Genomic DNA, 72,089 nt, shown 5'->3' with positions numbered 1-72,089 from the left:
ATATATTCCTTTATTTCTTTTGAGTAAATACCTGGAAGTGGAATGTCTGTGTCATATCCTAGATACCAATTTAACTTTAAAAAATAAGCAAACTTTTCCAAAACAGTTGGGCCATTTTACAATTCCACTAGTAATATATGAGAGTTTCTGTTGCTTCGCATCCTCATCAGCAATTGTTACCATTAATCTCCGAGTATGTGGGGTATGTGTGTATGTGTTTGTGTGTGTGTGTGTGTCAGAGAGAGAGAGAAAGAGAGAGAGGAGAGAGAGAGAGGAGAGAGAGAGAGAAAGACCTACTGTTACATTTTTAAATAAACTCAATGTTTATTTAGGTAATAAGGCACTTAACAAAATGAGATATACAAATGTTTCCATTTCATACATACAGTAATGGGTCAAGTGAGACCATCACCCCTCAAAACAGATTTTTTAAAATATCAGCTTTTTGAAGTATAATTTATACTCAAAACTTTCAATAGTTTTATATGCACACTTAGACACATGTATATTGAATGTAATGACCACCATAAGTATAATATAGAAAACCCAATCAATAAAAAATTTCTTCATGCTCCTTGTTGGCCAGTTGCTCCCCCAATTCTCAGCCTCTGACAATCAGTGATTTGTCTCTGGGATAATACTTTTGTTCCTTCTAAAATTTTATACAATGAATATCATACAGTATGTATTCATTTGTTCCTGGATTTATAAATCACAACATGTTTTTGAAATACATCCATGTTCTTGAATGTATTGGTAGTTTGTTTGTATTGCTGTGTAGTATGCCATTTCATGATTATTTCACAATCTATGTTTTTGTCAGTTGATGGACATTAGGGTTGTTTTCAGTTTTTAACTCTTATGAAATAAAATAAGTCTGCTATGAAAATTTGACTAAAATATTTTGCATGATTATATGTTTTAATCTGTCTTGTATAAATATCAGAAGTGGATATGCTTGACTATAAGGCAAGTATACAGTCATGCACCACATAATGATATATCAGGCAACAACACACTACATATTCCATGATGGTGCCTTAAGATTATAATACCATATTTTTACACTACCCTTTTATGGCTAGATATGTTTAGGTACACAAATACTTACTATTGTCTTACAATTGCCTACAGTCTTCAGCACAGTAATATGCTCTTCAGGTTTGGAGCCTAGGAGCAGTTGGCAATGCCATACATCTTAGGTATGGAGAAGGCTATACCATCTAGGTTTGTGTAAGTGCATTTTATGATATTCACACAACAAGAAAATTGCTAAATGACACGTAAGTCACAACTGTATATCTAACTTTATAATAAACTTTCTATGTATATAAAATTTTATTTAACAACTAAATCAAATTTTAAATTTTATATTTAATTGGTACATACAAACTATACATATTTATGCAGTAAAATGTGATGTTCTGATACATGTATAGTTTGTGTCATGATCAAATCAGAGCATGTAGCTTATCTATCACTTCAAACTTTTATCATTTCTTTGTGGTGAGAACATTCAAAATCTTTTCTTGGAGTTATTTTGAAAAATGCAATATAGACTTGTTAACAACAGTCACCCTATTGAACAATAGAAATCAGAACTTACGCCTCCTATCTGTAATTTTGCACACATTGATGAAAACTCTCCCCATCCCTCCTCCTCCCTAGTATCTCCAGACTCTGGTTACAACTATTCTACTCTGTACCTCTATGAGATCAGCTCTTTTAAGTTCCACCAATAAGTGAGATCATATGGTATTTATATCTCTGTATTTGGCTTAATTTCATATAATGTCTTCTAGGTTTATATGTGTTGCCACAAATGAAAGATTTCATTTTTAATGGCTGAATAATATCCATTGTATATATATCACATATTATTCATCCATTCATCCATTGTTGATAGACATTTTGGTTGATTCCAGATTGTGGCTATTGTGAATAGTGCTGCAATAATCTTGTGAGTAAACATTTCTCTTAAACACACTGATTTTATTTCCTTTGGATATATATTTCACTCACGAGTGAAATTAGTGGATTATATAGTAGTTCTATTTTTACCTAATTGAGAAAGCTCCATTCTGTTTTTTATAATGGCCATACTAATTCAAATTCCCACCAGCAATATATAAGTGTTCTCATTTCTTCACATCCACAACTACCATTTGTTATTTCTTGTCTTTTTGATAACAGCCATTCTAATTGGGGTGAGGTGATAACTGATTGTAGTTTTGATTTGCATTTCCCTGATGATTAGGACTGTTGAGCATATTTTAATATACCTGCTTGTCATTTGTATATTTTCTTTTGAGTAATGTCTATTCAGTTGTTTTGATCATTTAAAAAATCAGATTGCTTATTTTGTTGCTATTGAGTTTTTTATATGTCCTGGATATCAACTCCACGTCGAATGCATAGTTTGCAAATATTTCCTCCCATTCTGCAGGTTGTCCCTTCACTCCGTTGATTGTTTTTGTTATTTTTGTTGAGCAGAAAATTTTTGCTTTGATGTGATCTCATTTGTCTATTTTTTGCTTTTGTTGCTTGTGCTTTCGACTTCTAATCCAAAACAATTCTTGCCCAGACCAAGGTTATGAAGCATTTCTCCTTATGTTTTCCTCGAGTAACTTTAGAGTTTTACATCTTACATTTAATTCTCTAATTTATCTTGAGTTGATTTTTGTATGTGGTGAGAGATAGGGGCCTAGTTTCATTCTTCTCCATGTAGATATCTAGTTTTCCCAGATCATTTACAGTGTTTTAAATTTTAATGTAGGTTACAGTAGATGTCTCATATCTTGTTACTATGGTTGTGGAAACTGAATTCTTTTAAAATAAACTTTATTATTACAGCAGTATTAGTTTCACACAAAATTGAGCAGAAGATGCAGAGATTTCCCCAGTTCCCCTGCATTCTCACATAGGCATAAACTTCCCATTGTCAACATCTCTTCACAAGGTTGTTGTATATTTGTTACAATTGATCACCTTACCTTGACACAACATAATCACCTAAAGTCCGTATTTTATATTAGAATTCAGTCTTGATGTTGTATATTTTATGGATTTGGACAAATGTATATTGACACGTTCTCTGTTATAGTGTCATAAAGAGTAGCCTTAGTGCTTTAAAAATCCTCTATTCTCCACCTAGTCATACCTAAGTTGTGCCTAACCTCTGGCAACCACTGAATTTTTTAACTGTCTTCATAGTTTTGCCCTTTACTAACGGAAGAACCTGCTCCCGATGTTTAACGTGGGTTCTTTTCTATTTCCTAAGTGAATAGGCTGGCTTGAGAAATAAAGGGAAAGAGTACAAGAGAGAAAAATTTAAAGCTGGGTGTCCCTGGGAGACATTACATGTCGGCAGGATCCGTGATGTTCCCCGAGCCATAAAACCAGCAAGTTTTTGTCAGCAATTTTCAAAAGGGGAGGGAGTGCACGAATAGGGTGTGGGTCACAGGGATCACATACTTCACAAGGTAAAAAAATATCACAAAGCAAATAGAGGCAGGGTGAGGTCACAGGATCACCAGATGGGGTGAAATTAAAATTGCTAATGAAGTTTCGGGCACGCATTGTCATTGATAACATCTTATCAGGAAACAGGGTTTGAGAGCAGATAATCTGTCTGACCAAAATTTATTAGGTGGGAATTTTCCTCCTCCTAATAAGCCTGGGAGCGCTATAGGAGACCGGGGCTTATTTCATCCCTTCGGCTTCGACCATAAAAGACGGGAGGCCTTAAAAAGGGGCCGTCTATAAGCCTACCTTCAGGGCGCATTCTCTTTCTCAGGGATGTTCCTTGCTGAGAAAAAGAATTCCGTGATATTTCTCCTATTTGCTTATGAAAGAGGAGAAATATAGCTCTGTTCCCTCCCGTTCACCGGTGGCCAGTTCAAAGTTACCTCTCTTGTTCCCTGAACATCCCTGTTATCCTGTTCTTTTTTTGAAGATGCCCAGATTTCATATTCAAACACACATGCTCTACAGACAATTTGTGCAGCTGACACAATCACAGGGTCCTGAGGCAACATTCATCCTCCTCAGCTTACAAAGAAGATGATGCGATTAAGAGATTAAAGTAAAGACAGGCATAGGAAATCACAAGGATATTCATTGGCAGTAAAGACAGGTGTAAGAAATTATAAAAGTATTAATTTGGGGAACTAATACATGTCCATGAAATCTTTACAATTTATGTTCTGCCGCGGCTTCAGTTGGTCCCTGCGTTTGGGGTCCCTGACTTCCCTCAACACTTTACAGAATGTCAAATGGAATAATATAGTATGTAGCCTTTTTAGATTGACTTTTTTCATTTAGTAATATGCATTTACATTTCCTCCATATTTGTGCATGGCTTGATTCATCATCATTTTAACCCTGTATTATATTCCATTTCTGAATATACCACAGTTTGTTTATCCATTCACCTATTGAAGGACATTTAAGTTGCTTCCAAGTTTTGGCAGTTATAAAGAAGTAGATATAAACATTCGTGTGCAGGTGTTTGTATGGACATAGGTTCTACTTTTATAGGATTGTTTTCTTATTGTTGAGTTTAAATCTTTACTTTATATTTTGTATGAGTCCTTTATGAGATACGTCTTTTGTTAATATTTTTTCCCAGTGGTGGCTTGACCTGTTGTCTTGACATTGTTTGTCAAAGAACAGAGTTTTTAATTTTAATGAATTTTAGAGTATTAATTCTCTTTAAAATGGATTGTGCCTTTGTTATCACCTCTGAAAATGCATCACCACACCCAAGAACATTTAGATTTTCTCGTAAGTAATCTTCTAGGCATTCTGCAGTTTTGCAGTCACATTTGGCTTCTGATTCATTGGGAGTTAATCTTTGTGAAGGGTATAAAGTGTTTGTCTAAAATTTTTAAAATTTTAAGTTTCTTGCATGTAGTTTTACAGTTGTTTTAATACCATTTGTTGAAAAAATCTTTTCTCTGTTGTATTATCTTTGCTCCTTTGATGAACGTCGATTGGCTATATTCATAATGATCAATTTCTGGGCTCTCTATTTTATTCATTTACCCGTTTTTCTATTCCACATTGTCTTCGTTATTGTAGCTTTATATATCAAGTCAATTCTTTTTATTTGATTTTCATTTCCTCTTCTAGGGTCTAAAACTAGAAGATAAGGTCACTGATTTGAGACTTTGCTTTTTCCTACTATGGGCATTTATTGCTATGATTTTTCCTTTAAATAATTACCTTGCTTTATTTAACACATTTTCATTTTTATTTCCACTAAACTCAAAATGCTTTCTCATATGCCTTTAAGTTGATGCACTGACATATCAGTTGTTTAGAAATGCTAACTCAATTGTAGTTCAGATTTTCATTTTCCTAATGATTAATGATGTTGATCCTCTTTTATGTACTTATTAGCTATTCGTATATCTTTGGAGAAATCTTTATTCAATTCCTTTGTCCGTCTTTAATTTTTTAAATTTTTTTCAATGAAAAAATTACTTTTTTCTAATTTTTATTGATTGATTTTTGATTACCAAATTATCTTACTTATCCTTAGTAATATTGTTTATCCTGAAATCCGCTTTGTCTCATATTAATATTGCCACTCAGCCCCTCGCTGCTTTTGATTAGTTGTAGCAGCATTGTATTTTTTGCATGTTTTTAAACTGATTTTCGTCTTGAAATTCAAAGTTAATTTCTTGAAGGTAACACAATGTTGAGTCCTTTTCATCTAATCTGTAGATCTCTGTCTTTTAATTGGGATATTTGAGAATTTATATTTAATATTATTAATATTGATAGAGTAAATGCTTTATTCTTTTTTGTTTTGTTTTCTTCTTCCCCATTATTTTTGTTCCCCTTGCCCTCATTTACTGCTTTCTTTAGATTAGTTTTTTTTTTCTTTTTTTTTTAATCATTTCATCTCTTTAGTTGGCATTAGCCAAAACTGCTTTTTGTGTGTTGCGGATTGCTTTAGTGTTTACAGTTAAGCATTAACATCAAAATTCACATGCCATAAGTGTTATAATTGTATATTTCTCCTCTTGTCCTTTCTACTATGACTGCATTAAATTTTACATATTTTATGAATTCTGTGGCATACTTGTACAATTTTTTTTTTTAGTCAGCTTTCTTAGATTTGATTTTTTCTTGGACATTTAACTAAAAAAATAACCATTTATGGTGATCTTCATTTCTTGGTGCAGATCCAGGTTTCTGATATTTTTCTTCTAACTGAAAGGTTTCTGCTAACTTTTCTTGTTGTCTGAGAGTCGATGATACATTTTTTCAGCTTTCCCTTCTCTGAATAGGTTTCTTTGTGCCTCATTGACCTCCCACATGCACAGTTTTTCTTGTGATAAAATGCTTATATAATTTAATGTCTTCACCATTTTTTAAGCGTGCAGTTTAGTGGCATTGAGTACATACATACTGTTACGGAGTCACAACTATTCTTCATCTCCAGAATATTTTTTATCTTAGAAAATGGAAGCCCAATACCCTTTAAATAATAACTTTTCATTATTTGCTCTCCCCATATGTTGGCAACCACCATTCTACTTTCTTTGTTTATAATTTTCACTACTCTCATTACCACATTTAAGGATAATCACGTAGTATTTGTCTTTTTGCAGTTAGTTTACTTTGCTTAGTATAATATCCTCAACATTCATCTATGTTGTGGCATATGGCAGAATGTCCTTCAGGTTTAAGGCCAAATAATATTTGATTTTATGTACAGACTTTATTTTGCTAATTCATTCTTCTATCAATGAACATTTGGGTTACTTCGACATTTCAGCTGTTGTGAGTAATGCTGTTCTAAAAACAGGTGTACAAATATCTATTTTGGATCCTCATTTTAATTTAATTTACCTCATTTTGGGTAAATAACCAGAAATAGAACTGCTGGATCACATGGTAGTTTTATTTTTATTTTTTTGAAAAATTCGTATACTATTTTCCACATGTGAGTGAACCATTTTACTTCCCACCCACAGTGCTTAAGGGTTCCAGCTGCTCCCATATTCTGGCCAATACTTATTTCCTATGGTTGGTTTTTGTCTGTTTTATAGTAGGCAAGCTAATGGTAGTGAGGTGGTATCCCATTGTTGGTCTGATTTTCATTTTCCTAATGATTAATGATGTTGATCCCCTTTTATGTGCTTATTAGCTATTTGGAGAAATATCTATTCAATTCCTTTGTCCATCTTCGATTTTTTTTATTTGTTGATTTTTAGGAGTTATCTTTGTATCCTGAACATTAATTATTTATCAGACATATGATTTGAAAACATTTTTCCCATTTTGTAGGTCGCATTTCACTCTGTTGATAGGGTTTTTTGATCCACACGATTTTACGTTTTTATAAAGTCTAATTTGTCTATTTTTTCTTTTTTCTTTTCTTCCTTTTTTTTTTTTTTGTGTCTTCTTTCCTGGATAATATATTGACCAGATAAATAATTCTATGTTTAAATATTGTTTTCAATAAGTACTCTGAGGTTGCTCCTATCTTTTCACTTGCATTTTTTCCAATGAGAAATTTTTGCTGACATCTTTACCTTCGTGTCTCTGTCCATAATGTTACTTGATTTTGTCTTTTTTATTGGTTTACAGCAATCTTTATTTTTTTATTTTTATTTTTTGAGACAGGATTTCTTTCTGTCACCCAGGCTGGAGTGCTGTGGCACAATCACAGCTCACTGCAACCTCCAAGCTCAAGCTACCTTCCCACCTCAGCCTCCTGAGTAGCTGGAACCAGAGCCAGCTTCTCAAAATCCTGAGCTAAGGCGATCCACTGGCCTCGGCCTTCCAAAGTGCTGGGATTACAGGCGTGAGACTCTGCACCCAGCCGCAATTTGATTTTTATATGCTTTCTATTTCGTGTTTTGTATTACTGAGTTTTGTTGAGATTCTTGGAACACTTTTGGTCATTACTACATAGAATATTTGTCTTATCCCCAGCCCCCTTTAGGGACCTCATATATTTAGATTCATGGCTGTATGAATTGTCTCCTGGTTTTTATGACAATCTATCCATGTTTTTCTTCCTTTTTTTTCCCCTTCACTATGCTTCATGTTGAATTGTATCAATTGTTATATTTTCAAGTTCAAAAGTCTTTTTATAAAGTACTTTTTCTGCCTTAAGCAAGACAGTAATATCATTGAATAAATATGGTGGTCATATCTCATCACATATCATATAATTGATTAAAAGTTCCTCCATTTAGTTCTTCATACATTTAGCTTCTCCATACATTTAGTTTTCCATATATTTTCCAAATAGACATTCATGTTTCCAAATAGACATTCATGGACAGACATTCATGTCCAAATAGACATTCATGGATTTTCTCTCATGCTGATTGTTTCCTCATTTTCTACCTGTTGAAATTTAAACTGTGTTGTAAAATCTTTATTGATCAAGCCTTATCATCTCTCTATTAGAAACTATTTTTTCTCTTTATTGTTTTTCCAGGGCAATTCTTTGTAAAATATATATATGTGTGTGTGTGTGTGTGTGTGTGTGTGTGTATATATATATATTTTCTTCAGTATTCAATGTATTTGGAGTCTGTCTTTTATTTACTTAAATATTTAGTATGTCTTTTTTTCTCTCCTGTCTTACATTACTGGTGTCTTGAGGTCAAAGACTATACTCTCTTCTTAATATGTTTATCACCCCATAATTTTACTCATCCCAGTGCTCACTTTATGAACACAAATAAAACATCTTTGTTTCAGCAATATCTCACTCTGCTTTTATCTTTATCCTATAATCAAGACATCTAAACAGGTTTTCCACAGAACTTAATCATTTAGACACTATGAATCACTTAGAGGTTTTACAAAATAATTAAACTAAGAAGTTTATTATGGTTAGAGACCTTTCATCATGTTAATTGCACCTTTCTATGGGTCCAAAGGTAAACACAAAGCCAGCTCACAGTAGCTAATGAATTGTTATTATCCTCCTGAAGGCCTGATCCTCAGACAGAGAGAGCAAGATGATATCTCAGGCTCTCCTAGAGGACTATAGTTTGACCCAGGTGTCTACACTGATCACAGAAAACTCTTCTCCCCAATGTACATCAGGAGTGAGAGTTTTGATATCCAGCTTTCCAGAGTCATATATTCTTTATGACATCCAGGTCAAATGGCCTCTCTGGAGGTATTTTTACCATTGTACATTTTTGGAGCCAACATCTAGTTATTAAAACTTTTAAGTTATCAAACTTATAGAGACAAGAGGGAAATTTGAGTTCCTCTCAAGAATGCAGGATACTGTATGCAAGGAAGTTATGAAAGAAGAGCTGAGTTGTCTTAAAGCAATTAACCAGGCTTATGGTATTAATTTGAAAAAAAAACATAGTAAATGTTTGGACAATCAACCCATTCATTCTGATTCATTCTCAGTGTGACTAAAGCAAGGAGAGCAAGATTCTATATTTTTTCTGCTTTTCTGAATGTTGCATTTCATTCTGTTTAATATTTCATATGTATAATCCAAATAAATAGTTAATAAGCCTTATCAGTTCCCTTTTATATTATAGATCTCATTCACTTACCCCGTCGAAAGTCAAGAGCCTATTTGATAAGATTTGCAGTTTGAATAATGAAGGTAGCTGATGAGTCTGCTAATCATCATTCCTCAAATGTTGGTGTGCATATGAATTTCTTAGAAATCTGTTTAAAATGTAAAGTCAGTTTACTATATCTGGGGTGTGGTGTGAGGTTCCGCATTTCTAACAAGCTTCCAAGTGATGCTGATGAAGCTGATCTATGCACCACACTATAAGTAAAGTTTTTCATATTATGAGTTCCTGATTCAATGCTTCTTTATGCTTTGAGGCTGGATTCTATACTCTTAGGAAGAAAAGTACAACGTTTTGGGTTAAAACAGAAAAAGAATGCCTCAGCATCGTAATTCACATTTTACATTCCCCATTGCCTTGTTTGTTTGGAATTCTGATCTGGGTCATTGACTCTGACATCTTTCTGTGTTTTGTACTCGTTGCTTTGCCTGGTTCTTCCTCTGATTGACTGTCTTTGCCTTGTAGCACTGTTTCTTAAAAGTTACCCAATGATCACCAGGATCAAAAGCTGCCGGGATGCTTGTTAGAGTACGTATTTCATTGGCCCTTCTAGAGCATAGTGATACTTTGAAATCTGAAATGAGTGCTTTAAATAGGACACTAAAATTGAAAATCACTGAAATATTACTTTCTTTGCAAGTCACCTCTAGGTTAGTATGACTCTTTATTGTTTATCTAAATTTAATTCAGTGCTTATTCTTATCTGTAAATAATCCCACCCCAGCGTGCTTACATGACCCTGTGTGTCAGACTCTGGCTTGAATTCTAGTCTCATGTGCTTTCCAGACCTAGTCTTTTCTACTGCCCAACCTTCATTTGCTTCACTGTCGGCCTGTTTCTGTCATTCTCAGACTGATCTTTCATATTCCATGTTACACTCTTGTCCACCAAAGTGTTAAAAACAAACCAGAAAGGAGTTACAGTGGTCCCTGTTTCTCTACAAGTTTCAAAACCTCCAGTGTATGCCTGAAACCACAGATAGCACCAAACCCAATTGTCACCAATCAGAACACGTTTCTGTTCATGTCTTCCATGCACAAATGTAATGTGTTTTCTATCATAACTGAGCACTTATCATACACTGTGGTTGTAATTTTGTAGACTGAGGTGTGACAGCAAAACTAGCACACATTTCTTTTTCCTTCTTCACAATTTCATAGATGATTCATTCTATACTGTAGATCTTAACTATCTAAGCATATGGTTTTTTTTCCTTTATTCAGTTGAGAACTTGCACCTTTTCACTTAAGAGAAGCATTTTACCGCTACTCTTTGGCATATATCAATTGCTGCATCAGTACTCTCATTCTTTGGGGCCAATATTAAGTAAAATAAGGGACACTAGGACACAAGAACTGTGATACCTTGACCATGGATTGGATAACTGTGACTGCTACTAAGTGACTCATGGGTGGGTAGCACAGACAGCGTGGATCTGCTGGACAAAGGGATGATTTGTTTCCTGGGGGAGGATGGAGCAGAATGGTGTGAGATTTCATGATGCTACTCAGAGCAGCTGGTGCAAAATTTAAAACTTATGAATTGTTTGTTTATTTATTTATTTATTTATTTATTGAGACGAAGTCTCCCCAATGTACGTCAGGAGTGAGAGTTTTGATATCCAGCTTTCCAGAGTCATATATTCTTTATGACATCCAGGTCAAATGGCCTCTCTGGAGGTATTTTTACCGTTGTACATTTTTGGAGCCAACATCTAGTTATTAAAACTTTCAAGTTATCAAACTTATACAGACAAGAGGGAAATTTGAGTTCCTTTCAACCTGCCCAGGTTGGAGTGCAGTGGCCGATCTCGGCTCACTGCAAGCTCCACCTCCCGGGTTCACGCCGTTCTCCTGCCTCAACCTCCCGAGTAGCTGGGACTACAGGCGCCCGCCACCATGCCTGGCTAATTTTTTTTGTATTTGTAGTAGAGATGGGGTTTCACTGTGTTAGCCAGGATGGTCTTGATCTCCTGACCTCGTGATCCACCCTCCTTGGCCTCCCAAAGTGCTGGAATTACAGGTGAGAGCCACCACACCCGACCGAATTGTTTATTTTTAAAATACTCTATTTAGTATTTTCAGACCTTGATAGACAGCTGTAACTGAAACCACAGGAAGTGAAATCTCAGATAAGAGGGTGCTACTGTCATTTTTACTGTAGATGTGATTGTAGGATGCCAAATAAAATCAATTAAATTTATATTTATGTTTAGATGACCATGGACCAGGTTGCTTTGAGAGATTAAAACATAATCGGGACATAGTGACAACTCCTAAAAGGTGTGTAATTTGTCAAGTGTAAAGGGAACTGAGAATTAGAAACATCTTGTAAGACAGTCAAAACATAAGTTCCTACCCACATTTTATCAACATGTTTATTTCTGCCCAATATCTTTGGAGATAACTATGTGTGTTAATTTTTATTGCTGTAACCAATTACAACAGACTTAATGGCTTAAAACCTTACATTTCTGTAGGACAGAAGTTCAGAATAAATCTCAGTGTTCTAAAATTAAGGTCTTTGTTGATCTGGGCTCCCTCTGAAGGCTCTTGGGGCATATCCATTTCTTACCTTTTTTAGTTCGTAGAAGCCACCTACACTACGTTCCTCAGGTTCCAGCCCCTTCCAGCAGTGGCATCATTCTGACTACTGTTTCCATTGTCACATTTTCTTCTCTGAATCTGAACCTCCTACTTCATTTTTGTAAGAATTATTTGGTTACGTTGAGCTTTCCCGCAGAAGCAAGCATAGCCTCAGATCTCAGGGTTCTTAACTGAATTGGATCTGCCAAGTTCCCTTTCCCATGTAAAGTCACATATTCACAGGCTCTGGAGATTAGAACATGGACATCTTGAAAGGGTTGGGGGAGGCACATTATTCAGCCTACAACATCATTCTTTCCCAATTTAATCCATGTGGTATGGCTGGGACTATTCCTACATGCCTATATCTAGATAGACTCTATTACTCAGACCGAGAGGTACAGAACTCCACTGCAGTGGTCGCCGTAATAAGTTCTGAAGTGAGTCTGACCAAAACTAAGCAAGTATGATCACTCCTTGCTACTTCTGTTAGAACAATTTTTAAAAGATATTCTCTTCCCCCTAAGTTTGTAAAATAGGATTCTTGAGTATCTGGTAGCCATCTTTTTTTTTTTTTTCTTTTCTCATATGGGGAAATCTTATTAGAGAATGAAATGAACACAGAAAAAAACGTTGGTGAGAAACTGGGAGAAAAAAATATTCTGATTACATCTAGGAGTTCAACAAAGACACCAATAACCATTTTTTTCACAAAGTGTGAGCTGTTTTCAGTCACTTACCAACACAACAGATGTGTAAATATGGTGAATTATCTGAATCAACAATACAAGAAAAAGCAGATCAAGTTGAGAAAACAAAACTTTGCATCGAAGGGTGAAAACAAAAGTAGCAAAGATGATGCACAGGAGAGTTATTAACACTAGAGGAGGACAAGTGATCCTGAACTTTGGACATTCTGAGTATACTCCTGAATATTCTGATAGGATGGCCGCTTTGTGTTGTAGGGCTGGTCTATCAGCTTAAATAGCTGTGTTGAACTGCCCAGCAGGTAAAATAGTTAAGTATAAGATTCAGTAGGCCCTTACTAAATGTCATGGATAGGCTGCTGTGTGATGGAATTAAATTAAAAACATGCTAGAATAGAATGGGACATATTTTAGGGAGAAATACAACCCAACTAAACAAAGGGGGAATGGAGTCAATTCCATGGCTAAGTTTCTTGTAGCAATTTAGTGAACTAACTAGTTTTATTGGTATAATTGGAGACAAGCAAAAACTTTCTTCATCTTTTTTTTTTAATGAAGACTTCTAAGGAAGAAGTATTTCTATTTAATGATCAGTTATTTTTCTTTCTTGTTTTATGAAAGAAGCTCTAACAGACAAACGGTCCAGCTCTGGCATCTGCACAGTTCTGTGTGCCTTTCACACACTGGGATGCCTTGGTTTAAGAGGAGATTCCCAGCTGTGTGGAGGAGATGACAACAGTGCAGATCTGAGCTCAAAACAGCAGGTTTTATGGCACAGCGGTTGGGGCGTTCATATATTCACCAAGATTAGAAAACTTCAGAAAGACTTGTTCACAAAAATCTGAACTGACCTTTAATTAAGGCTATATGGAAACTTTTTTTCTAAGCTGCTGTGAACAGATGACAGATGCAAGATTTATTGCATCAAGAATTTAATCAGAGGAACATATTTTCTTTCCTGGAGATGTAGTAAATTGTTTTGTTATATGAAGGAAAAAATACAACACTCATGAGCACAGTTGTTTATTTCCAAGTACTTTTGTTATTTTTTCCTGAGTATTGTGAAATATTTTATTCTTCTTCATTTTAATCAGATATATAAATAGTAGCATCAGCTGGAATAAGTATAAGCATAATATATTATGTTCCAGTTTTAGATATGCCTTAAAAAGTATGTTTGCCCAGATCCGCTTAACAAGGATGTAACAAAGTGGCAATATAATACAAATTGTTCATGAAAGGCTGGTTCTCTGGCATTTTCCAAAGTATTTGGCAATATAAAAGACTTAAAAAAGGAAAAAAAACCCCATAAAAGTATTTAACAAAATACATTAGAAAATATATAATGTAAAAATACCCCCAGCGATATGCTGTCCGAAATGAATAAACACAGTAAATATACCAGCAATAAAGTTAGACTCCATATAACAGTTCAAGCACTAGCCCTGCCATTTGAATTTAATACCATGGGCTGCTTTCAATAGTAAAGTTAATTATGTATTTAATAAGACTTTAAGATACTCTCCTACCAACCACTTCATGGCATTTCTGATTGACTCTTTTAGGAAGCCTGTGTCCTAATGAAAAAGAAAGGAGCCAATATTTCAAAAGCCAATTTCACTTTTAAATGCCATGTAGAAATAGGACAAGAGAGTGAAAGCACAGAAAAAGGCAATTATAATAGTAAAGAGTGGCCCAAAGCAATGTGCAGGAAGATGCACTTCTGGTCCTGATTTATGTCAACATGACCCTCATTCATGACACTGAAGTCGATTCACAGGATCAGTAACAGAAGAGCAGGTAAGGCAGACCTCCAGATATATCCATTTCCCATTTGATCATTGTCAAAAGGATAAAATTCACACCTTGGCCTCATCTGTTCTTATTACAATCTTTGTCACTGGAATGAGGCAACTGAATGTTAATAACCACTGCGATCTGGGAAAGCTTGTAGTCTATAGTGCTGCTATAACCTTTTCAATATTCCATATTTGATTGGCTCTCCAATCCACTCTGATTTCTCACATGAAGGAGAGGTTGTAAAAGGCGATAACAGAGGCAGTCATCCAATCAAACTGCAGAACCTTGAAAAGGTCAAGCACATATAGAGTTGCCTCCCTGAGAACACAGCAGAAAAATAAATGAAGGCCCTTTTTCTTATCTGAGATTTCATAATATCAGTCTTGGACTACAACAATTCAAATTACAGGAGTAAAAAAATGTTAAAAGGAAAAACTTGTCCACCTTCATGAGAAATAAAATTATTGCTATACAATATTTTTCTGTTTTTTTCCTATAGAAAGTTTAAGTTTATTCAGAATACTACATCAAAATAATGCAGACAATGTAGAATAATATTTTTAAAAACTCAAGTTTAGGAATCTAAATTAAATGAGTTCAAATCTTATCTCTAACATTTATTAGTCAAATAACTTCGGTCACTGAATTTAGAAGTTTCAAAATTCTTACCAATAAAATATAATATTATTTTGTTTTTTAAAGCATTGTTTTAGAAATCAGAATAAATAACATATTTGTCCACTATATAATAATCAGAAGATGGTGGCACACAGTAATAGCAGCAATAACAGCGGTATTAATATGGAAGTAAAAATAGTGGGACCGGTAGTAATACTAGTAGCACAATAGTAGGAGACACATAGCAGAATCATTTATTTTCATATGCGTATTAGGGAAAAGTAAATTAGACTGTTTTTACCAAATATCTATATACCAATAAAGCATATTTAAATATACATCTATATTTGTATATATTTTTCTCTATATATAAATAATATATAAAAATATGTATATATATATTTTCAATATATGAACAATATATATAAATATGTATATATTTATACATATTTTCTATATATATGCGTGTGTGTGTATATATATAGAGAGAGAAAGAAATCAGGTAATATGTCCAAAGCATATTATTAATATGCCTTGTTATCCCAAGAACTCAGAAACTTCTATAAAATACAAGGAAAGATAATTGGGTAGATTAATTTACAATGAAGAATGAGAATTACATTAGGTCTATGCTTCCTAATTCAACTATATTTGAAATTAGGATATTTCTTACATTCTCTGCCTTACAATGTCTTAGAAGAGGACATAAGACAGAAGTGAGTAACCAAATTGAAAGGAGTTAACCTGAAGAGTGTGTTTTACATATGAACGGACTAATGGGTAGGAAATAGTAGCTAGAAACTACTTCAAGGTCTGTCATATTCCAGAAGTTGTATGTGTACTGCAATACTGTGTGTAGCCTGATAATTCTAGTTTCTTTTTTCTACTGTGCATACCTCCCCTATATTTGGATGTAATCTTAACTGTCTAGAAACTTGGCCTAACAGAATTTATTTATAAGAACAACCACCACCAATATTGTTAGGGTCACAAACTTTATGCATCTATTAAGATTTGTTAAAACAAATTTGCTTGAAAATCTAGATTTTATTGCAAGTATAAGTTTGGAACCCGTAGATTGACAGAGCTAATGAAGTGAGAGAGATTTTATGCTTAGAAAAAAATAAATAATATGTAATCTTTAATTTGCTGAAATATTAACTTCATTGGAGAAATTATTTCAGAATCCCATTAATACAAATTAAGAAGCTACTATTTGTAGTATAATCCTTCTTTGTAGTACTGAATCATTGTTTCATTATGGTGATTTTTTTTGGTATACTTTTACTAGCTATGGGACAGATTTTTAATGTTAATACTTTTAGATGTATTGCTGAGCTTCTTAAAGGCTAACTTGGTAAGGGATGCTCTCTGTAAACTGATTTCACTCTCAGAGTAAACCAGCTTCAAATTCTGTCTCTCTGTCTCTCTCTTTCTCTCTCTCTTTCTTTCTCTCTCTCTCTTCCATTTTCATCTTTCTCTTTTACCAACTCCCCTCCCAACACACAATAGCTTACCCCTACACACACATACACACACACACATACACAAGGAAAGTAGAAGAGACAGAGATGCAGAAAAACAGACAGAGATAGAGAATTATTTTGTGACCATGAGCATACTATTCATTCAACAGGTGCTTTATAAACTATTTACTGTGTCAGATACTCAGAATAAGAGTATTGGAGAATGCTGTCGTATTTACCCTCACAGAACTTAATTATGAGGGAGACACATTTAACAATTTAATTATCTCCCCATCCCCAGATTGGATAGATAGAATCAGAAATATTTGAAAACAGGCAATAGAAGAATGTGTCATAGTCTGGGATTTTGGAAAATAAACAAAGCCAATAATCTAAATATTTAAGTGAGTAGTGGTACTGAGATCTCAGAAATGAGTAGAATTTGACTATAAAAGCAGATAAGGAGAACATTGTGTACAATGGGAACAGCATTTTCAAAAGCCTTGAAACTAGAAGTAGCACTTTATGGAATTAAAGATAGGAAAGAAAAACAAGCTAGTTTTGCGAAAGGCCAAAGAAGAAATGTGTCAGTGGTTGAGACAAGGCTGCAAGGATAGGGAATTATCAGCACATAGGCTTTTGAGATGACAGCAAGTGCTTTCTTTATCCTAAGAACAATGGAAAGACTTTGAAGATTTCAAATAGAGAAACAACATTGATTTGGGTTTTCAATGATCACTCTGGGTACTTTGTACCATATAAAATAGAAGGGACTAGGGACTACATTAGCAGGGGGAATGGCAGGCCATTGAAGAAGACACCACAGAATGATAGCCTGAATAGAAGATACTGAGGACGGTTATTGAGACACACGTCCTCAAGAAGACAAGAGATAAAACTAGGTTAATAATAACCCATTGCATGTGTAATTTATTTTTATTTTAATTTATTTTTATTTTTATAATTTTATTTTCATTGTAATTTATTTTTAAATGAATAGACTGCATTTTAGAGAAGCTTAGGTTTTACAGAATAATTTATCAGAAAGTACAGTGAGATCCCTCCTGCAAAGTACAGTGAGATCCCTCCTGCCCCTACAAAGTTTCCCCATTATAACATTTCACATTAGTGTGGTATATTTGTTACAACTGATAATCAAGTATTGGTGTATTAGTCAGGGTTCTCTAGAGGGACAAGACTAATAGGATAGATCATTTTGGAGCTTTAAGATTTGACGGCCCCATTGTATTTTGAACTTGCATGGGACCTGTAGCCCCATTTTTTTTTTTTTTTTTGGCCAATTTCTCCCATTTGGAACAGCTCTATTTACCCAATGGCTATACCCTCACTGTATCTAGGAAGTAACTAACTTGCTTTTGATTTTACAGGCTCACAGGCAGAAGGGACTTGCCTTGTCTCAGATGAGATGTCGGACTGTGGACTTTTGAGTTAATGCTGAAATGACTTAAGACTTCGGGGGACTGTTGGGAAGGCATCATTGGTTTTGAAATGTGAGAACATGAGATTTGGGTGGGTCTGGGAATGGAATGATATGGTTTGACTGTGTCCCCACCCAAATCTCATCTTGAATTGTAACTCCCACATATGGTGGGAGGTGATTAAATTGTGGGGGTGGGTCTTTCCTGCACTGGTCTCGTGATAGTGAATGAGTCTCAGGTGATAGTGAATGAGTCTGACGGTTTTAAAAATGAGAATTTCCCTGCACAAGATCTTTTTGCCTGCCTCCATCCATGTAGGATGTGATTTGCTCCTCCTTGCCTTCTGCCATGATTGTGAGGCCTCTCCAGCCATGTCAAACTGTAAGCCCAATAAACCCTTTTTCCTGTATAAACTACCCAGCCTTGTGTACGTCTTTATCAGCAGAGTGAAAACAGATTAATAGACCTGGAAAGAATAATAATTAATTGTGACAGACATAGACATATATTCTAATTTGGGGTTTTTCTTTCTTCCCAGCAGGAATTTGGATAGGATCATTACCCATTTTTTACTAGTGTTTAATGTACTAACCATGGAATAACATTGCATTAGACAAAGGACTTTTATTATAGTAAAGATGCCTAAAGGATTTACTTGTCATAGCACACACTACACTGACCTGAAGCTGCTGTCCTGATAGAAAAATGGACCTGGAACAGCCTGTAAAGGCATTTTGAGAGTTCTAACTTGCAGCTGATGCCTTAAAAGTCACAGAACTACCCTTCATGGTACAGTGTTTACTCTAAGGTAATGACCTTTGTATGGTGTTGTAACTCTGATTGATAGAATATGTGAATCATGGAATCAACATGAAAAGGCAGCAGTCTTCCCACCTACTACAACTTTGAGTGATATGCCAGGGAAGTCTGTGCTTCACATCAACATAATTCTAGAATGTGCACTAATAGAGGTTCTGGTCCTTAAATGGGAAGCTCTTGCAGAACAAGATGCAAGTGTGTTCCTTTGAAGCATAACTTATAACTGCCACTTTATACCAGTAGACCAGAAAGAAAAAATTGTATTTCCTTTCATGTAATAAGTAATCAATCTTGACCACCAGGAAGAGATAGGGGAGCTGTTAGGCCATGAGGCAAAGAAGCATATGTTTGGTACACATGTGATCCAGTAGGAAGCTTTTGGTATTCCCTCACCTAGTTTTGAAAATAAATAGACAATTGTAACAGCCATGCTACAACTGGGCATGGTGACCTAGGAGGAGACCCTTCATGGATGAGTATTTCAATTATACCTGTGTGTAGGCATGCTACAGAGATTAGTAATGGTGCTAGGTGAGGGACAGGGGAATTTCAACTGTACAGTAGAGGAGAGAGACAGAGTGTTGGTTGTGAACCTTAGACTAGCTGAGGTTATGGGGCTATGATTTATACTATTATTCTTTTCTTAAGTTTCCCCCTAGACAGAATTTTCTCAGGAATCCTGGACCTGATGATCCCAGGAATATATAAAGAAATGGATCTGAGCAGAGTAAGTGGTAGACTAGTGGTAACTGTAATGTCTTTCAGATTACTCTTTATAAATGAAGAATTTATTCCCTTAACTGCTTGGATTGCTGCCAGTTGACAATCCTCAGTTGTCAGCCTTCCTCAGGCACCTTAACTGAAGTGAGCCACTTTGCTCAAAGACATGCTCCTTTCCTCAGGCAACCAATATTCAATTACTTAATTACATGGAGTTATCAAAACATATCCCACTTGCCCCAAGTTACATAACTGTAAGATATTATCTCAACTTCAAAGCTCTTCATAAGGTAAGCTGAGGCCATCTGTGAGAATGCATCTTGGCCCAAAATTTTATCCTGCCTAATTTTTTTTTTTTTTTTTTTTTTTTTTGAGATAGAGTCTCGCTCTCTTGCCAGGCTGGATTGTGGTGGCACAACCTTGGTTCACTGTAACTTCCGTTCCCCGGGTTCAAGTGATTCTCCTGCCTCAGCCTCCTGAGTAGCTGCGACTATAGACACCCGCCGTCACGGCCAGCTAATTTTTGTAATTTTAGTAGAGACAGGGTTTCACCATGTTGGCCAGGATGGTCTCAATCTCTTGACATTGTGATCTGCCTACCTCGGCCTCCCAAAGTGCTGGGATTACAGGCATGAGCCACCGTGCCCAGCCCTATCCTGCCCAATCTTTCTTCTCTTTCTTTCTACAAATGTTGATTCCAAGAACAATTCATGAAAACTTCTGAACTAATAACGTCTGTCTCAGCCTGCTTTCTGGCACAAAACTATATGAAGAGTTTGAGGAAAAGCATGAATAGACCTTTCAGAAAAGCAAAAGTTGCTCAGTACATATATAAAAAAAATTCTGAATTAAAATCAACTGGAAAAGTGGACATAAAGACCATTGTGAAAAATTTTTGTTGTTTTATTTTTTAACTTAATTTTTTTATTCTGAAAGATAATACTGCTTGCATTTCTGTGTATAATATAATGATTTGAACTAAGTATACATTGTAAAATAACTAAATATTAATTAGATTAATAACTAAATCTAGCTAATTAATATGGGAATTACCTCACATACTACCAATTATATTGCTAATAGTGCTGAGAATACTTAATATCCACTTTGTTAGCATTTTTAATAATAAAATATCTTGTTATTATATATGGCCACCATGTTGTACAAAAGATCTCTTGGACTTACTTATTCTTACTAAAATTTTGTATCCTTTGACCAAAATCTCTCCAACCTCCACCATCAACCCCCAACCATCTCAGATTCTGGCAGCCACCTTTCTTCTCTCTACTTCTATGAGATAAAACTTTTTAGATTCCACATATGTATGAGATTTTACAGTATTTAACTTTCTATCCTTGACTTATTTCACTTAATGTAACCTCCTTTAGGTTCAACCACATTATCTCAAATAACAGGGTTTATTCCCATGTATAATGGCTGAATTGTATTTCACTCTATATACATACAAAATTTTCTTTCTCAATTTATGCATTGATGGACACTTAAGTTGATTCCATATCTTTGCTATTTTCAATAATGCTGCAATCAATGTGGGAATGCAGATAGTTCTTTAACATTCCGATTTTATTTTCTATGGATATATACCTAATAGTGGAATTGAAGGATCATATGGTAGTTCTATTTTTAATTTTTGAGGACCATCTGTACTGTTTTTATAAGGACTGTAATAATTTCCATTTTCAACAACAGTGTGCAAGGATTCCTTTATCTCCACTTTGTCAATACTTATTATCTTTTGTCTTTTTGATAATAGTCATTCTAATAGGTGTGAGATGATACCTTATTTAAATGCAAATTGTGATTTTAATTTGCATTAGAATGATGAGTTGTAATATTGAGCATTTTGTAATACACCTGATGGCCATGTGTGTGTCTTATCTTGAGAAACGTTTATTAAGGTCCTTTGCCCATTCTTCAAATCAGTTTTTGTTTTTTGTTTTTTTAATTTTGGCTGTTGAGTTGTTTGAGTGTCTTATATATTTTGGATATTAACTCCTTGTCAGATGTATGGTTTGCAAATATTTTCTCTCATTCTGTAGGTTGTTTCTTCACTCTCTTGACCATTTCCTTTGCTGTGCAGACCTTTTTAATTTGATACAGTCCCATTCATCGATTTTGGGGTTTGTTGCCTGTACTCTTCAGGTCATATTCAAAAAATTATTTCCAAACTAATGTCAGGGAGTTTTTCTCTATAATACAAGTGGGATTGCATCAAACTGAAAAGCTTTTGCACGTAAAAGGCAACTATCGAAAAGTGAAGATACTGCCTACTTAATGGAAACCATACATGTGCAAATCATTCATCTGACAATGAGTTAATATCAAAATAGGTAAGAAATTCAAGAGCGAGAAAACAAATAACATAAATTAATAATGAGCAAAGGACTTGAAGAGACATTTCTTCAATGAAGACATACAAACAGCCAACAGATAAATGAAAAAAATGCCCACCATAACCAATGATTAGGGAAATGCAAATCAAAACCTTTATGAGATATCATCTTATGCCTGTTAGAATGACTTTTGTCAAAAAGACAAAAGGTAAGTGTCGGCAACCTTGTGGAGAAAAGAAAACCTTTGTACATTTTTGGATGAAATGTAAATTAGTACAACCATTATGAAAAACAGTGTAGAGGTTCCTTAAAGTTTTAAAGAATTAAAAATAGAACTACCATAAGATCTAGCATTCTTACCACTGGATATGTATCCAAAGGAAATGAAATCAGTATCTCCAAGAGTTATCTGTACTCTCGTGTTTATTATATTATTATTTACAATAGCCAAGACATAAAAACAATATAAATATCCATTAATAAATACAAGGTTAAAAATTTGGTACATATGCACTGGAATATTATTCAGCCTTAAAAAGAAGGAAATTCTGTCTTTTCAATAACTTGGATGCATCCAGAGGTCATTGTGCTAAGTGAAATAAGCTAGACTCATAAAGGCAGTCACTGTGTGCTCTCACTTACACATGTGTTAAAAAAATCATCGAACTCCTAAAACCAGAGAATATATTGCTGTCAAGGGTGGGGGAAATGAGGAGATGTTGGTTAAAGGATATAAAGTTTTACTTATGCAGGATAAATTATTTGTGGAGATCTAATATACAGCATGGTGACTATAGTTAATTATTCTATGTTTTATACTTATAATTCACTAGGAGAATAGATCATAAATATTATCACCACGCACACAAAATTGATAACTGTCTGAGGTGAAGAATACGTTAATTAGCTTTACTGTAGTAATTATTTATATCTGCAAATGTATGTCAAAACACCATGTTGGGTATATTAAACTTACCCAATTTTTATGTGTCAATTATACCTCAATACATCTAAAAAAAGAAATTTTAACAAAAATTTCTTAAAGTAGAAATGTTTCTAATTTAATAATTTATCATTTTTTTTTTCACTTCAAAGGCAATTTTGGCTTAATGTAAAACCTTGAGAATCAGGGATAAGTATGGAAAAATAATAGCATCACAATTTAGCACAGAGAAAGCACATCTAAACTCTAACCATATTTATAGATATAAAGATAAATATAGTTTGTCCTTTATATTTATGGGTTCTGCATTCCATGGATTCTTTACTATAGATAAAACATATTTGGAAAAAACAAAGGATGGTTGCATCTGTACTGAACATATACAGACCTTTTTTTCTTGCTGTTATTCCCTCAACCATACAGTAGAACAACTGTTTACATAGCACTTACATTTCATTTGGTATTCTGGTGCTGTCATAGATACTAATTTTCAGCCAGGGTTGCATAACTCCCCATAGTGCTTGTTACATCTTTTGTTATAATGTTGGGTGAGTTAGACCTCAGGAACAGGCCTCTGACCTTCTTCTGCTCGCTTTTCACTCTAATGTTCCCTTGCCTTTCTGATTGCGGATCTTAAGGCCCTCCCAGGAAAAGGTAAGCCTTATATTCTGAGAGTAAGAATGCTGATGTCATGACGCTTCCATAAAAACCCAAGAGGACAAAGTTCAGTGAGCTTTGAGCTTTCAGATAGTTGAACATGTGGAGGTTCCTAGAGGGCGGTAGTTCCCAGGGAGAGCATTGGAGCTCCTAGTACCTTGCCCCTTCCCCCATACCTCATGCTACACATCCATTCTTCTGTATCCTTTGCTATATCCTTTATATTAAGCCAGTAAAATTAGTGTTTTCCTGAGTTCTGTAAGCTGCTCCAGAAAATTAAACCCAAAGAGGGGGTCATAGGAACTCCAACTTGAAGCCGATGGGTCAGAAGTTCCTGAGGCTTGGACCTGGGGGGCAGGATGGAGAACAGTCTTGGGGACTGAGCCCTCATTGTGCAATCTGACACTATCTCCAGGTAGATCGTGTCTGAACTGTAGTAGAGCACACCCAACTGGTGTTAGCTGCTTGGTTTGTGGGGACAAAAATTCCCCACATATATGGTCACGGAAGTCTTCTTCTGTGTTGATGATTATCATGGTGTGAGAGCACAGAAAAAATAGAGAGAGTTTTCCCTACACAAGTATTATAAGTAATCTAGAGATCATTTAAAAATGTCTGTAGGTTATATGCAAATAGCACACCATTTTACATAAGAAACTTAAGCATCGATGGATTTTGCTATCTGTAGGGAATTAAATTAGTCCTTTACAGATATCGAGGGACAATGATATGTATGTGTGTGTGTCTGTGTTTGTGTGTGTGTGTGTGTGTGTATATATATATATATAATTTTAAATAAAATTGGTACTATAGTAATGTAATTCCTATATTATTTTAAACTTAGCAATACATCCTAAATATATTCTATTCTCAAAGGTTTTGATTATGTTTATAAAAGACTGTGACATTTATTGTTGATATTATTTTAATATTCCTATGAAAATAATGCACAAAAACAAATTAACATAGATGTTTATGCTTATAATGTATTAAGGAAAACCACATTTAAAGTAATTATTGGCTGAAGAATAAACACACTCAGGCTTTTGTTATATATTCCCTGATTATCTTTTAAAAATCTTTAGTAAATAATAATCTTACTAAAATTATTTTGTAATTTTTCTAATATTGTTCTTTCTGAAAGGTAATAAATGCAAATGTCCTAATTTACATTTCTGTGATTGTTATAAACTTGAATTTTAAAATATTTATATTTTAATTACAGAGCTTCTAAGTATGAATTGTCTGATCCTATCCATTATACATATTTTTTATTTTTCTATTTTGCATTTCTGTTTATTTTCTTCTTAATGATATATTATAGTATGTTTTTGTTTATTTGTATCCAACAAAACTACCCAGATTTCAATACAATTCTCTATAATTAAAATTCCACCTTTTGCTCAATAAATTTTATTTTATTTTATTTTATTTTATTTTTTTATTTTTTTGAGACAGAGTCTGGCTCTGTCGCCCGGGGCTGGAGTGCAGTGGCCGGATCTCAGCTCACTTCAAGCTCCGCCCCCCGGGTTTACGCCATTCTCCTGCCTCAGGCTCCCGAGTAGCTGGGACCACAGGCGCCCGCCGCCTCGCCCGGCTAGTTTTTTGTATTTTTTAGTAGAGACGGGGTTTCACCGTGTTCGCCAGGATGGTCTCGATCTCCTGACCTCGTGATCCGCCCGTCTCAGCCTCCCAAAGTGCTGGGATTACAGGCTTGAGCCACCGCGCCCGGCCAATAAATTTTAGATAATCATAACCTCAATAAGAAACAAGAAAAATGATGAGGCAAGTCAACCAATTTGAAAATAAACAATAAAAATTGAAGATATAAAAATAAGTCTAGATAAAAATATATATTTTTAAAAAATTTTTCTAAGTTGCAACCAAACACTTGGAATGAAATTTTCAAAGAATAAAAAATCCAGTCCACACTATAAAATATTAAAATCAGTATTGTGGAGGGGAAAATTTGGTGACTTCTGAGAACACATCGAAACTACAAGAGAAAATTAATTAATAAAAAGTTGATAGATATTCAATATTTAGGAAACTGTCCTAGAAGAAGGAAACAGAAAAAGTGAAAAAAAAAAGGAATATTTGAAGGGATAGTACAAGTATAATTTTATGGGTTGAAAATAAAGTGGTATCTTCAAATGGAAACGGTTGATAATGACAAAGATGACCACAAGATGATGCCAGTAGTAGTTGTCAATACCTTTTGAGTCTATAAAATGTGCACAACTCAATAATAAGACACCTGTCTTTGTACATTTATTTAACCCTCAAAACCACATTTTAAGGTACATATTTTTAAATGAAAAATGAATTCTTAAATATATTGTGTAATATCACAACCAGTTCAGTATAAACACAAAAGTTTAAACAGATTTAGCCATTTTCATTTCACATATTTTTATTCATCACATATTGGGTTGCTACATTTACAAAAGTTTTTAATTTTAAAGATAAAGAAAATAGCAGACAGCTTAAATTCATGCATTTATACATTAAAAAGAATAAAGGTGACCTCAGAATCTTCTATGATAGTACAATGGCAGGACATGTGCATCATGGATACAATGGGAGACTTTATAATAACATAAAATGGTTAAATAAAACTTGTAAAGAATACATTCATTTAAAATATTAAAGTGATTGTATTAGTCATGGTTCTCCAGAAAAACAGAACTAAGAGCAGAGTATATATACATATATATTATTACATTATAGTTTATATACCTATATGCACCTATGTATATATGCATTCACATATATGCATATATATACATATAGATACATATACACATACATATATACATATACATGTACACACATATGTACATAATAAGAAATGTGTTTACATAATATTATTGAGGTTGAAATCTTCCATGATCTGCCATCTGGAACCTGGAAACCCAGGAAAGCAGGTGGGATAGTTCCAGCCTGAATCTGAAACTGTGAGAACTAGGAGTTCCAATGGTGTATTTCTCAGAAGACACATATTGCCGCTCAAGCAGTTCATCAGAGAGTGCGAATTCTCCCTTCTTCCATCTTTTCATTTCATTTACTTCTCAACAGATTGAATGATATCCACTCACACTGGGGAAGGCAATAGCTTTATACAGTCTATATTCAAATGCTAATCTCAAACAGTGACACCTTCACAGATACACCCAGAAAGAATATTTAACCAAATATTATTGGAGCATCCTATAATCCAGTCAAGCTGACACATAAAATTAACCAACACAATACTCAATTATGTAGAATATTTCTTCTACTTATCAAAAATAAAACTTGTTCCATATTCTTGTCTGAATAACTATGCCTAACAGAAAGGAATATATAAAGCCTAAAAATGAATGATACTATTTTTATCACTCTTTCAATTCTATCATATTTTGTTTTATTTTTCACCTTAATCTTTCTTACAACCTTTCTTACAAAAGGAGAGGCTGAAAAATTAAAATTTGTCTAGCAGTATTGAATCTGTATAAAATAGTACAACAGGCATCTAAGCCTCTAAAAATAGTAGCAGCAAGATTAAAAATCCAGAGTGAGTTCAAAGAGGGCAAGTCGACTTTTAAATATTGGAAGTAAATACAATTGTGTATTAGATTCCTATTATTGCTTTAACAAATTACCAGAAACTTTATGGCTTAAAATAGTATGAATTTATTACTGTACATTTCTAGATGTCAGAAGCTCAAAATTAGCTTCATCAGGCTAAACTCAACATACTGCCAGGGTTCTGTTCCTTTTTAGGGCTTGAAAGGAGAATCTGTTTCCTTGCCTTCCCCAGCTTCTAGAGGCTGCCCATGTACATTGCTTTGAGGTAACATTCCTTCATTTATAAGCCAGCAACATCAGGCCAAGTCCTTCTCACGCTGCCATTTCTCAGGTTCTCTCTTCATCTTCCCTCTTAAATCTGTAACAACCTTTGAGATTACATTGAGCCCACTTAGGTAAACTAAGAAAGTCTCCCCATTTTAATATCAGTTGACTAGCAAGATAAATCCTGTCAGTCACCTTCATTCCTTTTTGCCACATAGGAAGCTATTACATGTTGCAGAGATTAGGCTGTGCACATTATTCCAGAACTGTTATTCTACCCAATATTCTAGGCTTTGGTTCCCAAAGAGTCACATCTATCCCACATGCAAAATGCATTCATTCCACCCAAGGTCCCTCAAAATCTCGATGAATTATAGCATCGGCTCAAGTTCAAAATATCATCTGAGTCACATCACCTTAAAAGTCTCAAATCTCACCATCTATATAATGCAAAATATGTATGGATGAGGCCAGGGATATAATTCACTGTGGGGTGTAATTCTTCTCTTTTACTATATTATGATTTCAGTTTGTCTTTGAGTAGAATTGTTTTCAGACTATGAAAGATAGGGCTCATATTAAAAAGTGCAAGTTGAAGACACTGTTGTGTAAGAAAGTTGGTTATGTGTAACATGATTTAGAATCTGTGAGTGCTATGTTCCTCACAGCAAACCATGAAAGAGTAAAGACTGAGTGCAGTCATTCAATACGTTTTAAATTACCACGTGATAGAACGAGGACAAAATAGTATATATAAACAGATATTTTGACTCCCTAAGTGATGGAAATTTTTGATTTTTCTTACCATGTTTTGATGGATGTAGTTTAATAGGAAATATCTTTAAAGATTAAATTACTCAATAGAAAGCAAAACAGAGATCTCTAGAGTCTAGAATGAGTTCACTATAGATAAATCGGTAAAAACCAATTTCAAACCAGTTTTTCCTATATAATTTTATCAAACTAATAAATTAGAAAAAAATTATAGTTTTGATAAAACATTTAATAAATGTGATTTATATCACAATGTAGGTAGGTATACTTGTAACCAGTTAAAAGACTTCTCATAAAATAAGCATAGGTTAAAATGTTGTGTGCCTAATGGAACACCATGATATGCCCTCAATTTAATATTTCAACCAGTGAGTTCTATAAAGACATTTATGGCATGGTAGTAAAATGGATGAAGCATGTCAAACTGAGCAGTGTACTCAAGATATTACATAAAAACTTCTAGACTTTAACTGATTCATTTCTATTCTGCAACAAACATTATTTAGTATGAGGTAGAGACTTAAAGTGCAATATAATAAGGTTTAAAGAAACTTGGATTGTTTTACTGGCAAATAAAATTTTGAGATAATACAAAGACTGTATGAAACTATTTAAGACCTGGGATTTTTAATAAGTCATAAATGTATTTTATTTACTTCATTAACTCATTGCATAAATATTTATTGAATGATTATTTTTAGCTAAGTGCCTGATAGAAATAGGTACTTACTGGAGAGCAAAAGTAGACACAGTTGCACAGTTGTCTACTTATCTAATGAAACTTATATTTTAATAGGAAAAATAGGTACATTTATTTAAAAAATAAATAACACTGTCACCACAATATGAACTATAAATGCGTTATATTTTGCTGTGATAATCTATGAAAAGAGGATTAACCCACACAAATCAGAAAAAGAAGTCACTGAGCTAGAGCTTAAAGACGTACTTAGGAGTTAAAATCAAAGAAGAAAGAAAGAATTTTCAGAAAAGAAAATAACATGCCCAAAGGCCTTTGGGTAAGATCAAGCTAAGAGCCTCTAAGATACTAAAAAATAACAGTGCAACTGAAGTCAATAGCCCGCTGAAGAACTCTGTTATAGAAGATAAATAATAATGTGAAGAAAAACTTTGTAAAAGCTACTGCCTTCTACTAATCTTTATGGGGTTTCATAAACACCGACTTCCCATCAATGGAGGTGTTAAGCAGTGATACAGCAAGGCTTGCTTTGGGGTGAGCACTCAGCACTCAGCCTTTTTGCTTTTATCAATTGCTTTTACTTGCAGTTAATTGAGTATTTTTATACTCTTATTTGATTTGTTATTGAATTAAATGAAATTTCCAGCATTGGATGAAGCATATATCCTCAAATTCTTCCAAATTAGAGGTATTATATATTACATTTTTTTCTGTAGCAAGTATGATCAGGGGGTGGAGTGCTCTGTGTTATTCTTGAAAAACACAGCTTTGCTACAGCTGTGTTTAAACTAACTCTAGTATATTTTTTTTCCTTGGCAGGATCATGCTTTGTTACCTACTTAAAACCAGATTCCTAGATTTCCAGTTTCTGGTTCAGCATGTAAGAAGCTTGGAAGTTGCCACTTTGTCTTAACAACTAAAGAGTTGTATAAACTGAAAACTCAATAATGGTGCTTAGATTTACAGGATAAGTGAAGTCACAAGACAAACAGTTATCCCACTCCCAACTGGAGAGATTGACAGAAGAATACAGAGAATTGCAACTTACTGAAGCAGAAACTGTCTGGTAGCAACCTTCATGGGAATCAGTGACCAGGTACAACAACCTGAACTCCAGCTGATGAATTGCCAGAGGCTCAATGTGGACAAATTTGAGAGTTAAAAATCACCAGGAAAATGAATCCCAGTCATACAGAGAGGAACACTTGTGAGTTTTACTTCTAGGAGCTATACAACATCTACATAGAGAATATCGGAGAAACATCCTCTTGTGTTTCCAGCAGGCCAAGGGGAAAAGAAACTGTTTTGAAATACATCATCTATCTCATTCTTAACAAAGTCTATGTTCACAAGAAACAATTTAACTAGAGCCTAACCTGCTGGGGTTTTATCAGAGTCTAACTGACCTGAGAGAAGAAAAATACCCTACCTCAGCCTACTGTAGTCATCTTGTCTTACCTATGGGAGTAAAGCAGGCAGGAGAGACAAGGTGGAAACAAAACAAAACAAAAACTCAGGAGCGTGCTTGAAGTTTAAAATTCAGACATACAGACTCACTAAAAAACGGAGTCCTAATCATAGGACTAGAAAATGCTTCCCCTCTGCCACGCTTTAGAACTATATATTATGAAGGACTTTTTTATAGCAATTTCTTTCACCCAGTCCATGATATCTGGCTATCAAGAAAACATTACAAGACTTACTAAAATGCAAAAAACACAGTTTGAAATTAAGAGCAAACATCAAAGCAAGAACTCAGATATGGAAGGAATGTTGAAATTATCAGATTGGGAATTTAAAATAAATATGATTAATATGCTGAGGACTCTAATGGAAAAGTGGACAGCATGCAGGAACAGATGGGAAATGTAGGCAAATAAATGGAAATTCTAAGAAAGAACCAAAAAGTAATATTAAAAATCTAGATTCTTCTCATGTTAGATGCTGTTTGAAAACCTATAATATTGCTCACAAATAAAATATTAAAGTATGAAATTATTTTAAATCAGACATAATGAAATGATTTTAAATCAAAAATATTTACTATAATAATATAATATTTAAAATAATTAATTTAAATTAGAAATAAATCAGATTTATATAAACTATAGAAAATAAAGTAAGGGACTTTTATTAGTTCGTTTTCACACTGCTTGAAAGAACTATCTGGCTGGGTACGGTGGCTCATGCCTGTATACCCTTTGGGAGCACTTTGGGAGGCTGAGGCCAGATGGATCGCTTGAGGCCAGAAATTCATGACCAACCTGGCCAACATTGCAAAATCCTGTCTCTACTAAAAATTACAAAAATTAGCCAGGTGTGGTGGCATGTGCCTGTAATCCTTGCTACTCTGGAGACTGAGGTGGGAGAATTGCTTGAACCCAGAAGGCAGAGGTTGCAGTGAGCCGAGATCATGCCACTGAACTCTAGCCTGGGTGACAGAGCAAGACTCTGTCACCAAAAAAAAAAAAAAAAGAAAAAGAAAAAAAGAAAAATGACTGGGTAATTTATGAAGAAAAAGAGGTTTAATTGACTCATAGTTCTGCAGGCTTAACAGGAAGCATGACTGGGGCACCCCAGGAACCTTACATGGTGGAAGTCAAAGGGGAAGCAAGCATTTCTTACCGTGACAGAGCAGGAGAGGGAAAAAGAAGGGGGAAGTGCCCTTTTAAACCATCATATCTCACTCTCATAAGAATAGCAAGGGGGAAATTCGCCTCCCATCAGGTCCCTCCTCTGACATGTGGAAACCACATGTGGAATTACAATTCCACATAAGGTTTGGGTTGGGACACAGAGCCAAACCATATCAAAATTATTCTCACATTATTGTATGAGATCAGTATAACCCTGATACTAAAACCTAATGAAGGCAATGCAAAAAAAAACTCTCATGAAAAAATATAAAAATGTATAACAAAATATCAGCCAATCAACTTGCACAATCTATAGAAAAGAAAAATACGTCATGACCAAGTGCATTTTGCATCAGCAATGCAATAATCTGGATGATGTCGTATTTACTGAAAGTAAGGATAATTATATGATTTTCCTCATTGAATTATCTTGGCACCCTTGTCAAAAATCATTTGACCATATCTACAGGAGTCCATAAAATTAAGAATAAAGATGACAAGGCTATTCGGTAGAAAATGGAAAGTCTCTCAACGAATTGGATTGGTATAGCTAAATAAATATTTTGGAAAAATTAATAATTCTTGAAGCTTACTTCACACCATAAACAAATATTAATTTGAAAATACAATTCAGATCATCGAATATAAAACAATATAAAAAGAAAACAAAATAAAACTTTACAGTTTTGGGGTAAATACATCATTTATGGAATCCTTTTTTGAAAATAAAAAGAAGAAAAGCTTTATAAAATAAAAATATTTATCCAAATAGTGCACCTGATCGTCATGTAATAAATGGAAATATACATCCCTCCAACTAATAAAAAAAACTACAAAATTCCAATAACACTAGGAGAAAAGTGTTTCCAGTGCTTGAATAGTCATCAGCATAAAGCAGTAAGCCCTGGGAGAATAAAAATAACAATGAAAAAAGAGCCAGGACTTTGAAAATATGAATAAATTACAGAAATTACTGGCAAGACTATTCGTCCTCACGTTGCTACAAAGAATACTTGAGATGTGATAATTTATAAAGAAAAGAGGTTTATTAACTCAGGGTTGCAACCAGGGTGTACAGGAAGTATGGAAGCATCTACTCTGCTTCGAGGACAGCCTCAGGAAACTGAGAATTATGGCAGAAGGAGAACAGGAAGCATGCATGTCTTATATGGCTGGAGCAGGGGCAAGAGAGATGGAGGTGGGAGATGTCACACACTTTTAAACAACCAGATCTCCTGAGAACTGTATCGAACGAACAGCAACAAAGAGATGGGGCTAAACCATTCATGAAAGATCCACCCCTGCGATTCAATGACCTCTCACTAGGCCCCACCTCCAACATTGAGGATTACAACTGAACATAAGATTTGGGTGAGGACATAGATACAAATCATATCACTGACACAGAAAAGAAGGGAGATGACACAAATTACCAATATTGGAAATGTAATTACACAGGATGTCACTATAGATCCTGAGACAAAAACAAGGCTACTTAAATTTGAATTCTATATCTGCCCTTATTAATTTATTAATCCCATATTGGCCACTTATTTTGTGTGCCCTTGAGAAAATTACTTACCCTCTTGGTGACTAAATTTCTATATTTGTGAAAATAGGGTTGGTTGATTCATTAAAATTGTATTGCTCATACTGAATAAATATTGTTCTAGACCTGAGGATATAACAGCAAACCACACAAAAATTCTTGGCCTTAAAAAGTATGCATATTAATAGGCATGAGGTGTGTATACATTACACACAAGAAAAAGTAAAATGTATGTTTGTTACATAGCAGAGAATACTAATCAGAAAATAAAGTGAAGAAGGGGTTAGAATTTTGTGAGGATGAGAGGAAGTTGTATTTTAGGTAGGTGAGCTACAAAGTGCTCACTGGAAAGCTGAGGTTTGAGTAATAACCAGAAGGAGATGAATACTTTGGCCTTACAGGTACAAAGGGCAGGAGGTTTTCAAGAAGAGTGAAAAGCAAAATGTTCTTTATTAGTACAGTACCTCAGCTTTAGTTAGCTAACACCCCGGCACGACTGTCTGCTAACTGATAGTAACAATAACTATTATTTATTGAGTGCTTAGGATGAACGACATATTCTCAGAAATCTGCAATATTATCTCTATTTAATATACAGAACTAGGTATCAGAATGATCAAATAGCTTCCCCAAATCAAGCAACTAGAAAAGTAACAGAACAGTTTTAAACCTAGTCTAGAGTCCTGCAGCTTCTGCTCATCCTTTTCCTTCAAGCAGAGAGGATGATATCAGTAATTCAACCAATATTTATTGAACACCGTACTAGGATTTTAGAGATGTCAGTGAAAAAAAAAAAAAAAAAAAAACAGAAAAAAATCCCACATTATTGAAGCTATATCTTTTATTCAAAAAAGATAAAAAGTAAATGTTTATAGGTGATGATTTGGCTGTTTCCCCACCCAAATCTCATCTTGAATTTTAGTCTCCATAATCCCCACGTATCATGAGAGAGGTCAAGTGGAGACAGTTGAATCGTGGGGGTGGTTCCCCCATCCTGTTCTCATAATAGCTAGGTAGTTTTATAAGGGGCTTCTGCCTTCGCTGGGCACCCATTCTTGTCTCTCCTGCCACCATGTGAAGAAGGACGTGTTTGCTTCCCCTTTTACCATTATTGTAAGTTTCCTGAGGCCACTCCAGCCATGCTGAGCTGTGAGTCAATTGAACTTCTTTCCTTTATAAATTACCCAGTCTCAGGTATGTCTTTATTAGAAATGTGAGAACGGACAAACACAATAGGTAATTAAGTAAATTACACAGTATATACATATATTGTACATATATGTGTGTATATATACACACATATATATAATTAAAAAGTACTGACAATTCTAGAAAAAGTAAGGCAGGGAAAAAGGAGACTGGGATAATGAGGTGAGGCTGTACTTATTAATAACTTTTAAATACTTTTTTTTTTAAGACAGTTTCACTCTTGTCACTCAGGTTGGAGTGTAGTGGCACAATCTTGGCTCACTGCAACCTCCGCCTCCTGGGTTCAAGAGATTCTCCTGCCTCAGTCTCTCAAAGAGCTGGGATTACAGGTACCCGCCACCACGCCCAGCTAATTTTTTGTATTTCTAGTAGAGACGGGGTTTCTCCATGTTGGGCAGGCTGGTCTGGAATTCCTGACCTCATCAGGTGATCCGCCCACCTGGGCCTCCCAAAGTGCTGGGATTACAGGCGTGAGCCACCTACACATTGATTAAGCCTAGCTATTCCAACCAATTAGGGTAGAAAAACCTTCAGAAAACATGAGAAATAAGTCTTACCACATAGGGAAACATTTTCTGAAGTAGTAATAGTATGTTACAGTGATGCAAATTTGTTACAGTTTTTTTTTTTTCTTTTGAGACGGAGTCTCGCTCTGTCGCCCAGGCTAGAGTGCAGTGGCCGGATCTCAGCTCACTGCAAGCTCCGCCTCCCGGGTTTACAGCATTCTCCTGCCTCAGCCTCCTGAGTAGCTGGGATTACAGGCGCCCACCACCTCCCCGGCTAGTTTTTTTGTCTTTTTTAGTAGAGACGGGGTTTCACCGTGTTAGCCAGGATGGTCTCGATCTCCTGACCTCATGATCCACCCATCTTTAGAAAAACTAAAGAGGGGTGCAAGGGAAGTCTGCCCTTGCAAGCAGCATAACTAACTGTGCATGTATGTTTTTTTGTGTATAAAAATACTTAAATATACACACATCCATCCATCAATAGACTTACATATACACACATATGCATGCACACATTATGCATATACATAATATATAAATTAAAACATGCATATAAACTTTAAAATATGTATTTTATTAATATAAATATTTGTTTTATGTAGATATTTATTTCATAATGATTAATTAATGACATCTGTAATCTCCAAAGTATGAGAGAACTATGTCTTTAAAGTTAGTAGGGCAGTTTCACTTGAAGTTATTTAGACTAGATAAAACTGCAATGCAAAAAAGAAAAAAGTGATTTACTCTAAAATTCACTAAATGGTATCTTTGTGGCTTTTAGAATTTCAATAATAGGCTTCTTCCTGAAATAGAAAAACCTCAATGTAAAAGAATTCTCCCCTGGGTAACATTTAACTTTCTTAGGCAGAATAGAAAGTGTCAATGACAAAATGGTATAAATACAGTTTCAAAGAATATAGTCTACCATCACAGTCTGTTTGAAAAATCATTATTTAAAAGGGAGGAAAAAAGGCAATAACATTAATGATCAAAAAGCAAGGCTGGTGTTTGTCCTTTGGTTTGGTCCTTCTTTGCCCTTTGGTTTTCTTCTGATTGTAGCCTCTTCACCTGCATCAAAATACATGATCACAAGCTTCTGCTTACTCCAAGCACAGAGCTGCTTATTCATATGGCTTTGGAAAAAATAGTAATGCAAGCCTACATCTCCTTTCACCAATGCCAAGGGTCTTTAATGCAAAGCTTAGAAAGCTTTGCTCATTGACATCAAACCAGTTAGGAATATTTATTTCAATGAATAGTCCCACGGTTGTTAGAAATGACCTTCATATTTCAAAAATTCAAATGGCAGAAGATAAGAAGAGAGTTAAGCTGTGAGTAGTGGTAGAATTGGAAATAGCATCTCCCTCCTTTCTCCGCCTCAGTCCATGAGTATTTCAAAAGGCAATAATCATTTTGATGTGCAAACAAAAAGCTTGAGACCATTCTCTCTCTGTCTCTGTCTCTGTCTCTCTCTCTCTGTGTGTGTGTCTCTGTCTCTCTCTGTCTCTGTCTCTGTCTCTCTCTCTCTCTCTCATCAGGGTCTTTCTCTGTCACCCAAATTGTAGTGCAGTGGCACAGTCATAACTCACTCAGTCTCGAACTCCTGGGCTTAAGCTATCCTCCAGTCTCTGCTTTCCAAAGTGTTGGAATTACAGGCATGATACACTGCACCCAGTCAAGAAAGTGTTCTCAATGAGGTCATCAGCATTTTGTTACTTTTCTTTCTAATGGTTTTATTGTCCTTTTTGTATGTTAATATTTATAATTTTTGATCATTGTAAAATAAATTTGTATCTATAGTTTGTTGAGCATTTGTGTTTCTCCTGTGAAACTTCTGCTCATATATTTTTCTCACATTTTTCACTAGGTTGTTTGTCTTTTTCTTATTGATTTATAATACTGCTCTTATAGTAATGTGCTTCTGATTACATGTTTTGCAGATATTCTCTACCAATTACTGGCTTGTATTTTCACTTTTATAAAGGAGCATTTTTTTTTCTCATCAACCTTAGCCCTTAGCTTTAATGAGGTTAAATTTATTAGTTTGTCTTATGTTTAGTGTTTTTGCTGTTTTTGTTATTGTTACTGTTTAAATAGTATCTACTCCTATACTTGTTAAAAATCAGGGAATTCAAAACACAATCAAAAGAGATGTTATTTAACATTAACTCAGTTGATGCAAATTAAGAATTTTTATAACAAGTGTTGAATCAGATATGAACTAAATGTATCTCCTGTATATTGATATTGGGCATGTTAATTTTTGTAACTCATTTGGAAAATATTTTAACATATAATCTTGTAAAGATTTGTAATTTGTGTACCTTAGGAAATAGTAATTATGTTCCCAGAAAACACCTAAAAAACTATTGGCCATGATTCCTAGGATGTACATACATGAATATCCATAGAAACATTATTTAATAATAACAAAAATGAAAGTCACCAAAGTGCCCACTGTTATAATGATGAGCAAGTACATAGTAGTTTGACTAACAATGGATTATTATACTACAATGAAAATATGCAATAACATGATTGACTCTTATGTGACATAATATTGTGTGCCAAAAATTTAAAAACTACTCATAGTACAATAACTTTTGCATCAGCTACGAAAATTTAGAGTTATATATAAACTGTATATTTGTAATAAAGTCATATTATTATAAAATCAGTGGGATATGAAATATAAAATTCCAAAGAATGGTGGTCTGGGTCTAGAATGTTGAAGCTAGAGGCAAAATATTCAGTTAGAGGAGAAGCACATAAACGGGTGTAATAATTGAATACTATTCTATTTCTTTATTAAGTATCAGGTGCTTTTGTATGCACTATATTTTATAACAAATTCATAAATTATACGGGTCATGTTGGGGCCAAATATAACACTGTATGATGAACCAAGTAGAATGAAAAAGCAAATCTGATACCCAAAGAAAAAATAATACACATGTATTTTAATGAATAGCATAAAATAAGATGTAAAATGTCTCACTTGCCTTGCCCATCTGACGCCAGTCCCTGGAGATATGCCGCTATTAACAATCCATCCAGAAATGTTTAATACATAAACATATATGTCATCAAATAGTATGCCATATCATATTATATTTCAGCATTCCAGAGAATATTTGAATAGCTTAAGAGTGAAAACCTTGCAACTTAGAGTATATCATTTCCTTTTAAATCTCTCTCTGTCACCATCTCAATCTCTATCTGTACATGAGAGAGAGATAAAGAGAGAGAGAGAGAAGCAGAATGTTGGAATTGAGGGAGAAGAAGAGAAGGAGAGGGGGGAGAGAAGGAGAGTGAGGATGAATGTGGAGAACATTTTATATACTCAAACTATTTACCTTTGCCTCACCTCACTACTGTGTTCTTTAGGAAACCCGGTCTATTGAAACATTCTGGTCACTCTCCCAGAAATTCCAAGCAACTATACATTTCATAGGAGAAAACTTAGAGAAACTATGTGAATATATTCTAATATTTATGCATATGTTTATGGAAAATGTGATTCCAGTATATTTAAAAATTGTGTTTATATGTTTATATAGGTATTGATAAAGTCAATTACAGATATAGGTAAAGATATATATATATATGCATAATAGAGAGATGAAAGGATACACTCCAAAATATTAACTGTAGTAACATCTGAGTATATGATAGAATTGTGAAACATTTATCTTTTCTGTTATGCCCTATATCTTTAATATTGTCTCTAATTAGTGTGCATTAAGTGTATAATAAAAATAGATATCATTATTACTTAAGAAAACATTCATTCTTATGAGCAATCAAATATATTGAAGAGTACTGTGTTTTATGTATCAAATTAGCAAACACTAATACACCCAGCTATAAAAGACACTGAAAAATCCAATATTCATTTATTGCTAATGGCTGCATTAATTGGCCCAATTAAAAGAGAAGACAATAAAAAATTCATACCCTTTGATCCTGCATATCAACTTTCAGCAGGCAATCCCCCGCCTCCAAGTAATAAAATATAGAATAATCAAAAGGAAAGAAAAAATAATCTACATATACAAACTTTTCATTATGAGTCATAAAGTGCAAGGTATTTTGTGTTCTTATTACAAAGCAAATATTTAGTATAAGATACCTTTGTAATAGATTGAACAATCATTAAAAATGCTAATGAAGCCATTAATAGTTTAAAAAGTTCATAAGTACTAAGAGCAGAATGCATCTTTGAAGTTACGTGATTGCTTACGTAAAAATGTGTGAGGAGGATACTATCAGATTGGGCACAATCCTTACGGTCAAGGGTTTAAAACCTAATTTGGTTGGCAATAAATGAAATACAGAAGTTTCTCAAATTTACATTTTATTCAATTTTGTTTTTTTATATGCCAGATTGGAAAACAAAACTTTTGACATTTCATCATGACTGAATATGCACACAATTTTCTAGACATGACCTTTTGAAACCAAATGAAAGTCCTTTAAAAATTAATTCATGCAAATTGAAATAATAACAATAATAACAAAATTTTAGTTACATAGCTGAATCAATTCTGTCCCTCCAAACTAAATAAATAAGTACAATAAAATAAAGTAAAATAAATAAAGGGAGAAATAATGCTAAGTTCAGTCATTTATTCTTCAAGGAAATAACACAGTTCAAATATAAAGACATACCTACTATTTACTTTTGCCTGTCCTTGGGCAAGTTATATGACTGTCCCATCCTCAGTTTTGCAATTGTGTGCATTTACTTTTGTGTATGTGTGTGTGCATATGTGTGTGTGTGTGTGCATCTGTGTGTGTGTGTGTGCGTGAGAGAGAGAGAGAGAGAGAGAGAGAGACACGGTGGGAGGGGAGACACAGATTAAATTAAATTACACATATAACTTTCTGGTGTTGGCAGGGAATAAGCGCTAAAAATAATTGATGTCATATCCATTTGTCAGCAATGTAAAAACGACTTCTGGAAAAGATTTTTTAAAAATACATGACCTAGTATTTGAAAATAAATAGATTATTAACCTAAATAACAAAATTAATCGTGAATGAGAATTTTTTCATTTTCCAAAGTTATAGTCACTGATTTGCCTCACATGTCAGTATGACAAGCTTTTGCTTTGTAGATGTTTTCAGTGTTAATCTTTAAAGGAAAAATAAAAAGCCCCAAAACAAAAAACATATGAAGACCCACACCATATTTTTGTTCTCTGAATCTTGTTTTCCTTTATTCAATCTGCATGTCGGTTTATTTGGCTAGATCTTCTCAAAACAACACATTGTTTTCTTTTTCCTTCAAAGTGATGTTTCTTTCTTCATTCCAAATTAAAGCAATCTAAATACTAAAATGAAAATCCTGTTACATAAATTAAAAAAGATCCATTCTATACTTATGGAAAAACATATCACAAAGTTCGGCAGGATATACTTTTTTTTTTTTTAAGGCGGAACTTTTGGAGTCAAATTTTAAAATATAACTTCACAAAGGTGTTTTAACAATTCTCAATATGATAAGGATTCCTCTCAAAAAAGTGGTATATACTAAATTTTCATAATTATTTTGTTTATTTTCCAATTGGAAACGTGATAATTCCATTATCTGATTTATGACCAATCTTTTAGTCTTTTGTTTATGCATTCAATAAATGGGGAGGAATTGTGGGTTGGTTAATTATAATCACCAGTAATACATCAGTATCAATAAAATAGAATCCGTACTACAGTCACATTTGTATCAGATTTTATTGCTGCTTCACCAAATTACCAGACATTTAGTGGTTTACACTATACAACATTTAAAATATAAAAATTTTAAATTTTAAAAACATAAAGCTCTTGTGGTTCTGGAGATCAGAAGTCTAAACTCAAGACTTCTGAATTCTTCCTCTTCCAGAATTTTCTTTCAGAATGTTCATAGGATAATCCATTTCTTTACTTTTTTCAGCTTCTGGAGATTGCCTTCATTCCTTGGTTCAGGGCCCCTTCCTTGAGTTACTGAGAGAATGGAGCCTCTTGCTTCTTTCATCACATCTCATCACATCTTTGGCTTCTAACACTTATCCTTTCTTCTCAGTTTTATAAAGATACCTGTAACCACATTGGGCCCACTTAGATAATTAAGAATAAGCCCTCCTTTATCAAGATCCTTTACTTAATCACATATGTGAAATCATTTTTATCATGTAAAGCAATATATTCACAGATTTTTGGTGGGGATTTGGATTTAGACATCTTTGGGCAGACATTATTTAGTTAACTAGAGAATTTATTATCAATAATTACTTTTGAAAACTTGCACATTTCCATTTTCTGAAGTATTTCAGCTTTAATAAAGTGGAAAATAAATAAGCAGGTGATTATAATGTAGTATGTTATGACTGGTAGAATGTTGAGAGATCGAAATTCTGTGGTGATACGGACATAGATTGAATTTGAGTTCCAACATTTTCTAATTGTGGGAAGTTAGGAAATTTCCTTCACCTCTTTCTAAGCCTTAGTTTCCTCATGTGTAAAATGGGAATAATAAGAGTACCTACTTTGGAGGCCTGCGCAAAGGAACTCATGCATAGGAGGGTAAAAAAAAATTTTTGGTAAATTCTAAAAGTTCAATAAAGTTTTCTTATTGCCTTCATTAATATATTAGATTGGGGAAATAGAGACCAATATAGATGGACAGAACATGGATATGTCAAAGATTGCGTCATGAAAAATACTTCATGGAAACAGTAAATCTGAAATGGATTATTAGACATCCGGTTTTCCTCCATATATATCCACATCGAGAATTTGAATATCATCTTGGAAGGCAAAACAGATTCTTGAGGAAATAGAACAGAGAGGGGGAAATGGGAGAAGGAAAAAAGGAAGAGAAAAGAAAACAAGAGAAAAGTAAAAGAAAGAGAAAAGATGTACCTAGATAGTTGGCAGTTGCTCTATAAGGCAGATTGAATTTTTGTCCCTATTATTGTCCCTATTAGTCTATTTGCATTGCCATAAAGGAATAGCTGAAATTGGCAATTTATAAAGCAAAGATGTTTATTTGGCTTGTGTTTCCTCAGTGTGTATAATGAAGCACAGTGCCACCACTGCTTCTAGTGATTACTTAGCAAGTTTACAATCATGGTGAAAAGCCAAGGGAAGCCACTTTCTGTCATGTGGCAAGAGAGGGAGCAAAAGAGAAATAGAGGAGTTTCCAGTCTCTTTTAAATAACCAGATCTCATGTGAACTCAGAGTGAAAATTCTTTCACTGCCATGGGGACAGTGCCAAGACGTTCATGAGGGATCTGACCTTATGACCCAAACACCTCCCACTAGGCCCACCTTTTACATTGGAGGTCATATTTCAACACGAGATTTGGAGGGGACAAAAACATTTGAACTGTATCAATGGTCCTTTTGTTTTGTTTTGTTTTTCTTTACTTCTTCATTTTTTTACCCCTTTCTGTATCCATGTTCTTTTTCCTGTTACTACTGCCCCTCCTCAAGAGGCTAAGTATACTATCCCGTCCCTATGGTGTGAGCTCAGTGAGGTGAGTTGCTTCACCCAATGGAAGCTGGTGGTGAGACATTCCATGCCTTGGCCTTAATAAACAACATATAAATATATGTTGAGAGCATCAGTGGTTGCTTTGCTGGGTAGCAATCAATGAATGCATCTCAGTGGGACACATAATAGGCATCTATTCCGCTTAGAGTGGGCTCAGCTAAATGGCTATAAGTTGCAGGCTGTTTCTGTGAATGCTGCATATGTTTCCCATCCTTCTTGGATCAACAGCCTTTCTGGGGCCTGTTCTTCTCAAGGCAATGACAGAGGCAAAAGTGGACAAGTAAAATATATATAGAATATGTATGTATATATGTAAAACACATATATTTATATATATTTATTCCATGCCTTGGCCTTAATAAATAACATATATATATAGCCTCAATAAACATATATATTGCCTTAATAAACAACATATAATATATATTTTTATATATCAAATATATATAATATATATGGCCTTAATAAACATATATAGTCTTAATAAACAACATATAAATATATATTATATATAAATATATGTTGATTATATATATTGCCTTAATAAACAACATATAAATATATTATATATAAATATATGTTGTTTATCAAGATAATATATATATGTTGTTTATTAAGGCCAAGGCATGGAATATATAAATATATGTATAAATATAGAAATATAAATACATAAATATACATATTCTACATACATGCATACATATTATATATATTCATATATAAATACATATTTTACATATATACATACAACATATATAACCTTAATAAACATACACATATTGCCTTAATAAACAACATATAAATGTATATTATATATAAGTATATAAGTATATATAATATATAAGTATATAAGTATATATGTAATATATATTTATATGTTGTTTATTAAGGCAATATGTATATGTTTATTAAGACAATATATATATGTTGTTTATTAAGGCCAAGACATGGAATATATATAATATATAAAAATATATGTATAAATATATAAATATAAACATGTAAACATATAAATATATATTTTACATATATACATACATATTCTATATATATTTTACTTGCCCACTTTTGCACCTGTCATTGCCTTGAGAAGAACAGGCCCCAGAAAGACTGTTGATCCAAGAAGGATGGGAAACACATGCAGCATTCACAGAAACAGCCTGCAGCTTACAGCCATTTAGCTGAGCCCACTCTAAGTGGAATAGATGCCTATTATGTGTCCCACTGAGATGTGTTGGTTGATTGCTACCCAGCGAAGCAACCACTGATGCTCTCCTTATATTCACAGTAAACCACTTACCTCATATTTGCCTGAAACCTATACGAGTATGTTTAGGTCAGGAGAATTATAGTCTACTGCATATGAGTATTCTGTTTTATTAAGGAATCAATTCTGCCCAGTTTCCTCTGTGATGCACTTTAATTAATACGTTTATAACTATTGTAAAACAGAGCTATCACAGAATGAAAGAATTGCAATGACTAAAGTTGACTCTACTCTTTATTAACATTACAAAACTGGTAGACACTAATTACATGTCATAAACAAGTAGTTAAAGAGAATATTACTTTTCAGCAGAGAAGAATGGGAAATTTAAGCCACAAAAGTAAAATAGAACTCATTTAGCCCTCTACTAAACAGAACATACCCTTAATCATGGTAATTTCCAGTGAACACTTTTAGGATGGGTGAGTACAGCTTTATGACAATAAACAGTGGCTAACTAGGCACCTGGTGATTCACAATGATTCACAGACTTAAGTTGATGTTTGCAGGTTAAAATTAAGTTGTTCCACCTTGACTAGCTCAAGCCATCTTGAGCAAAAAGAAAAAAGCTGGCTAACATCACACAATTTGATTTCAAAATCCACTACAAAGCAATAGTAGTGAAAACAGCATGGTACTGGCATAAATAACAAACACATAAACCAATGGAACAGAATACGGAGCCCCAAAATGAATCCACAATCAACTGATCTTCACCAAAGGTGCCAATAACACACAAAGGGGAAAGAACAGTCTCTTCAACAAATGGTGTTGAAAAAACATGTGTAGAAGAACAAAATTAGGCCCTTATCTCACTCTACACACACACTCACACACAAAACTTACTTAAAATGGGTTAAAGACTTAAATATAAGACCTTAAACTATAAAAATACTAAAAGAAAACAGAGGGGAAAACACAATGATATCACTTTAGGCAATAATTTTCTGAATATATCCCCCAAAATACAGACAAAAAAATAGACAAATGGGATTGTATCCAATGACCAAGGTCTGCATAGCAAAAGAATCAACAGAGTAAAGAGGCAAGCTATGGAATGAGAGAAAATATTTGCAAACCATACATATGAAAATGGGTTAATATCATAAATATACAAGGAATTTAACTCAATAGCATGAAAACAAATAACCTGGTTTAAAAATAGGCAAAGAAACTTAATAGATTTTTTTTAACGAAGACGTACACATGGCCTACAGATATATTTTTTAAAGTTCAATGTTGTTAATCGTCAGAGAAACACAAATAAAAACCACAATGAGATGTCATCTCACACCTGTTAAAATAGCTATTATTTAAAAGGCTGAATGTCTGGATATGGTGGCCCAGGCCTGTAATCCCAGCTACTCCAGAGGCTGAAACAGGAGAATCGCTTGAATCTGGGAGGCAGAGGTTGCAGTAAGCCGAGATCACACCACTGCACAGCACTGCACTCCAGCCTGGATGACAGAGTGAGACCCTGTCTTAAAAAAAAAAAAAAGAAAGAAGGGTAACAAGAGTTGGCGAAGATATGGAGAAAAGGAAACTCATTGTTGGTGAAAATATAAATTACTACAGCCATATGTAAAACAGTATAACGTTTCTTCAAAAAATTATGATAGAATTATCATATGATCCAGCCATTCCACTTCTGGGTATTATGTTGGTCAAAGGATACAAAATATTTGACATTAGAGTGTTGGAAAGATATATGTACTCCTATGTTCACTGAAGCATTATTTTCAATAGCCAAGCTATGGATTCAACTTCATTGCTCATCCTCATCAGTGAATGAATGAAGAAAGAAAATGTGGTACGTGCAGAATGAACTATTTACTCAGTCATATACAACAACAACACAACGCTGTCATTTCTGACACCATGGATGTACCTGGAAGATATTATGCTGAGTGAAATAAACCACACACAGAAAGACAAATACTGGCTGATCTCACTTATATATGAAATCTAAAATAGTCAAATTCATAAAAACAGAGGGTAGAATGGTGGTTACCTAGGGGCCAGGACCAGTGGGAGGGGAATAGAAGCAGCTTGGAAAAAATGTTGGTCAAAGGATACAAGCTTTCAGTTAATGAGAAAGAATAAATTCAGCATCTTCATTGTATAACATAGTGAATATAATTAATAACGGTGGATTATATACTTGAAAATTGCTGACTGTAGGTTTTAAGTGTTCTCACCACAAAAAAAAGATAAGTATTTGAGGCAATGCGTATGTTAGTTGCTTGATTTAGCCATTCTGCAATGTACACATGTATCAAGGCACCATGTTATACACCCTATATATTTATAATTTTTGTCAATTTAAAAATATTTTTATATAGTCAGTGAAAGATATTTTATAATAGATTGCTATACAAAAGGCAGGGATCTAGAAGTCTTCAGTAGTTGTCTAAAGATTTAGAAAGATAGAAGTTGATCTAGATTTGCAATACACATTTCAGTAGCTCAAAGGGAAAAGAGAGACAATAATATTGAACTACAGCATAGCGTTATTGTTTCCTGTCTTAAAATGTAGTATTCTCTAATTCTAAAGCTTACTTTAGATATTGCAGCTATATGGTACTTCAAAATGATTGAGAATTAATTGAGGATGAGTGGGACTCTTAGAGGAAGAGAAACAGGAATTAGAATGAAACAAGTTTTTAAATATTTTTCTCTATGCGTCAGCTACATCAATGGGCATTAAATAATGGTGGTGATGATGGATGATAATAAAGAAGATGAGGATGATACTGATGATGATTGCAATTCTAATAATAGGCAGTGCTTGTGTTGTTCTTATTTGTATCAGATACTGTGCTAGCAACTATAGATGGACTTTATTCTAATATAATAATCTCACATCAAGGAGGATCTACATTAACATAGAGAGGTATCAATATTTACTAAACGCATTCTACGTTCTAAGGATTGTTCTAGGTACATTAAATGCTTTACCTCTTTTAATTCTGGCAATAATTTTGACAGTTACCTACTAATGCTCTGTGTGTGTGTGTGTGTGTGTGTGTGTGTGTAAACATATGTATACATATATATGTATAGGTGTACATATATAGTCATGTATGTATATGTGTATATATTATATTTACATATATGTACATAACTAGGTTTCACATTAAATAAAAAAATAGTATATACGATTGAAAATCTTGGCTTTTTACTGAGAAAGGTTGGTAAAAAATTAATTAAAAATGTTCACAATCAAAGTTGTGTAGAAGCGATCTGCCTTCACTCTCCCCAACAGAAAACTAAAAGCAACTATTAGGTGACAAGACTATTACCACCAATATCCCAGAACTCATAGTCGAGGCTGTGACAAAACATGGGGCCACAGAGAAATGAAAAACTGTGAGGAAGAGGTAGGAGTAGTGATTTATCTACCCTCAATGCCCTTTGCTCAAACTTTCAGGTGCAATGCTCCTCCTCCAAACTTTTAGGGGAAAATTCCCTGGGCTCACAGTTCTACACTAGAAAAAGTGAGATTGAGGCAGCCAGTCCCCATTATCTTTGGTTTCTATGCAGCAAAGCTGCTCCAGTCTCAACCCACAGACAGCATTGCAAGTGCCTACAAGGAGAGGGATTCCTGAGGGCAGCTGGAGACAGGTAGTGAAGGTAGAGCTAAAAGCCTCAGCACATAAAACTCTAGGCATAATTTCCCTCTTAGACAAAAATTACCAAATCAGAGAGATGGCTCAGCAGCACTATGCTGTGAGAAGTGTATTCCACAAGCCCTTTGGGCATGAACCCTAGCCAGCCTCCCCACAAAAGCTGGGAATCCCATTTGGAACCCTTCCATCAGGGCAGCACTTTGATATAGTGTGAGAGCAACAGCAAACCTGGACTTAGGTCACCATCTAGTACAACAAAAGAGGCAGCAATCGAGGACTAAGGAAATCAACAGGAAAACTGCACAGAACTTCTAAACACATATGCACTAGAGAAAGCAAACCAATCCAGAGAACAATGACTGGAATAAATAATCTTTCAATTTGAAGACATAGATAAATATTCAGAATATCAATCTTAAGGAAACTCAGCAAGGCCAAGATTACACAAACAAGTGATTCAGAAATTTATCAGGAAAAAATTAACAAAGATATTAAAATGCTAATAAAGATTTAAAAATAGAAAAAAAAAATGAACCGAGAAATACATTGAGCTGACAAAATAAATCAGATGGCCTCAAGAGCAGACTTGATCAAGCAGAAGAAAGAATTAGTGAGCTCTAATGATAGGGACAGGAGGCAGGGAAACTCTGGGCAGAAGAAGGCAGGTCCCCAGGGGAGGACCCTACCCTCAAACCAAAAAGCCTAATACCAAGGCCTGTGTGAGAACATACATCTCTGTTTTCCCACTTGAATGCTGCCTCTTCCAAAACCACCCATGGCCCACCCTGGCCAACAACCTGTGCCTATAAAATCCCTGGAACTCAGAGGGCAGAGAGAAGCAACTGGACATTGGAAGCTACAGTTGGACATCAGAGAGAAGTGGTTTGACGTCAGAGGGGCAGACTCATGGTGTAGATTCAGAGGAGTCTGGCTGGTTTCCACTTGCATGAAATATCTTTTTACATCTTCTCACTTTTAGTCTGTACTTGTCTTTTTAGGTGAAGTGAGTTTCTTAAAGGCAACATATAGTTGTGTATTTTTAAAATATTCAGCCACTCTATGTCTTTTAATGGAATAATGTATTCCATTTGAATGTAAATTCAATGTTATTTCATAACTAAGACTTACAACTGAAGTTTTGTTACTTTTTTTCTAGTTGTTTTGTGAAGTCTCTCTCTTTTCTTCATTTTTCTCTTCCTTTGTGGTTAAGTGATTTTCTTTGGTAGCACGTTTTCATTTGTTGTTTTTTATTTTTAGTGTATCTATCGTAGCTTTTTGCTATGTGGTCAGCATGAGTTTTACAAAAAACATCTCACAGTTATAAGAAGTTACTTTGAATACATTACAACTATACTTTGATCACAAAGAAAAAAAGAAACAAACAAATAACAAACTAAAAAATTCCACACTTTTTCTCCCAGTCACATTTTGACTTTTTGTTGTCTCAGTTTACATTGTTTATATTGCCTGTCTCTTAGCAAATTGGTATAGTTACTATTATTTTTATATACCTTCTTTTTTTGTATTTATACTACAAATATGAGTAGCTTATATATCACAATTGCAGTATTAGAGTATCCTGAATTTTTCTGTGTACTTACTTCAACTAGTGAGTTTTGTATCTTCAAGTGAGTTTTTTAGGGGCATGCTAATATTATTTGCATTCACATTGAAGCACTCCCTTTAGCATTTCTTATAAGACAAGTCTGGTGGTGATGGAGTCCCTCAGATTTTTATTTGTTTGTTTGGTTTTTCTGGAAAGGTCTTCATCTCTCCTTCATGTTTGGAAGATAGCTTTTCTGTGTACTCTGTTATGTGTTGGCAGCTTTTTTCTTTCAGCACTTGGAATGTCATCCCAATTTCTCCTGGCCTGTATGGTTTCTGCTGAGAATTCTGTTGCCAGATACATCAGAGCTCCTTTATGTGTCATTTACTTCTTAACTCTTGCTGTTTGAGGTTCCTGTCTTTGCCTTTGACCTTTGAGGGTTTGAACATTTTATGCCTTGGGGTAGTCTTATTTATGTTGAATCTGTTTGGTGATCTTTGATCTTTCTATACCTCTATATTTATATCTTTCTCTAGGTTTGGAACGTTTTCTGTTATTTCTTTGAATAAGCTTTTTACCTCTTACTCTTTCTTGAAGGCCTTTAACTCTTATATTTGCTCTGTTGAGGTTATTTGCTAGATTTTATAATGTTCTTCATTTTTTTCTTTCTTCATCTTACTGTTTTCAAACAGCATGTCTTAAAGAAGCAGGGTATTTCCCTGACCCCTTCATGGGCAGGAACTAGAGTGCATGGGTGTTGGCAGGAGGAAACTTCACCCACTTGCTGCTCCACCCCTGGTGGGAGGGGGAACACAGGTGAGCGGGTACAGGAGCTGGGATGAGCACTTTTGGGTGCCCACAAGAGCAAACTCTGTACTGAGCCTGCAGCAGTGTTTGGGGGAGGGTGCCCCTGACCCCTTGAAGCCCCAGAGTATGTGTTACAGTGCCCTTTTAGCTTTGTTGTCCATGGGCGGCCTAAGTGTTAATAGCTCAGTGGAAGGTCAGTGTGACAACCTTTTGCACCCATGCTTGTGGCACCTGAGTTCTTGTCTAGAGTCCAAGAGAAATGAGGTCACATGAACGACTTGAAGATGGTAAATATGGAGGATTTTATTGCTGGTGAAAGTGGCTCTCAGTGGGAAGGGGAACTAGAAAGGGGATGGAGGGGGAAGGTAATCTTCCCCTGGAAGATTTAAAGCACAGCAGCCATTATATTTATATCAAATAAAATATAATTCAAGTCAAAAACTGTAAAAAGAAACAAAGAGATTTATTATGTAATTATAAAGGAATCAATTTGATATGAGGATATAACAACTATCAATTTATGCACCCAACACCAGAACACCAAATATAGAAAGCAAATATTAATAAATCTAGAGAGAGAGACTGCAATACAATAAAAGTAGAGGACTTCAATGCCCCATTTTCAGTAAAAGACAGATCATCAAGAAGGAAATAAACACAGAAATATTGGAGGTAAACAACACTTTAGACAAAATAGACCTGACATTTACACAACATTTCATTCAATTGCTAAATACACATTCTTCTCATTAGCACAAGAAACATTCTCCATGATAGAATATGTTAGACCACAAAACAGGTCAACAAATTCAAAAAATGTCAAAATTATACAAAATATCTTTTCTGACCACCACAGAATAAAGCTAAAAATCAATAAAAATAAAAACTTTGGAAACTGTACAAATACATAGATTAAACAGCATGCTCCAGAATGAATAGTGGGCCATGAAGACATTTAAAATGAAATTTAAACAATTTTTATAAAAATGAAAATGAAAATACAACATATTAAATATATGTGATTCAGCAAGAACAGTAATAAGAGGAAAATTTATAGCAATGAATGCTTACATCAAAAAGTAGAAAGACTTAACCTAATGATGTACCTCAAGGAGCTAGAAAAACAAGAACAAATCATTTGCAAAGTTAGCAGAAGAAAGGAAATAATAAATTTTAAAGCATAAATAAATTTGAGACTAAAAATAATATAAAATGTCATTAAAACAAAGGGTTAGTTATTTTAAAAGACAAAGAAAATCATCAAATCTGTAAGTAGACTAACTAAAAGAAAAAAAGGAGGAAAAAACTCAAATAAATAAAATCAAAAATAAGAAGGGGAAAAATTTAACTGATACCACATGAATACAGACTATCATTAGGCACTATTATGAGCAACTATATGCCAAGAAATTTTAAAAATCTTAGAATAAATGAATGAATTATTGGACACATAAAACTTACCCAAATTGAAACTTGGAAAAATAGAAACCCTGCATAGGCCAATAACAAATAAATAGACCAAAGCAGTTATTAAAAGTCTGCCATCAAAGAAAAGCCAAGGACTGGATGGCTTCACTGCTGATTTTTAACAAACATTTAAAGAGCTAACACCTATCCTATTCAAACCATTCCAAAAAACTGAAGAAAATGGAATGCTGATAAATTTATTCTGTGAAGCCAGCATTACTTTAATACTAAAACCAGATAAGGATATGAATTTAAAACAAAACAAAACAAAAACTACAAGCCAATATTCGTAATGAGTATAGATGCAAAAATCATCATAAAAGTAATCAGAAATGAAAAACACATTCACAAGACCATTCACTATTATCAAGTAGGGTTCATCTCAGGTATGCAAGCATAGTTCAACATATGCAAATCAATAAACATGATACATCATATTAATAAAATCAAGACAAAACTATATGATCATTTCAATAGATTATGAAAAAGGATTTGAAAAAATTCAACAACTTTCCATAAGAACAATTTTGGGTATAGAAGAAATATATCTCAAAACAATAAAAGGTATATAACATACCTACAGAATATAAAATAGGGATAAATTGAAAGCATTGCCTTTAAAACTTGAAAAAAGGCAAGGATGAAATTTTTGCCACTTTAATTCAATATAGTAAGTACTGGAGGCCCTGACCAATGCAATTAAGAAAGAAAAAAGAACCTAAGGCTATCCAAATGGGAAAGAAAAAGATAAACTTATCTTTGTTCACAGACAACATAATATTATATCTATAAAATTATACATATACCACTAAAAACTGTTAGAACTCATAAACGAATTTTGTAAACTTGTTAAATTAAAAATCAACACACAAAATCAGTAGCATTTATGTATTTATATATGCCAACAGTGAATAATTGGAAAAAATAAAATAAAGCAATCACATTCACTATATCTACAAAATAATTTCATAAGAATAATTTTTTTAAAAAATAGGTGAAAGAGCTCTAGAAAGGAAATTGTAAAATGTGAATGAAAGAGATTGAAGGGAATACACACAAAAAATTGAAAGATGTTCCATGGTTATGGATTGAAAGAATTAATATTGTTATAATGTCCATACTATACTTAAAATTATCCATAGATTCAGTGTAATCCCTATCAAAACTCCAATGAAATTCTTCACAGGTATAGAAAAAAATAATCCTAAAATTTGTGTGGAACCATGTAAGACCCCAAATATCCAAATAAATCCTGAACAAAAAGAACAACACTTGAAGTATCACACTACCTGAGCTCAAAATGTACTACAAAGTCATAGTATCCAAAACAGTATGATACTAGCATAAAAGCAGACACATGCACCAATAAAACAAAAGAGAGAACCCAGAAATAAGTCTACATATTTATAGCCAACTGATTTGTGACAAAAGTACCAAGAATATACACTGGGGGAAGGACAGTCTCTTCAACAAATGATGCTGGAAAAATTTAATAGCCATATGCAGCAGAATAAAACTAGACCCCTATTTCTTACCATATACAAAAATCAACTCAAATCACTTAAACATTTAAGTATAAGATGTGAATATATGAAACTACTAGAAGAAAATAGTGGAGAAACTGTTCAGGACATTGATCTGTGCAAAGATTTTAATTTGGGAAAACCTCAAAACATAGGTGACCAAAACAAAAATAGATACAAGGAATTGGATCAAACTAAAAAGCTTCTACAGAGCAAAGGAAATAATCAACAGAGTGAAGAGACAATCTATAGAATCAGAGACAATATTTTCAAACTACATGTCAGACAAGGGATTAATAACCAAAATGTACAAAGAATGGTATATACCCAAAGGATTATAAATCATTCTACTATAAAAACACATGGACACATATGTTTATTGCAGCACTATTCACAGTAGCAAAGACTTGGAGCCAACCTAAATTCCCATCAATGATAGACTTGATAAAGAAAATGTGGCACATACACACAGTGGAATATTATGCAGCTATAAAAATGATGAGTTCACATCTTTGCAGCAGGGACATTTATCATTATACATAAGTAAAAAAAAAAAAAAACTACAACTGTTAAGACCTTATTTAAATAAATAAATTATATATATTTATATATATAATATATATAATCAATTATATATATACTATATATAGTCAAATATATATAGAGAGAGTCAATAATACTCAGAATAACTATCTATGTAAAGTAATTGAGATACAACATTCCAGAAAGGAGATCAGATTAGTATCAGAGACAGAAAATTAATAGTACCAATGACACAATAAATAAGTGGGTCTTTACATGTGATATATTAAAGGTTTTCTTACTGTAAGTAGTAGGTAAAAATTGATAAATATAATGGGAAGGATTTTTTGTTGTTGTTTGAAAATCTGGACAGAAAAACACTGGCAATACATATTTACTGAACAGATAAGTAGGTAAAAAGCCTGAACACTAGGGAACTGCTGACTCAAGGCTCGATTATCTTTGATATGATGACCTTAATATTTTGTAAACTGAAATGGGAATAACTGTGTCATGATGTGCATGACAGTCTCTTATGAACAATAATTGCCATAACTATGTGATATTATCCTGGAAGCACTAGGCAATGAACCAGAATAAATAAGGGATGAAAGAACTATTGCAAAAATGAAACAAAATTATCATTATTTACTGATGTTAAATCCATATGTTTGGATATCTGACTCAACTGAAAGGCTGAGAGAAAACAAAAATCTTCTAAAGACTACTGATAGAGGAGACTATAATACAAATATCTGAAATTTTACTTTATAACAGCAAAAAGTTAGAAAACAAAATGCACAAAGACAGCTCCATTCACAAAAGCAACACATATTTAAAATCACCAGAGACAATTTTAAGAAATTCATATTTTCTATATAAAGGAAATATTAAAATTCTATTAGAGGTAGGAGAATTCCAAATAAACATAGATATATGCTCGTTCTTAGAAAATTCAATACTATGGAGATACCAATATTGCCCACACTGTTATTTAATTGTATTTTAATCCTATTTGAAAATCTAATAGTTAAAACATTTTGAACCTGATAAAAATATATCAGTGGTACTTGTACACTTAAGTATAAAAAATGGCAGGAAATTTGAGAGAAAAAAAAAGTAATAGGAGATTATTTCCTCTACCAGAGTATAAACATTTTATGAAGCTACAGCAATTTAGACAACGTTGTAATCATGCATGAAGAGACAGTTTAAAGAGGTAGAATAGATAGCTCGGAGATATACCCAGCATGTATAGCAATTTAATAGCAAGTGATTTTTGGTCAGGGTAGGATAAGGCCAAGGATACTTATTTCTTTCCAATGTAAAACTTAAAGAAGTATTTTTTTGGTCTGTAGAGGGCTTTGTTCCATGCTCTTTCATATTGTGATTTCCTTGTATTTTTGGTCACTGATTCTCAAAATGTAATATCAGACTAGCAGCACCAGCGGCACCAAGGGACTTATTAGACATGCACATATTGGCCCCCATCTCAGATTTATGAAATCAGAAACTGTAGTGTTGGGGGCCAGCATTCTGTGTTTTAACAAGCTCTCCAGTTGATTCTGATGTGTGATAAAGTTTGACTCTCACTAGCTTGTGGGATGGTGATCAACTTCATTTGGCCATGAAAGAGCACAGATATTGTACCATCTGGGAGTTGTGGTTATTGTAATGGATTGAATAGTCTTCTTTCAAAAGTCACCACCTGGAATAACCTCAGAATGTAACCTTGTTTGAAAGGGAATTTTTCAGAAGCAGTTTGTTAAAAATTTGTAAATGAAATTACCCTAGATTTAAGGTGGGTCCTAAATCCTAAGACTAGCTTCCTCATAAGAAGAGGAGAGGACAAAAGAGACATATGGAGATGAATGTCATGTAAAGAGGGAGGCAGAGATTGGAGCTATGCATCTATAAGCCAGGGAACTCCAAGAAGTGCTAGGAGCCACCACAAACTAGGAAAATGCAAGAAAATATTATTCTCTGAAGCCTTCAGAGGAAGCATGGCCCTGCCGGTGCTTTGATTCTATCCTCCATCTCTGTGAAAGAATAAATTTCTGTGGTTATAAGCCACCAAGTTTGAGGTAACTTGTTATAGCAGACTTTGTAAACTAACACTGCGATTAAGTACTCTCATAACACATTATATATTATATAATATTAGGTAATGGCCTACATTACTTTGGCTTACATACCATTGGCTAGTACTCGGTCACATAGTTTCTCCTAACCACAAAGGGAAACTAAGAAGTAGAGTCTGGCTATGTCCCCAGAATGAGTACAAGAACATAATTTTTGTAGGACATTTACCAATCTCTGACAAAAGTACTTCAAGTTAATTAAAAAGCAATGTGAATCAATAAATAATGTTGAAAGAACTGATTTGCTATTTAAAGTAATTACCGTAATGATAAGTAGCACTTCAGAAGGGCCTAGAACAATACATGTCTGATTAACAAAAATGGAAAAGACTGAGTAAAACTGGCATTTGTGAGAGTTAGGTAAAAAAGAATGTTTCACCCTCTCTTGGCAGAAGTGAAAATACAACACTTCTGATGAAAAGGCTGGCAATATACATCAAAATGCACAATATTGTATTAATTCTCTGAGAAATTCAAATAATTTTTAAGTCTAAGAAAATGAAATATAGATGTGCCCTTTAATTGGGAGAGATAATCAAATTATGACATATAAATTTAATTATCTAATACTATTTACATCATGTTAGGAATATATACAGAAAAGGAAAAATTGCTTCCAACATACTGGTATTTGAAAAGCAGTAGCATATCTGGCATTATTCTGCCTATATAAATATTTACTATGTTTCCATATTTGTCTATACACCTGCCCTTTTCTACTTATACACAAAGTGAAATATTTATAAATATATTCACCAAAATATTCCAAAGTTTCTCGCTAAGTTGGCTCATGTCAGTTGTTTCTTTTTAATTATTTTTCTGTGTTAGTCAAAGTTTTGCAAGTTTATGCATCACTTGTCCAAAAATAGCATCAATCTAGGCTGTTGGTTTACTTGTTTAAATGGCATTTGAGCTATGCCAGAATAACTGCTCACTGATAGATTATAAATGTGAGTTTTACTGAAGTATATAGATTCTGTTAGGTCTTGGACCACATGGGGAGGCTTGGCTTGGTTGAGGTCGTCTATTGAGGCTGCTAACCTGGCCATCTTAGGGTAAATTTTCTTCATCCTGATCTCTCAGAGTGCAGACCAAACAATACAAGGTTTACTGGCAATCTCCAAGCTATTCTCATGAAAGAAAAAATTAGTACATTCTGCTCAAACACTGCATGACAAAGACAGCCAAAGAAGAGTTTTTACCTGTTGGAAACTTTTTTCAGCAGTAAATTGCAGAAAGTACCTTGGTAGAAAATAGGTATATGGAGATATTGAAAAAGTCTCATTTCAGATACCCAAAAAAGGATCAATATTCAGCCCTAAGGAATATGGTGAGGCGTTCCTGGTAAGTAAAGTTTAGAAGTTGACCCAAATGGCTGTCATCTGATAAATCAGGTATGTCTATCCATTCTGTGTTTGGTGTGTCATCCTAGTGGCATATAAGCCAGGTTCAAAGTGGCTTTCTAATAATATGTACATGTGCTGCAAATTGGAACTTCATTAATTGGCTTGATATATTTGATGTAAAAATTTCCATGAAATTTGAAATCAATTTACATTATAACAAGAACCTTCCACCTTATACATGTCATAAAAAAGGCAGAGCTGTTAGATCCTCTAAAAATAATTTCTAATGATCTAAATTTTTCACTGGGTATAAAAAGAGTGTTAAATATTTTATCACCTTTCTGTTTGAGCAAAGTTTCTCCTGATGGTAACTTTCAAGAATTAAAACAGATTGTCATTAAAAACCTTCATAAGCAATATCTTGTGAATATTTCTAAACTTATATAAAAATTTTATGTGAACAAAAACATACTCCAATTTTATTTAAACATTTTATTTTTTAAATTTTATAAAATATATAATTTAATATTTCCCTAATACTTTATGATTACATTTTGATGGTAATTAATTGATATAACTATAATTTTTTTTTTTGCAAACCCCATATGAAAGCCCCAATTTTCCACAGTATCTTTTTTTTTGAGGCAGAGTCTGGCTCTGTTGCCCAGGCTGGAGTGCAATGGCACAATCACAGCTCACTGCAACCTCTGCTTCCTGGATTCAAGCGATTCTCCTGCCTCAGCCTCCTGAGTAGCTGGGATTACAGGCACCCGGCACCACGTCTGGCTTTTTGTATTTTTAGTAGAGACGGGGTTTCATCATGTTGGCCAGGCTAGACTCAAACTCCTGACCTCAAGTGATCCACCCAACCCGGCCTCCCAAAGTGTTGGGATTACAGGCATGAGCCACTGTGTCCTGCCTTCCCCAATATCTTTACAAACGTCATTAGCTTCTCTGAGTGCCATTGTGGTAGAAAGAGAGACCCTGAGGTGGCCCCACAATTGCCCCTACTCTTGTATTCATGTCCTTATATATCCCCTTTTTTTGGATATGGGTAGGGCCTGTCCGTTTCTTCTAACCAACAGAATATTGGTTTTAGAAAGTCACCTTAGTCTACTACATATTACATTATATGGCAAAAGTGATGAGATGTCACTCCCATAATTATTTTGTTATATAAAACTTCATCTTCCTAGCAAATTTGCTCTAGAGGTTCTATTTTTCATCTTAATAAAGTAAGTAGCCATGTTGAGGAAACAACAATGTAACACCCAGACTCTGGAAACTGCAGACAGCCTCTGAGAAAGGTAGGTGTTCTCTAGAAAATGTCTAGATGCTGAGGGTGACGTCTAGTTGACAACCAGCAAGAAGCTGGACCTCACTCTTACAAACACAAGAAAATAAATTCTGGACTGGTGCGGTGGCTTACGCCTGTAATCCCAGCACTTTGGGAAGCTGAGGTGGGTGAATCACTTGAGGTAAGCAGTTTGAGACAAGCCTGGCCAACATGGTGAAATCCCATCTCTGCTAAAAATACAAAAACTAGTCAGGCACAGTGGCAGGCGCATGTAATCCCAGCTACTCAGGAGGTTGAGGCAGGAGAATTATTTGAACCCGGGAGGTGGAGGTTACAGTGAGCTGAGATTGTGCCATTGCACTCCAGCCTGGGCAACAAGAGCAAAATTACATCTCAAAAAAAGGAAAGGAAAAGAAAAAGAAGAAAGGAAAGGAAAAGAAAGAAAAGAGAAGAGAAAAGAAGAGAAGGAAAAAGATAAGAAAGAAAAGAAGAGAAAAAAAGAAAAGAGAAAAGAACAGAAAAGAAAAGAGAAAAGAAAGAAAAGAAAAGAAAAGAATTTCTGTTAACAGCCTGGAAACAGTTCTTCTTCAGTTGAGACTCTGGATGAGAGTGCAGCCCTATGAGAACTGAGTAGAAGACTTGGCTAAGCTAACTGTGAGATGATAAATGTATGTTTTTTAAGACGTTAAGTTTGTGGTCCTTTGTCACAAAGCTATAGAGAACTAATTCAGTCATGTTGTGAATATGTCTGAAAATAATTGCTCTAGATAAATCTTAATTGCCTATAGGCAAACCGTGTTCATCAATACCAATAAAATCTTCTATGAGTATAGCTAATTTCACTAGGGTTCAGCCCTCATCTACTAATTACATAAAAATATCAGCAGTTTATAAGACAGTGTTCATCCAAGTATTTGTTGGCATTCCTTAGGTAAATATTTTGATAGTTTATTCATCTGTCCTGATGGCTCTTTTTTCAATGATTTCTGTTACCTGAAGCTCTATCACGCTTTCTGCCACTAAAGCATCCTTTAGTCCAAACACATATGTGTCCTATTAGCTTATTTTTATTGATCTGAGCAATACCAATACTATAACCACTGGTCTTTTCTATCCAAACACAAACATTACTGAAGATTGTGGCAAATTTCTCATGCATGTTTTCTAACTTGAGGTACAATAGACAAGCAGTTGCCTAGGCTTCACATAAGTCAGAAGCAAGTTGACTCTTTATTGTTATTTTTAGATAAGGAAATCCCACAATCTAGCTCTCTTGGCTATTAAGTTTTAAGAAAATAATGATACAGGTATTTTGCTTATGTTTATGCTTACATGCTTTTTTCCTTTGTCCACAGGACACAGGAGGAATGGTTGGGATAAAATCAGATTTTAGCTACCATGGTATTAAAAATGCTTCCAAATGTTTGAATTGGGGATTACAGGGACCCTCCAAAATCCTTTCAAGGTCCACATGATTTAAACTATTTTTATAATAACACTAAGAAGCTGTTTGTTTACCTTTTTATTTCTTCCATGAGTTCACAACAGAGCTTTTCAGAGCCCATATATGTGCTTGTGTATTATGTTTTAAAAATCCCTCAGTTTATATTCACAGTAGCAAAGACATGGAATCAACCTAAATGTCCATCAGTGGTAGACTGGATAAAGAAAATTTGATACACATACACCATGGAATATTATGCAACCATCAAGAAAATGAGATCCTGTCCTTTGAAGGAACATGGATGGAGCTGGAGGCCATTTTCCTTAGTGAACTAGCACTGGCAGAAAACCAAATATGGCATGTTCTCAATTATAAGTGGGAGCTAAACACTGAGTATATGTGGACACAAAGAAGGGAACAACAGACACAAGGACTTACTTGAGGGTAGAGGGAGAGTGGAGAATGAGGATCAAAAAACCCACCTACCAGTTACTATGCTTATTACCTGGGTGATGAAATAATCTGTACGTCAATTCACCCTGTATAACAAACTTGCACATGTATCCCTCAACCCAAAGTAAAAGTTAAACAATTTCTGTTTAACTTCTGATGCATTAAATCAGGTAGGTTGATAAACTGGCTTTAAAAATAAATAAATAAATAAATAAATAAATAAATAAAGTCCTGATTTTTACATTTGCAACTCAGTTTCCGTTGTGTGAGTATTCCTACCGTAGCTTATCTCAAGCTACCAAGTAACATAACTGAATGCAATTTTGAGAAGACAGACATACTATGATCAGCTCTTGTTGGTCAGTAAGTGCTGGCCCTGGAATATTACTGACTCTAAATGTCATGAACTGAGAGTATCTTCACAGTACTCAATACTTTTTAAGAGTGTAAAGAAATCTTGAGACCAAAAGTTTGAGAACTGCAGTGGTGGTCTTATTGCAGTCTTCCTACCAGACTCCGTCATCCCTAACACTCTCAGAGGATCCCCTACTTCTGCAACCTTCTCCACAGACTTCCAACTATACTTATATCTGTTCCCATCCCACTTTTGGTTTGAAGTATTTTACTAAGTACCCATAATGAATATCCATTAGTAGGAAATGTCAGAGTAGGGTGATATGGTTTGACTGTATCTCCATCCAAATCTCATCTTGAATTCTCATGTGCTGTAGGAGGGACCTGGTGGGAGGTAATTATGAGGACACTGGAAATCATGGGTACAAGTGTTTACTGGGCTGTTGTCATGACAGTGAATGAGTCTCAGGAGATCTAATGGTTTTTAAAAGTTCCCCTGCACAAGTTCTGTCTCTTTGCCTGCCACCATCCACATAAGATGTGATTTGCTCCTTCTAGTATTCCACCACATTTGTGAGGCCTCCCCAGCCATGTGGGACTGTAATTTATTAAATCTCTTTCTTTTGTAAATTGCCCAGTCTTGCGTATGCCTTTATCAGCAGCATGAAAATGAACTAATACAGTAAATTTATACCAGGAGTGGGGTGTTGCTGAAAAGATACCCAAAAATGTGGAAAATATTTTGTAACTGGGTAACAGGCGAGATTGGAATAGTTTGGAGGGCTCAGAAGAAGATAGGAAACTTTGGAACTTCCTAGAGGTTTGTGAAATGGCTTTGACAAAAATGCTGTTAGTGATATGAACAATAGGGTCCAGGCTGAGGTACTCTCAGATGGAGATGAGAAACTTGTTGGGAACTGGAGCAAAGATGATTCTTGTTATGTTTCAGCAAAGAGAATAGTGACATCTGGCCCCTGCCCTAGAGATTTGCAGAACTTTGAACTTGAGAGAGATGATTTAGGGTGTCTGGCAGAAGAAATTTCTAAGCAGCAAAACATTCAAAAGGTGACTTGGGTGCTGTTAAAGGCATTCAGTTTCTTAAGAGAAGCAGAGCATAGAAGTTCGGAACATGTGCAGACTGACAATGTGATAGAAAAAAAAATCCCATTATCTGAGGAGAAATTCAAGCCAGTAGCATAAATTTTCATAAGTAACAAGGAGCTGAATATTAATCCCCAAGACGATGGGTAAAATTTCTCCAGGGCATGTCAGAGGTCTTCATGGCAGGCTCTCCCACCACAGGCCCAGAGGCCTAGGAGGACAAAATGGTTTAGTGGGCCAGTCCCAGGGACTTTATGCTGTGTAGCCTATGGACTTGGTGCCCTGCATCACATCTGCTTCAGGCATGAATAAAATGAGCCAAGGTACAGCTTGGGCTGTGAATTCAGTGGGTGCAAGCCCAAGCCTTGGTAGCTTCTAAGTGGTGTTTAGCCTGTGAGTGCACAGAACTCAAGAATTGTAATTTGGGAGCTTCCACCTAGATTTTGGAAAATGTATGGCAGTGCCTGGATGTCCAGGCAGAAGTTTGCTGTAGGGGCAGGACTCTCATGGAGAAGCTCTCTTAGGGCAGTGTGGAAGGGAAATGTGGAGTCAGAGCCCACACACAGAGTCCCTACTGGGGCACCACCTAGTGGAGCTCTGAAAAGAGTGTCACCATCCTCCAGACCCCAGAATGGTAGATCCACTGACAGCTTTCACTGTGCACATGGGAAAGCCACAGATACTCAATGCGAGTTTGTGAATGCAGCTGGAAGTGAGGCTTTACCCTGAAAAACTGTAGTCCTGGAGCTGTCCAAGACCATGGAAACCAACATCTTACATCAACATAACCTGAGTGTGAGACATGGATTCAAAAAACATCATTGAGGAGCTTTATGTTTTGACTTGCATTTCAGATTTGCATGGAGCCTGTATCTCCTTTGTCTTTGCCAATTTCTCACATTTGGAACACCCGTGTTTACCCAATGCCTGTGCCTCCATTGCATCTAGTAAGTAACTAACTTACTTTTGATTTTACAGGCTCATAGGTGGAAGGGACTTGTCTTGTCTCAGAAGAGATTTTTGAACTGTGCACTTTTGAGTTAATGCCGTAATGAGTTAAGACTTTGGAGGACTGTTGGGAAAGGATGATTGGTTTTGAAATGTGAGTACATGAGATTTGGGAGGGGCTAGGGCAGAATGATACGGTTTGTATGTGTTCCCACCCAAATCTCATCTTGCATTCCCATGTGTTGCGGGAGGGGCCCAGTGGGAGGTAATTGAATCCTGGAGGCAAGTCTTTCCCATGCCATTCTCATGATAGTGACTAAGTCTCATGAGATCTGATGGTTTTGAAAAGAAGTGATCCCTTGCACAAGTAGTCTCTCTTGCCTGTTACCTTCCATGTAAGACATGACTTGCTCCTCTTTGCCTTCCACTGTGATTGTGAGACCTCACCAGCCATGTGGAACTGTAAGTCTGGGTATTGAGGCATCATTGGCTCACAGGCAGCAGCCTGATAATTGAAATTTGGACAGACTGAGCCCTCATTTCCTAACTAATGTCTCCAGAGCCAGTCTCTCTGCTTTGACAAAGATCTTACTGGCTGAGAGAGTAGCCATCAGCCTACCTGAGGCTATATCCTTCTTGCACCACAGGTGCACCTATAACTGTGAGCCCTATATTTTTATTTTTTAGAAAATAAGATTTTGTTTTTTTTGACATGGAGTCTCTCTCTGTCACCCAGGCTGGAGTGCCGTGGTGCAATCTCAGCTCACTGCAAGCTCCGCCTCCCAAGTTCACACCATTCTTCTGCCTCAGCCTCCTGAGCAGCTGGGACTACAGGCACCTGCCACCATGCCTGGCTAATTTTTTGTATTTTTTTTTTTTTTTAGTACAGATGGGGTTTCACCGTGTTAGCCAGGATAGTCTTGATCTCCTGACCTTGCAATCCACCCACCGCAGCCTCCTAAAATGCTGGGATTACAGGCATGAGTCACGTGCCCAACCAGAAAATAAGATTTCTAAACAATGCATGGCATAAAGGCTTTTATACTTACCTTTTGTTGAGCTTTAGAAATTTAACCTATGCTCACCTTTAATCATGCTTATTTAAGTATCTCTAGACTTTTGTTTGCTGCTAAAAAAATGATTTACTGCCAAGTCACATAAAGGAACCAGTGGTACATGAACATTTCACAATTGCCTTCTGAGTTTTTATGACAACTGCTACTCTTTATCTGCCTCATTAACACATTCCAACCAGTACTGAAAAATTTATTCCCAATGAATTGGCAGAGCACTCCTCCCAAAATACAGCCAATTTTAGTACCCATGGTTCCTACAGAGCCTCAACAACCATTCATACAAATTGCTTCAACATTTAGAGCCACGTATTTCTTGACATAAACGGTCTTAAACTAAGGTTGATTCTTCATACTCAAGGAACCTGACTTCTTTAGCTAAGAACACATTTAAGAATTTTAGAAATGTAGTGTACAAGGAATGCAGATTAAAAAATTTTTTCCCAGGTTTGACTTTTTACTACCTTCCCCCTGAATATTAGAATGATTAACATTCTTAGTAACTATGGTGTAAGGCTTCATTCACTTTATAACTTTATATTCTCAGTCTCCTTGCTGCGAAGTATTTCTTGTTGTCTTTCAAGAACTCATAAATGGGTCTGTGTTCATTTAGTTAACTCCTACTGCCATTCCACCTGCACTACTGTTGTTCTCAGTCCTGACCTGTATCATTATGTTGCTGTCCTGATGGGCCAATACATCTTCTTCACAGATGCTTTCTCTTCTATATTACTCTCATTTAGCAAAATCCATATTAGAGATTCTTGAGCAAAAAAGTTTTACACCTTTTAGTGAGATGTCATTTTAATTTAGTATAAGGCATTTCTTGCTATCAAGATGAGTGGGTCATGATTGGTTCAAGCATCAGCTTCCACCCAGTTTCCAGAATCAATGCTGACCTGCAATCCTAAGTCCCCATTGCCCATACCAGGTGATGTTCAACTTCTTTTCCCTTATGGTAGATTATTTCTTAGAAGACTCAATATTATGCCATGATATTTTCATTCTTGTATGCCAAATCAGTAGCTTTAGTTGACCAGATATAGAAACGTCAATGCCAGAATATAGGTAAAGAATTTTCTTGTGATTCCAACATGCCAAATAGGTAAACATATATGTTTTGGGTCAGCTAGTATCTATGTCACCAAACAATAACAGAATTTTAAAGTTAGCCCCATCATTTTATTTCATAGTTGAGTTTTCTTATTCTAGATCTTTGCTTTTATTTATTTTTTCTCTGCAGCCTAGTTTTAGAAATGAGGAAATCTGCTGACATTTTATGATCAGTGCAAATCTTTCCCTTGGGTTTTATTTTCCTGTTTGTACCACTGTCTAATAACTTATTAATCTGTACAATTTTATTGCACTTTGTCCTCTGAATTTCCTCTATCCAAATATTGTCCTAGGTTAGAATGTAACCTAACCCTACTTTTATTCATAATTATGTGAAATTGATGGGTATGTCAATTTCATACAAGATTTGAATCGTAAATTTCTTTCTTTAGCAGGTCTTCCCTTAATTTTCCAGAAGGTAGCAGAATAGGTGATTTGGAAATAGCAGTTCTAGAAGACAACCCCATTGAACTGATCCCAAGTCCTTATTTAGTTTTAACTCTGCAGCATTTCATAATGATGACTACTTCCACTATTCCTTTGACTTCTATTACATAATAGATCTATTTCCAGCTTTCTTTCATTAGTTTCACTTGTAGACATTTTCCTCTCTATCCTTTCATTTTTGTTGCCCAAGATTCTATGATTACCCCCTCTCTTCTTATATTTTCACATTATTTAATGTTAACTGCACACACTATATTCCTATGAAATCATTATACCTAATTCATATCTCTTCCAGAAACTCCATGCCTTATGACCTCACAGCTATTGCTCATTTGTGACCATTTATATTTTGTAGTAATATCACAAACTCAACACGTCCAAAATTGTATCCAAGTCAGTTATTCCAATTCTGCATATGAATTTCATATGTATGTCTCCATATCTGGCCTTTGCCAGTGCTATTCCCTGGACTGAGGAATTTTTAAATTGGTACTTGAAGTAGGTGCATGAGAAGCACTTTTAAATATGTACTTAGGGAGCGAGTGCTTCTATATTCTATATTTAATCATTAAGTGTAATGATTTACTACTTTCGAGATATAAATCAACATATTTGGTCCATGCCATTATATCTCTTTGGAAATTGAGTTTTGTGAGAAAAAGTAATTTTGTTGTTGATCACTACTTGAGTTTGTGGAAAAATCAGAAAGTGACCAAAGCCTTGGATTCAGTATTTTTCCACAATACCAGTTTGTCTCTTTTTAGATACAAACATAAGCCAAACATACTTTAATCTTTTTGTATTCCCCTTATTTTTTCAAGGGTGCAAATTAGGCTACTTGAGAATAAAATAGCATGAGTGTCTACTGTTATCATTATGCTTCTAACAGAAGAAAGTGTAATCTACTTCAATAAAATGATTCGAGAGTCTTCATAAAAAGATGCTATTGACACATCTATTTTAATTGCCATATTTCTATTTATAAAGCAGAATAATGGAAACTACTCGGAATATTTGTCTGTAATAATTCCTGCTAGCTCAAGAATTCTTATTTTTAAGATACTACTTTATTTAACAACATTATTTTTCTTCAATTAGCCATCATCTCACCTTCTCAAAGTATCCTCTTTTATCAGTCTGTTTTCACACGGCTGTAAAGACACTACCTGAGACTGGGCAATTTATAAACAAGAGAGATTTAATTGACCTACAATTCCACGTGGGTGGAGAGGCCTCAGGAACCATAATCATGGTGGAAGGCAAAGGGAAAGCAAGGCATGCCTTACATGGTGGCAGGAGAGAGATAGAGCACAGAGGGAAGGCCAGATGCTTATCAAACAACCAGATCTCATGAGAACTTACTCACTATCATGAGAACAGCACGGGGGAGACCACCTCCATGATCTAATCACCTCTCACCAGGCCCCTCCCTTGGCATGTGGGGATTACAATTAGAGATGAGATTTGGCTGGTGACACAGAACAAAACCATATCACTTCTCTTTACTGTACAATATTAGGGTCAAATCTATTTCACATCAGAATAAGAGAACCCTTCTTTATACACATAACTATGTAAAGTTGACATCTATCAAATGGATAGATTCAAATACATACAAAATGCTTTTTTTCTTTTTTTCCATTTAGGCTGTTCCTATAGCAGATATTTGTCAAAGATGTTAAAATATATATTTCTGCAAGAAGATGTGAAAAGTATTAACTGAAACAATTTTTTTTTCTTTTTCAGGCCAGCTTTTAGTTGTATATTATTTTGACCCAGAGGGGTATAATCCTTTACACCAATATGTAAAATAATTAATTCCATGCTGCCATTATATTAGAATAAATAGTTAATACAGTCAGCAGGAAATCATTGCCAGCTAATATTGTGACAGAATTAGGCTCAAAATTTCTTTTTTTTTCTTATTTATTTATTTATTATTATTATACTTTAAGTTCTAGGGTACATGTGCATAACATGCAGGTTTGTTACATATGTATACTTGTGCCATGTTGGTGTGCTGCACCCATCAACTCGTCAGCACCCATCAACTCGTCATTTACATCAGGTATAACTCCCAATGCAATCCCTCCCCCCTCCCCCCTCCGCATGATAGGCCCCGGTGTGTGATGTTCCCCTTCCCGAGTCCAAGTGATCTCATTGTTCAGTTCCCACCTATGAGTGAGAACATGCGGTGTTTGGTTTTCTGTTCTTGTGATCATTTGCTAAGAATGATGGTTTCCAGCTGCATCCATGTCCCTACAAAGGACACAAACTCATCCTTTTTTATGGCTGCATAGTATTCCATGGTGTTCATGTGCCACATTTTCTTAATCCAGTCTGTCACTGATGGACATTTGGGTTGATTCCAAGTCTTTGCTATTGTGAATAGTGCTGCAATAAACATACGTGTGCATGTGTCTTTATAGCAGCATGATTTATAATCCTTTGGGTATATACCCAGTAATGGGATGGCTGGGTCATATGGTACATCTAGTTCTAGATCCTTGAGGAATCGCTATACTGTTTTCCATAATGGTTGAACTAGTTTACAATCCCACCAACAGTGTAAAAGTGTTCCTATTTCTCCACATCCTCTCCAGCACCTGTTGTCTCCTGACTTTTTAATCATCGCCATTCTAACTGTTGTGAGATGGTATCTCATTGTGGTTTTGATTTGCATTTCTCTGATGGCCAGTGATGATGAGCATTTTTTCATGTATCTGTTGGCTGTATGAATGTCTTCTTTTGAGAAAAGGCTCAAAATTTCTTATCAGCTTGTTTAGTGAGGGCCTTTCTGTGCTAGTAAAGAAATTAATTTATTGCTTATGGTAAGTGTAGAATTGAAAAGCTTGGTTATTGAGATGGACTAATCCAATAACTGGACCATTAAGTTTATATGTAAAATCGACAAGGTAAGTCATTTTTCTCTCTCCAGTTCTCAAACTACTCACAACTTAGTATCTCATTACCATGTAAAATAATGCCTGCAAGGAATTTAATGTCTTAATAAAATGTAGAGAAGTAGGAAAAGAATCTGTAATAGGTACCATATAAATATTATGTATGTAATAATTAAAAATTAAAACAATTTTTACAATCTATTGGAAAGGGAGTTGATTCAATTATAAATACGTAACTTATTTCACTTTAATATTGAGACAATTTTTTTCTTCTCAATCATGTTTTAAATTATATTTTCCAAAAATGTTTCTTTTTCTTCCTATAACATGGTTTAGAAACTTGCTTTCAAGGATTCATTCACAGCTGTATTTAATAGATCATATGCATGGGCACTCTAGGAAACATGATAGGTATAGGCTAGGTTAGTGATAGCCAAGTTATTGTTCACCAATATGCTTCTAATCTAATAATAGAGAGAAAACGTGCCCATTTAAAATCATCAATGACTAGACGCTATTTGAAGACAGATGTTGGAGTGAACCAAGGAAAATGATATTGAAATAGGGAAAGAGCTTTCATTCTGCTGAGTAGTTTTATAAAGTTCCATGGATAGGAACTGCCATAGTAAGTGAACCGGAAATGTTACAAGAAAAGATATACAAGCAGTAAACATTTTAGAGTAAATATCATAAATGAGGGATCTCAGTAAAATATTGTATGCAAGCTCAAATAATTTTTAATTACTAAAATGTGATAAAACCAAAACTATTAAAAGCAGGAAAGGAAGGTGGATAAAATTTAATACCTAAAATATGCCACAAAATAATTCTAATTCTAACTGATAAGCAAATGTCACTTTAAAGCTTTTTTTTTTTTTTTTAGAAAAATAGACACAATCAAGATGTGTTTTATGTAGGGGAGTGTGCTACAACACACATAAGACTGGCAACTTAGGAAACCTAGGTTGTAGAATGCATCTAATTCTAATAAGAAATTAGGTAAGTCACGGTGCATTTGATGTACAGGAATGCCGTATGCTTAAAAGATGAATTTTGTAAAATAAGGCAAGAAGATATTATTCTTCAACTAGGGTTATCTGTATATGTCAGAAGCCAGGTTGAATTGCTATTTTAGTGGAAATAGCTCAAGAACATCTTAGTGGATCCATCACCCTCAATTTAGCCGTGAAAGACAAAATCCTAGGAATAACACCTCTCTATCCAAAAATCACACAATTTGTTCTCCTCTCCCCATGTAACTAGTCTTTTATTTTTATTCCCTGAACAAGCATGATTGAACCTCCAAACTGTTCTCCTAGCATCCACTCTCTTTCGTCAACTATTCAGATTTCAAATATGAATTAAAATATGCCATTCCTTTTTCTAGATACAGTAGTGATTTATTATTTTTCTTGTAATATTCATCATAAGGTCACAAAAGCCCTTCATAATGTGTCCCCTGCCTACCTCACTAAACTCATCTTGAACTATTTAATTCCTTTTTCAGCCACAGTGGCCTTCTTTCAGCAGTTTAAATTCAATGTGTTTCTTTTCGACTCATGGTCTTTACACATACAATTTCTTTCGATTTTACCCCTATATTTCTCTATTCAATCGCAGCTGCCACAATCAGACAGACAGTGTGAGGACATTTTTTTTTTTCTCGCATCTGTAGTGTAAACCTTAGCAGCAGATAGTAATTTCAGTATTTATTGATTTTGAGACAGGGTCTCACTTTGTCTTCCAGGCTGGAGTGCAGTGGTGTGCTCAGGGCTCACCTCCCTGGCTCAACCTCCCTGGCTCAAGGGATCCTCCTTTCTCAGCCACTTGAGTAACTGGGACCACAGACGAGTTTGGCTGAGGGTGTTCGGGGAGGAGTTCACCTGCAGTACAATCCAACTCAAGGGGAAGATCATCTTCCCACTGCATCCCCACCTTCTGGCTCCCCATCTACCCTGTTGAGAGCCACCTCCACCAATAAGTAAAACCTCACATTCATCCTTCCAGCCCGTGTGTGCCAAATTTTTCTGGGATGCTGGTCAAGAGTTCGGATACAGAAAGCTGTCACACTGGCTCTCTGCCCAAAGGCAGAGGGTCTATCGAACTGGTTAACCCTTAAAGCCACCTGTGGATGGCAAGGCTAAGAGAGCATTTTAACACTGGTGTTGCAGGAATCCACCCTACCACAGGGTTTGGAGCCCAAAGCGCTTTCTCTAGCTTCTGCACCTGCCCACCTGCATGCTCCTGCTCCTGCGAGGGATTTGAGCAGCAGGCAACCAAACAGGCAGGCCACATCCCTGTCACACATCCTGCAAGGGGGATCCGGGAACTCTCCCATTTAATTAGTCTGGAAAGGCCTTATTGGGTCTACAGTAAAAATAAGCTCTATTAGGGCATTTTTGCACTGGCATAAATAAATACTGGAGACTGGGCAATTTACAAAAAAAAAAGAGGATTAATTGGTTCATGGTTCTGCAGGCTGTTGTACAGGAGGTGTGGGCAATGGAGAGCTGCTTAGCTTCTGGTGAGACCTCAGAAAGTTTACAGTCATGTCTGAAGACAAAAGAGGAGCTAGCAGGAGAGCGAGGGCAGAAGTTCTACAATCTTTTAAACAGTCAGATCTTGTGAGAACTCACTATTGTGAGGACAGTACCAAGTCATTGCAAGGACAGTGCCAAGAGGAAAGGCACTAAACTATTTGTGAGAAATTGGTCTTCATGATCCAATCAGCTCCTACCAGGACCCACCTCCAACACTGGGGATTAAAATTCAACAAGAGATTTAAAGGAGACAACATCCAGACTATGTCATAAGCCCTACAGTAAAAAATGAAACGAAATATGTCTGTGTTTTAATCGCACGTCTGATGAGGGTCAGACCAGTCTTCCAGGGTACTTGTCCACCCTGCTCAATAACTCAGGTTTTTCATATCAACATGGAGATTTTCCCTAATGACTGTGAAAGTGAAAGAAAGAAGAGAGGTAAGACAGCAAGGATTAAATGCTTAGAAGTGACACATGTTTATTCTACTCACAGACCATTTGGCAGATCAATTACGTGATCTTTCCTACCCTCAAATGATATAGGAAGTGTTTTCTTTTATGTACTCAAGAAGTAGAGGGAATGAGAGTGGTGGTACTCTATGTGGTATTTTAATTATCAACTGTTATTTCACAATTTCTTTAAAGTATCACATTTAGGGGACGAAAACAGATCCAGATTTGATCCTGTGCCATTCTTGATACTTTACAGTTGAAAATGTGTGTTTTAATAAGTATGTTCTCTCATTTTATTTTGAGACAGAGTCTTGCTAAGTTGCCCAGGTTGGAATGGAGTGGTGCGATCTTGGCTCACTGCAACCTCTGCCTCCCAGGTTCAAGCAGTTCTCCTGCCTCAGCCTCCCAAATAGCTGGGATTACAGGCATGTGCCACCACGCCCAGCTAATTTTTTGTATTTTTAGTAGAGACGGGGTTTCACTGTGTTCTCTGTCTCCTGACCTTGTGGTCCAGCCACCTCGGCCTCCCAAAGTCCTAGGATTACATGCATGAGCCACCGTGCCTGACCTCATATATTTATTTTTTTCATTAACATCTTATGGCAACATTATAGATAGTTTGAAATGGCTGTTGATCTGTATTTTTCTTCCAATTCTGTTTACCAAGCTTACCAGCACCGGACTTTACTAGAACATAGGTGTTTGAATATGAGACTAGTTGCCCCTCTGCCAGACAACTGCAACATAGGTGATTTTTGATGGACCAATAGTGTGTGGAAGTCACCAATTAAAAGTTTAATGCGAAAAGATTCTGCACATTCTCAGGCATGGAAACAAAAAGCAAACACAAGATAAAGGAATGGGAAGATGAGAAACCTGTCTTATATAATTTTGTATGATATTTATGTTGCAGTATAACATACTTTTATTCTAAAATATATACAATTATGATATAATTAGACTGCTACTGTGGAGTTTGCAACACATTCTAAGCCCAGTATTTTCCTAATGTAGGATGCCATTGTTATATAATTTATCAGATATTTGACAACAGCTTACTACAAGAAACAATTCTCATTAAGTATGTTCATTAAAGGCATAGTGATTATATAAAACTCTAAAGGCAGAAATAACTTAAGTCTTAGACTATGGAAGGTAGAGTCATCTGAATATTAGTTTTTTATGCAAAGTATTTTCCTAGTTGGATTTCAATTTTAACCCTTTTTGGGACCAATGTTAATTCATATGACTATTGAAGGAAATTAGGT

The sequence above is a fragment of the Theropithecus gelada genome, chromosome 14, assembly GCF_003255815.1.
Source record: "Theropithecus gelada isolate Dixy chromosome 14, Tgel_1.0, whole genome shotgun sequence".
Taxonomy (NCBI): domain Eukaryota; kingdom Metazoa; phylum Chordata; class Mammalia; order Primates; family Cercopithecidae; genus Theropithecus; species Theropithecus gelada.
Note: the sequence above shows the minus strand (reverse complement) of the source record.